Here is a 72,089-nt window from a genome sequence, read left to right as displayed (position 1 = left end):
AATGAGGGTCTTCAAAACTAGGAGGTTGAGCCACATAAACTTCTTCATCAATATATCAATTTAAGAATGCACTTTTAATATCCATTTGATAAAGCATGAAATTCTTAAAACATGCAAATGCACACAACATTCTAATAGCTTCAATTCTAGCAACCGGAGCAAAGGTTTCATCAAAATCAATACCTTCCTCTTGATTGTAACCTTGAGCTACTAGTCTAGCTTTATTTCTAATTACATGTCCTTTTTCATCCATCTTGTTCCTAAATACCCATTTAGTTCCAATAACAGAATGTTTTTTAGGTTTAGGAACAAGTGTCCACACTTTATTTCTTTCAAATTGATTTAATTCCTCTCGCATAGCAAAAAGCCAATTTTCATCATTTTGAGCATCATCATATGTTTTGGGTTCAAATTGAGAAGCAAAAGCAATATTACCAAAATATCTTCTAAGTTGAGCTCTTATCATTATTCTTTGTGATGGACTATCAAGAATGTCATCTTTGGAATGATTTCTATGGTACCTCCATTCTTGTGGAATAACTTGATGTTGAGGTTCCTCCATTTGTAATTCTTCCACATTTGGTTGGGAGTCTTCTTGAATTTCAACATTTGTGGAGCAAGGAAGTTCTTCTTCTTTGTCATTTTGATCATCCTCCACTAGTTGTTTTGAATCAAGCTCATCTTTATTTGAATTCTTTGAATTTAGAATCTGCTCAATTTCATCATCACAAGAATCTTTCCTTTGCAAGAAGGTGTTAGCATCATCAAAAAGTATATGCATTGATTCTTCCATGGTCAAGGTTTTTCTATTGAAAATCCTATATGCTTTGCTATTTGTTGAATAACCTAGAAATATTCATTCACAAGATTTGGCATCAAATTTCTTGAGATTGCTGTCTTTGTTATTCAAAATGTAACATTTGCAACCAAAGACATGAAAATATGCAATATTAGGTTTTCTTCCTTTCCAAAGTTCATAAGAAGTTTTCTTTAAAATAGCTCTAATGGAAGCTCTGTTCAAAATGTAGCATGCTGTATTTATAGCTTCTGCCCAGAAATATTTTGGTAAATTGTTTTCATTCAGCATTGTTCTTGCCATTTCTTGCAAAGGTCTATTTTTCCTTTCAACAACTCCATTTTGTTGTGGAGTTCTAGGAGCTAAAAATGTATGATAAATACCATTTTGAGAGTAGAAATTTTCAAACAAACAATTTTCAAATTCTTTTCCATAATCACTCCGCAAAAATGTAATGCAATAACCTTTTTCATTTTGAGTTCTTTTGCAAAAAGCTTCAAATATATCAAAGGTTTCATCTTTATGAGCAAGAAAGAAAGTCCATGTGTATCTTCAAAAATCATCAACAATTACAAATATATATGCCTTGCCTCCTAGACTTCTAGGTGTGATTGGACCAAAAAGATCAAGATGCAATAACTCCAATGGTCTAAACGTAGTTACAACATTTTTTGATTTAAAAGATGATTTTGTATGCTTACCAAGTGCACATGCTTTGCATTGAAACTCTTTTTCAAATCTTAACTTTGGAAGTCCTCTAACAAGATTCCTTCTAGAGAGTTTAGCAAGTGTACTCATGCTAGCATGTCCTAATTTTCTATGCCATAACAATGCACTATCATCTGAAGTCATAAAGCATGTTTCACAATTTTCTTCAAGACTTGTTAAATCAAGTAGGTAAATATTATCTATTCTAGCACCTGCAAACATAACATCATTTCCATGAATCTCACAATGTGTAGAAGTAAATATGACTTTAAAACCATTATCACATAGTTGACTAACACTTAAAAGATTATATTTTAATCCTTGTACTAATGCAACAATTTCAATGCAAGGATTTTTACCAATAGCTCCACATCCAATAATTTTAGCTTTACTTTTATCACCAAATTTGACATAACATTTTTCTTTCAAAGTAAGAGAGGAGAATTTGCCTTTATTTCCTGTCATGTGCCTAGAGCAGCCACTATCTATGTACCAGTGTTCTGTTTCCAACATACTTCTTAGGCAAACCTGAAATCAGTTAACTGTCTTTAGGTACCCAAGCAACTTTGGGTCCTTGTGTGTTAGTAATATTAGGTATGGTCCCTTTAGGCACCCATACTTTCTTTGCCTTAAAGGTTCCTTTCCTAATAGGACAAGCATTAATCATATGACCTTTATGATTACAATAAAAGCATGTAATATTTGGTTGAGAAAAAGATGTAGCTTTAACAAAATAATGTTTGTATTTTCCAAATTTCATAAATCCATCATAACCAATTCTAAATTTTTCATTTGTGGATCTTTGATTCCCAAGAAGTATATCAAGTGTTTCTTTTCCTTTTGTAAATTTAGTTAAATCTCTTGTCAAAGATTCAACTTTTGCTTCAAGAATTTTGTTCTTGTCAAGAAGTTGTTTACACACTTCTTTTGATCTTTGAAGCTCATCATTAACTTTCTTAAATAATTTCATTTGAGATTTGTAAAATTCATTTTCCTTTGAAGCCATACTCAAGGAAATATTTTCTTATCTTAAAACACAATTTTCATGAACCAAAATTTTTCATTTCTTTTTAAAAGATCTATATTTATCATATGTCTTTACAAATGCAAGTTCTAATTCATTAACATTAGAAAGTGCAAGATTTACCTCATTATCACTATCTTCGATGTGTGAGCTTTCACCTTTTTCTTCAATTGCCATCATACAAGTGTTTACAGCTTCTTTGTCACTTGTTTCATCATTTGATGAAGTGTCACTATCACTCCACGTTGCCGCCATTGCCTTTTTTATCCTTTCTAAACTTGTTTTTCTTCTTCAATATAGGACACTTTGGCTCAATGTGGCCTGGTTTGTTACACTCATAACAAACTATTTCACTTGAATGATTTGGAGTCTTTGGAGCACATTTCTTTGTGAACTTTTTGTATTTGCTTCCACCTTTTCTAAATGCTCTTTTGAATCTTTTGACTATCATAGCCATATCTTCATCATCATCACTTGAAGCACTTGAATCATCACTTGAACTAGCTTTGAAAGCAACACTTTTCTTTTTCTCATCTACCTTTTCGGATATGAAATCTATACCTTTCTTTTTCTTTTGATCACCTTCTTTCTCATCTTTCTTATAGATCATCTCATGTGCAATGAGAGAACCAATTAGTTCATCATAGGTGTATTTTCTGAAATCCTTGGTGTCTTGAATAATAGTGGTCTTTGCTTCCCATGACTTTGGAAGAGATCTCAAAATTTTCGTTACGAGTTCTTGTTCCTCAAATCTCTTTCCAAGAGCTTTAAGAAGATTGACAAGATTTGTAAATCTGGTACTCATTTCAGCAATAGTTTCACCAGGTTTCATCTCAAATAACTCATAATCATCGATGAGGAGGTTTGCCTTTAACTCTTTCACCACATCAGTTCCTTCATATGTGACTTCTAGTTTGTCCCATATTTCTTTTGTAGTTTGACATCCTGAAATACGATTATACTCATTAATATCAAGAACACAATGAAGAATGTTAATAGCCTTGGCATTGGTAGAAATTTTCTTCAAATCATTATCATCAAATTCAACTTCAGCTTTAGAAATTTGTACAGTTCCTTCACTGGTTTTATAAGGAATATAAGGACCATCTTTAATTATTCTCCAAGCATCAATATGAATAGATTGTATAAAGTTTCTCATTCTAGTTTTCCAAAAGGAGTAATTTGTGCCATTAAAAAGTGGTGGTCTAGTGATAGAATAACCTTCAGCTAAGGGGGCAGGTATACCAGCTGAGTTTCTAGATGAACCAGCCATGTAAATAGATCATTCTAAGGGGTTTAATCCTCAAGCAAGAGAGACAAGCTCTAATACCAAATTGATGTCCCAAAATATGTCCAAGAGAGGGGGGGGGGGGGGTTGTGAATTGGACTCTAAAAATAATTTTTCAGTTCTTGCTCAAAACCTTGAAAAAATTGCAGCTTGGTTCAACTTAATTGTCTAATGTGAAATATGAACAATACAGCTCTATTGATAAGTTGATTCAAAGTTGGGTCATAAGCAATCAGTAAACTGATCTAACAGAATATATTGGTATTCAGTTGAAATTTCAGTAATCTGAGTAAGTTCACAACACAGCAAACAAAGCAGTATACCAGATATATTAATTGACAGCAAATCAAACAATAAGCAAATTAAATCAGATGTCAGCAGATTCAGCAGTAAACCAATTTTCTTAGTTTGCAGCAAGGTTAACAATAAACAGTATCAACTTTCATATCAGCAAAAGTACCTCAATCAGAAAGATAAAATGCATAAATGTAAAGAGTAAGGGTTGAGAAAATTGAACACTGAATTTTTATAGTGGTTCAGCTCAACTAGCCTACATCCACTCTCTCAAAGATCCCACTTTAAGTCTTCACTCCACTAATCTTCTCTTTTAAAGGCAAGAGACAAAAGCCTTTTATAAATCTTTTCACCAAAGTTTTTACAAGTAGCTTCACACTTCTGCCAAGTGTTATCCTAAACACTTTTTCATAATCAAGCTTCAATAGGTGGTTGAATGACCTCTCATAAATGATAGTAAAGTGTTTAAAACTCACTCTCACTCAATACAACAAAATCTACAAAGAAGAGATGAGTAGATAAGCCAATGATGAGCAATAAAAACACTTTGAGTACTTTGAATGAAAGCTTTTATGATCTTGAAAGGTTAGGAACAGTAGAGAGACTTTCATTAAGTGCCAAATGACCAAGGATAGGTGTATTTATAGCTTTGGAACGTTTTTTACCGTTTGAGAACTCATTTGAACGTTATAATTTCGAATTTCAAGAAAATAGCAGTTATTTTATCTTTTTCTGCGATGTTGTGCAGAGATGAGACAGTTAGCATACTGGAAAAGTAGCAAACCAGTTAACATACCAAAACAAGTAGCAAACCAGTTAACATACCAGGAAAACTTTTCTACATAACTTTGAAAACTTTAGAACTTTACACCAAATCATAATCAAATACTTTTAGGCCATTGAAGATATTTAAAAGAAAATCTTTTGAGGGATTGAAAATAAGTATCATTGACTTCTACTCTTCAATTCTTTTAACAAGCAATCCTAAAAGTTAAAACTAACTTCTATACTATATATACCTTCAAATTTGATTTTCAATGCAGCTTTGGAAGGTAAAATTTTCTTCTTTTATCTCCTTTGATTCGTTTTGTGTTATCTTAAAATGTCATCCTTTCTTCAAAAGTACGAATCCATCATGAAATCTTTGTCTTTTTCTTTGTTATTTGAGAAGCACAACACTTAAAACAATATTAGTTTGATCCTAGTTGAGTTTTGGTATCATCAAAATCTATGCTCCTTTGAGCTTATGAGATCAACAGGATGAATGGACTGTGGGGCAAAAATTGCAGTACATTGATGCTTTAGAAGATATTGAACCTGAAGAAATTTAGCTGATGGGAAACTATGCCGTGCAAATAACATGGCCTGATGGATTTAACAAGGTGAATTTGCGTACTATGTGTCATTATTGATAAACATAACCATACCATGGTATACTGTTATCAATGTTAGTACTGCCATATGAAGGTTCTGACAGAGGCCGCTACTGCTATTGCACGAGTTATCAACATCGTGATTCATGACTAACCTAACATGTCCATGTGACCAAAATGTGCAAAACATGTTTAACAGTGGATATTATGTTGACTCTGTGAGAAATGCTGGCAACTTACTTCTATGCATGTTAAATACTGTTAAGCTGACCTTTATGGTTGAACTGATTAATTTCGGAGCTCGACCTCATTGCCTTTGTGCCTGAGCTATCTGGATATCTGTTCTATGTGTAACACCAATATGAATATAGATTGATTCCTGCTAAAATCAAATGGACCATGGTGAATGCTTGTGCTAGGAATAATATCTTTATACGAATATGCCAGACAACAGGGCATCATAAAAGGGGAAAATGTCCAACTAATTGAAAAAAGAAAAAAATCAAAAGAATTTTTCTTATTCACAGCATATAACATGGAGCCCTTCTTTTCTCCTGTTTATATAGTCACTATCTAATTCCTTTATGGTGCAGATTGCTCCCTTATGATCAACAGCAAATGATGGAACCGTTTGTTGGTGTTCCTGAACCAGCTCCTATTAGGGTATGATATTATGCTGTCACTTGGCTATTCTGTGCATATTGGAACTGCGTCTCGATGTATTATGAGGATGTTATACTTTTGATCTCTCCACAGGCATAATGTTGTCTGGTGAAAATTCAAGGATACTACAATGTGAGAGATATTCCTAAACGCAGCTACCTCAATAACAAGAAATTATGATGAAGCTGATGTAAGCTCCTGAAGTTTTTTTCCTTCATTTTTGCCTTCTGTCCCGATCTTGTTGAGTTCCGGGCACGTGTATAGCGGCACGTACTCTAATAGCGGAAATTCATATAGATGCATGCAAATGCAATCACCTTTTTTTATAAATAATGCAATCTACTTTGTTAAGATCTCTTACTATTTCATTTTCAATTTACAATGTCTACCTTTTTCTTTTGTGAAAAAAAATAAATAAAGATGTCTGCCTACAGCTTGAAAGCAAGGTGCAATATTGGCAAACCCACTACTCAATAGATGAGTACAATTTCAAAGTGCTAACGATTTACCATACATAGGCAATCGATTTTGCTACTTCTCTATAATCAGAAGGATGCTTAAAATGAAGTTCTGATTACTCTCTCTCTCTCTGCATTAACAGAATAGTCTTCTGATTCTAAATCATGTTTTTGATTATCTAATTATGGGAATTCTTCAGTGAGACTGGCCCTTCAAACATGAACTTGAATATGCAAGCTTGAAACTAAAATGTTAAGGGCAACTTTATAGGTATTTTAAACAGAAGATAAACACTATGCTCATGACTCATCCATTATTTTCACTCATAATTTTGATGACAAATTAGACATTTGGCTGAATATTTTGCAAATTTGATTTTATTTTGACAAAGAGTGCCTCTAGTGTACAACATATAATTAGCTTTGTGCAAGGACCAACTGTTAGGTGAACTTAAACAGCAACAGGCAATAGCAGGAACAACCAAGAACAGTGAAAATGAGAAGGGATATTTTCACTTTTCAGCTAGGAAGCAGTGACAGTGATCGACAAGCTTAGTGTGCCTCAAATATCATGGATTTGATATATAAATATGTGAGTTCAACTTATTTTAGATATAGATGTAACACTATATGTGTTTTGGATTATGATAGGCTGAATCTAAAAGAATTTCTTTTGTATTGTGACATGCATTTGATACGGTTGAGTTGAGATGCAATGAAACACCAATTGGACATGCCCATATTTTTTTTTCCTATATACATTTATATATCAATTTATAAAATGAGTTTTTAGATTATTGTTTTTTTTTAAAAACAAAATTTAAAATTTTAATAAATTAAAATATATTTATGTGAAATATTATAATTTAAATTTTATTTTATATAATATTATTTAAATTTTATTTATTTCACGAAAAATAATTTATATATGAAAAATATTTTAGGCAAAAAATAATTTTTAAAAAATATTTTTCATGAAAGTATTTTTTATTATTTAATTGAAATATTTAATTAATAATATGTGTTTATATATATGTGTATTTTTTTATATTTTAATAAAATTATAAAAATTAGAAACAAGAAAATGACTTTCTCTTTTGAAAAAGAAAGTCATTTTTCTTAAAAATAATTTAATTTTCTTCTTCATCAGAAATATATTTTTTATTGATCAATTTTTTTAAGTTTTCAAAATACTAAAAAATATAAAAAAATATTTTTCTTAAAATAAATGAAACTTAATGTTGTGTTTTTAATTTTGTTAAAAATAATCATGCTGATGTGTCCGTATTATATTATAAACTAGTATAATGCCCGTGTTATGCATGGATAATTTATAATTTTTATTTCTTAATTTAATTTTTAATTGCATTATAAATAAGATAAATTATTATTATTATTAAATTAATTTTTAATTAAAATATCTCTCTTATTTAATTTAATTTGAAAAAAAAAATTATCTGTTATAATAATAAAATTTTAATTAATTGTGTAAATAATTAAAATACATATTTAGTTCTTTTTATACATATATTAATAGTAATTTTTATGATTGCTTCATTAAAATGTAATAAAATTACTTTATTTAAAAAATATCTAAATTTTATAAAATTTTTATATTTTATCTCATAATTTATGTAAATTTATTTTTTGTATTATAGAAAATATATTAGATTAATGAAAAAATAATGTTATTTTAAAAAATATATACATATAATTTTTATTATTAATATAATAAAATAAAAAAATATTAAATTACTAATAATGAATTGAATTATTTAATTTTAATAATAATGAAATATATAATATTATTATTAATTAAAAATAATATTTTATTATATTATTTTTTAAAAATATTATATCTTTAAATTTTTAGAAAAAAGTAATTTTTTTATTAATTTGATATATTTTTTATAAAATATTTTTAAAAAAAAATGGTTATCGTTTTATATAAATTTATGACATAAAATAAATATAGTTCATAAAAATTAAAATTTTAAAATATCATCATTTTTATTAATATAATTAATGTTAAAAATACATACTATTTTTCAAAAGACAGATTTCATAATTTTAATATTGTAATTTTATTTTTTTAATCATTTATACTTATAGTTAAAATTTTGATGTAATCATATTTGCATTCTATTTTTTAAATTCTACTTTTATATAAGAATATAGTAGAGAGATAATTTTATACATAAAAATTTAAATATTTAATTAAAATTGAAAAACATTTCTGTTAAAAATTAATTATAATAAAATATGGATAATCAAAATATTAGTTATAATTACATTCGATACATAATTATAATGAAATAAAATATTAAAAAGTTTAAGAAATATTAGATAAAAAATTATAAGAAAGTTAGCAATTAAATAAATATTAATTAAATATATTTAAATAAATAAATTTTGAGAATGATAACTAATAACTTTTGGAATAAATAATACAAAAAACAGAATAAATCGAAAAAAGATTTGAGAATAAAATACTTGGTAAGAGGAGAGTAGTTAATATGTATCAAATATCTTACATGACCTACTATATATGATCAAATAAATAGAAATCATTTAAATATTATTTAATTAAAAAACGATAACAAAAGTATTTAAATTTAATTTTTATAACAGTAAAATATTTCTCATTTATTTAGCCATTTGAATTCAATAACCATAAGTTAGTCATAATGATAATAATAATAAGCATTAATTAATTTTAGAAAAGTTAAATAAAAAGAACATTAAATTATTAATATAAAAACTAATATATACTAATTATATATAAATCAAAATTTTATATGTTATTTTTATAACTTTTTATGTAAACTATACTTTTTGTCTCTCAATTTTTTTAACAAAGATTTCATAATAAAAATAATAAAAAATATAGCAATATAATAAAAATATTTATTAAAGATATGAAATAATTTAAGGTTGATTAAATTATATGATAGTTGATTATGAGATCACAAATTAATGGCCATTACTTATCTTTTATTATTATTATTATTATTATTATTATTATTATTATTATTATTATTATTATTATTATTATTATTATTATTGTTGTTGTTAAATTATTTTTTAAACTATTATTATTATTATTATTATTATTATTATTATTATTATTATTATTATTAAGGGTGACATGTGGTAAATAATATTTTTACATAAATAAATTTTAAAAAATAATATAAATAATTTTTAAATATTATATTCAATCACAAAAGGTTTTAATTTTTAAACACTAAATTTTAAAGAAAATAATAATTTAAATTATACTTGTTAAGATAGAATTGTAAATAATATTGATAATTAAAAGAGAAATAAAAAAGAATTAAATAATTATTATTATAAAAATATAAAAAAGAGTTATTAATGAAAAGTGACTCGTGACAACCTTCTCAAGGAAAGTAGCACGTAACATTTCCTTAGAAATACTACTTTACTTTATATATATATGTGTGTGTTTCATATATGAGCTTTGTAGTTTATCCAATTTAATTACTCAAAATGATATATAGATATTTTATTAAAGAAAATTATAATTTTGTCCTTAAACTAAAAGTCCATTGTCAATAAGCTGATTTTTAAGGTTGTCCAAATTAACTCACAATTTTCTATTTAAAAATCCAATAGCTAATTATTTTATAAAAAATTAAAATAATAATATTTTAAATTTTTAAATAATAAATTATTAATGTATTTTAATAAAATTATTATCATTATTATAAAAGTTAATTAAAAAATTTGTTATTTTAATTCTTTTGAGAAAAAATTGGACCCGTTTGTACTAGTTGAGTTACTTGGTAAAAAACTTAAAAATATATTTATGTGGATATGAACTTAAAATTCAAGTACAAAATTGAGCTTTCTACCATATTTTATCTATGGTTAGCTATCATTTATTTTCAATTTTGATAAAAAAAATATTATTATTAACGAAATTAAAATGGAGAGATTTATTACAAGATAAAATATGAGCATGCAATTTTAAGTTTGACCAACATTCATTTCTAAGCATCAACAGTCAGGCCCTAGTTAAACAGCAACAGGCAGGCGAGAACAGGAACAGGAAGAAGAAATCCAGAAAAAGCAAGAGAAGTGAGAATGAGAAGGAAGACTTCACTTTTCAGGCTTAAATGGTGAAAGGGAAATGAAAAGTAACTAAAGAGCATTTAAAGAGGAAGATGGTTTCCGTTAGCAATTAAAAACAGTAGGAACCGTCCTTTTAATAGGGGCAGCAGCTTTTGGAGATAATAGAAGATACAGGAATGCATTCAATTGCGCGCTGTGATTGTGGACTGGTGGCTCAAGGAAGTGTCAATTTTGGCAGCCAGTGGTCATGGGGATTGGGGACCACGTCGCCTGCCCATTTAATGTCATTTATTTGTCTTTGCCACTCAAGTGAAGTTCTCTCCTCCTCCTTCATTTTGGCTTTAATTATTTTTTCACTTTTGGCTTTTTATTTTTCGAACCAACTTTTTGTCGTTTCCACCGGTTAATGCCAAAGCCAACTACAATTTAATACCAACCTTTTTTTTTTTTTTTGGAGATTCAATGCATCGCATGTATGACATGTCCTCTCTCTCTATTTTTTACCCCAATATATGCTATAATAATACATTAAGGTAGTTATTTCAATTTACGAAAACTTCCTTTATCTTCCTTGATTGCGTATTAAAAAACTTAATTTTAGTGGAGTCAATTATATATATATATATATATATATATATCACTCTTTACAATTTGATTTGTGATAAAAATAGTGAACAATTTTAAAAGTGGTGGTTGTTAGTTCCTAGGCAAAAATATCAGCCAGTTATTCTCAACTTCTATCAACCTTTTCTCGAACAAAATAAATACAAAGGTTAATATCCTTAGTCCAAGCATGTCTAATTGGATTTGCTACCATATAAGTTGTACTAATGTCATCATATAAAAACCAAGGAGGCTATTTTAGTGGTATAGATAGGTCATGCAACAAACCTTTTTTCCAAGCAATTTTAATTACGCTATTGGGGATAGTTTAGTTTATACACTAAATATAACGACCCAAATCAAGGATCATTATCAATATAAGATCATTAGGAGGTACAAGGTCATCAGAACCCATAGCAAGTCTAATCCCTGACCTTTTGTCTTTGCTCTTACCTTATCTTTATACTCATACAAAGGATAATTTCATTTATAAATATTGTCATAAAACATTATTTCCCTTAAATTGCTCCAATTTACCATCAGATTCCACTTCCATTTCCTTCAAGCTCATTTAAAAGGGTCATGGCAATCATTCCATCATAATAATTGACATTATTTTATTTGAAGATGAATCTATGCAAATGGGTTTCATTTAGCACTTTTATTCTGATGTTCCTTTGAAAACATATTAGCTCATAAAATAGCATAGTCTAATTAATATTATATCAATACAAAATCTAGAGTAACAAGCACAGTTTCAAAAAACTAGTCAAATTCATACATGTCTTGATATAGCTCCAAAAATAATACAAATTAAAAGAATATATAAAAGTGGCTATGTCAAACCTTTCAGCAAATTTATCCAAAATCTACTAATTGCATCTTTTACTCTTGTTAAAAGAAAGGGAATGAGTATATAACTCAGTGAGTAGAGAATTACAAGTTACAATAAGGTAACTATATCATCAAAGGTCCTCCTTCCCTTTTCCTTTCATTTGTTCAATATGTCTGGCCTACTATGAGAGCTCCTCAAAAGTTCCTCTTAATATTCATTTCATACAAGCAGACGTTGAAGAGCCTTACCCAGACACCCTACATTTGTAACACTCCTATTTGCATCGCTTAGTATATTTCACTATTCCGGTGACCGATGTCAGGTCGGATAATTAACGGGATTAGAATCATGTTTAAGGCAACTAGATAAGCCTTGATCATAAATAACTAGTAATTATCAATTAGTTAAGTATAAATAAGAAAAACAGAACATAAAAGGTTAAATGAGCCGAGAGTCACAGTGATGGGTGACCTTCTCGGGAAGGACTATGAGGTTGATTTAAACTTAAATTTTGAACTGTAAAATGTGACGCCGCGGTCCTTAGGACTATTTGCGAACACAGTGGAAAAGAGAAAATCACATAAAAGAATTGTTAAGCAGGTCAAAAAATTAGGTTAGGGATCCAGAAGAAATATCAAATAATTAGCAAATCGGATCAAACCAGCGAGGGGCAATTTAGTCAATTCACTCCTAGAGCTGACTCTTGACCTAACTGTCTAATAAAATCGGAGAAAAGAAAATTTTGAGATCAAGAATTAAATTAAAGAACTAAAGAAAAATAAATGAAAAAGGAAAAAGAAAAAAAGTGAAAAAGTGAAAAAAGTTTATTATATCATGCATGACATCATGCATGATGCAATAAATCTAATAATTAAAAATTTAAATTTTAGGATAATTTTTGTCTTACTAAAGGTTAAAAATTCATAAAAGAAAAGAAAAAAAAAATAAATAATACACTTCTTCTTTTTTTTGCCGTGACCCATGCTCACCCTCTCCCTCACCACCATGTGTGACCACCATTGATGAGTGAATCAAGCTTACTTAACTTGATTTTAGCTTCCCAAAATAAACCCTAAACCCTAAAAAGCTTCCAATCTACACTAGAAAAGAAGATTGAGGGAGAAGAAGAAAGGAGAAAGTGAAAGAGTTGGTGGATTGTAAATCAAAGAATTGAGGTTAGTGTTCTTCCTTCCTTCTCTCTTTAAATTTATGTTTAAGTAGCTAAGTTACACTTGGAATTAACAAATAAGTGAAACAAATCAAGTAGGTGGAGTATGTATAAATTTTGGCCAGCACTTAAGGGAGTAGAGATTGCATGGTTTTGATGAATTAAAAAGCATATTTGAGTTGAAATATATGGGGAGGTGTTGAATAATGACTTTAATTGCATTAGATTTGAATTGCATGAAATTTAGGATTTTGGACCTAGGGTTTAGGAGATAAAATTTTGAGAATTGATCAAATGGTGTGTTTGAACTTGTTTGAGCTGAAAAATGGTAATGTATGACCAATTGTGGTGTGTTGGAAGTGTTGGAACCAAATAGAAATTCAGATTGGTTATGGATATTCTGCAGGCAGCATAACCAAGGTCCCTTTCAGGGACTAAAACTAAAAATTTACCAACCCAATTGGTGTGAGGCCAATTGAGAATGAAACTAGACACAAAATGGAACATTTTTCATTTAGGAATCATGCCCAGAAAGTGACCAAAACCTAGTGAACAAATTGACCAAATCCGGAATTGGGCGTTCTACCCTGTACAAAAATGACCAAATGAACAGTGAACAGTGTTTGTTCATTTGGCCATAACTTGGGCTAGGCAGATCCAAATGACCTGAAATTTTACTAGTAGAAAGCTTAAATATAGCCCTACAAATTTTATGAAGAACACAAGTCCAAATTATGCCCTTAACCAAGTCATTTAGCAACCCAAAATTAGTGACCCAAAACTGTCAAAATCAAATTAGGTGCCCAAAAAATCTGGGTTAGATCAATCCGGCCAGCCATATTCTGTAATATCCTTACTTTAGCTAGTCCGTACAGTCTACTGTTCTGGTGACCAATGTCGGTTCGGGCAGCTAGAATATTTGAAATTATAATTAGACTAAAGTGGGGAGTTATAAAGAAAATAAATAATGCTCATAAAAATCAAGGAAAAATTTTTAGAAACAAAATACACTAAGGTTAAATGAGCCGAAACCCTAGTGATGAGCAACCCGAAGAGGAAGTGACGGTGAAGGCCATTAACAACCCTAGACCAGGAGGAAAATTATTAAAAAATTTTTGGGACTCCAGAGAAGGGTTATTGAGATTCTTATGCCATTAGAATGCCAAGAAAATGCTTAGAAAAATTTTTCTATCGGTAGACACAATTTTGGCTCGTGCCAAACGGAGGGCATTTTAGTCATTTTATCTTCAGAGATGATTTTTAGCCAACTTGTCCAGTTAAATAAATAATTTATATGACATAAAATGTGAATAAATATTGTTAAAAATTTAATTGAAATTAAATAGACAAGAAAATGATAGAAAATGAAAGAAATTAGAATTTTGACATCATAATGATGTCATTAAAATTCTCCCACCCAATCCAATGTTGACACATGGTATAAGATTATTTAAAAACACCAATTGGGTAGAAAAAATGAAAAAAAAAAATCAGAACACTCTCAACCCTTCTTCTTGCCTTCACCTTCTCCCTCCATAGCCACCATTATCAAGCTTTTTAAAGCTTGATTTTCATAGCTTTTACCCAACTAAACCCTATATTCCCAACACAAAAAATTGTTCTTACATCTTGGTGAGTCTTTTGGGAGCAAAAAGAAAAGAAAAAAGAAGAACCCTAGCAAGTGGGAATTTCACTCCATTAGAGGTTTGTGACCTAACCTTGATTTTCTCTTTAAATTCATGTTAAAGGACTATGAATGAGTGCATATTACAAAGAAATTTATTAAATACCATGTGTATGCCCATCCCATATTTTCGGCAGCCTTGGTTAGGGTAAGATTGTGATGATTTTTATGGAGTTAAAATGGCAGTATGGCTGCCCTTAATATGAATCTCTTAAGTGGAGTAATGAAATGTAAGTTATAATGCATGGTTGAGATAGTTAAGTTAGGGTTTGGGATGAAAATGAGACTTTGATCATGTGATCATGAAAGTAGGTTTTAATGGTCAATTATTGACCATTTGGCTGTGTGTGAATAAAAAATAAAGTGGTTTGTGTAGTGAGAATTGAGTTTGGTGTGGCTGCCCTTGGTGACCTGCAGGACTGGGCATGAGTCCAGTAGGTTTGGGCAGCAATAACTGGAGTTGTAGAGGTTCAATTGGTGCAAGGCCAATTGGACATGAAACTAGACACATAATGGCACAACTTTGGTGAAGAAATCATGCCTAGAAAACTAAATCAAGTTGACCTAAAGATTGCCCTAATCCGGGTGACCTGCATTCTGCCTGGCCAAAATGACCAAATAAATAGTGTTTAGTCATTTGACCATAACTCAGTGTAGAAAGGTTCAATTAACCTAAAATTTTACCAGCAACAAGCTGAGATATAGATCTACAACTTTTATGAAGAAACCTAACCCAAATTATGACCATAACATATTTAAAAAGTGACCTGCAATCACTACTCAAATTACCGTAAATATGGTCAGTCCAGAAATTCTGGAAAAATTATAATCCAGCTAGTTATGGTTTATAGGCCATAACTTGAGCTACAAACTCCAAATGGAGTGATTCGAAAAAGGAAATGTAACTAGACAAAATAAGGAACAACTTTCATGTTGATCATTTTGCCAAATTCCCGCTGCAAAAATGATTAATGGAACAGTAAACACAAAGCTTGAAAACTGAAAATTTTGAACAATTAACATTAAGCTTAGAAATGGTATTGGCAACCAATACCCACAATTTTAGAATGCAAAATGTGGTATGTTGAGAGTATTAAAACTAATGTACCTATTGTCCATGTAAAAGTCAACATTTTGTTGACTAATGAATTGAATAGTAACACCAAAACTTGAATTTCAAGAATCGTGAAACTTAAAAGTGTAATATGCCCTAGTATACCTAGCAAGATTGGTTTGGATAGGTTGGCATGCCAATAGGGTTCTTTTAGCAGCACTGCATATGGCTTCATGCCATTTTGTGTTTCATGGCCTCCCATGCCATTTTGTGACATAATAGCCTTTGGCTATGTTAATTGAGTTGTTATACTCGGGTTTTATCCCTGATAATTATTACAGCTTATTAGCTGTTCTGTTGCACACCGGGAGACACAATGTGACCGATGGTGTGATGGTCCGAGGTACTCAGTACCCAGTGTCAGCTTATCCGTTTATCCTGTCCAGTCGACTAGTATGGGTTACTCAGGCGATGATAATGAATCTTACAAATTTTTAATCAAATTATACTGCAATAAATACTAGGAATTAAGTCTACCAAAAATGTAAACATACATTCTACATATTTATATTATTTTAGTTATTTTATTTTATTTTATTTTATTTTATATTGTCACCACTAAGCAGAATTGCTTAGCGTGTCGCTTTTGCCACGCGTAGGTACTGGAGACATAGCTGGGGAGCCCAGGACATCGAACAGGGTGAACTTTCGGAGTCATCACGAGTCGAGTCACCTCACATCTGCAGTGCACTTGGTAGGACATTAGGACTATGGGTGGCATTTTGTATTTTGCATTTTGTATTAGTTTTGATTGTAATTACAAACTCTTGAACTTATGTGATAATGTAAAGATATGAAATTTCATGTTATTGAAATTTTCTGTATATTATGTTGAAAAAATGAAATGTTGAGAAATATTTATGAATGTGCTTCAAATGAGGATGTGAATAGAAAAAAAATTCTGAAAATAGTATTGAGATTTTGAGATTGAGTTGAGATGTGTGTATAATGGAGTTCTGGATTTGGAAATTATATTGGAAGTGTCTTTTAAACAGATCTAGAAGAACTGTTTTTCCAATATATAGCCTGCACTCTGCCGGATTTTCTACAAAAATTGTGAAAAAATTTAGATTTATCAAAAATTGTAAATAAATGAATTAAAAGGGATAAATTGTAATTGAAATATGAATTGGTGCTCTGGCACACTGAGTGGCATATCTTGCTCGATTACACTATAGACGGATAAGGGGTATCACATTTAGTGGTATCAGAGCATCGGTTTAGGCGTTTCTGGGCCTAGATAGAGTGCATACCATTGCATTGCATTTGTAAGTGTTGAGGTGACACTGATGCAGATCTGTTTGCTTTCTTATTTTGAATAGGATATGGATCCTGCTTCTCAAAGAGTAGTTGATGAAGAGGTGGAGAGTCGTGCGCCACCAAGAGCTGAATCTGGGGGCAGGGAAGAATCTACTCCACCAGCAGCTGAGGCACCTGCCCAACCTCAGTTTTCACTATTCTAACAAATGACCGAATTCTACTGGCAAATGATGGGGGCAATTCTACCACCACAACCACAGCCACAACCTCCACCAGCACTACAGAAGTCCCATCTGGAGAAACTGCGAAAATATGGGGCTGTGGATTTCTTTGGGAAGAAGGAGGATGATCCCATGACAGCAGAAAACTGGTTGGATAGAACAATCAGAGTGCTGAAACAGTTAAATTACACCCCAGAGCAGAACTTGAAGGGTGTTGTGTCCCTACTTTAGGATGATGCATATCAGTGGTGGGACATAGTAACCAGTGAGGTGCAACCGGAATGGATCACCTGGGAATTCTTCCTCACAAAGTTCAGAAAAAAATATGTTAGCAAAGTGTATTTAGAAGAGCGAAGAAGAGAATTTATCAGTCTGAGACAGATACAATTATCAGTGGTAGAATATGAACTTAAGTTTGTCAAACTGAGCAGGTATGGGAGGGAGATAGTCCCTACAGAGGTAGAGAGGTGCAGAAGGTTCGAGGAAGGGCTCAATGACAATATCAAAGTCATGATAACAGCATTGGAGATCACAGATTTTGCTAAATTAGTAGATGCTGCATCAAAAGTAGAAAGGGTCCGAATCAATGAGCAAACTAGAAGGGAAAAACAATAGAAGAGGGGTCCGGGTCAATCCAGTTCATTTTCTGCTCCCAGTAAGAAGAGTAAGGGTCCTCCTGCTCAGAGTTCAGGACAACCATAAGGTCAGGGTCAGTCTCAGGGGCCCAGATCACAGTTCACACCTAGGAGAGGCCAGTCCACACCATCAGTGGATAGCTCTCTAGGGATGGTGTTCAGGGGACCAGCCCCAGCATCTTCTGCCTGTTCGTACTGCTAGAAGTGGCATAAGGGGGACTATTGGTAAGTGACCAGTGCATGCTAACAGTGTGGATCTACAAAACATCAGATCAAGAATTGTCCGAAGAGGACTACTATAGTTGCTCCAACACAAGCTGACAGACCTGCTCCCTCACCACAAAGGGGTAGGAAGCCTGGTAAATCTGAGGCAGCTAGTCCATCACTGAGGCCTGCATCTGAGTCAACTGAGAGGCCAGAGACTAGAATTCCTGCCAGGGCCTATGCCATCAGAGCTCAGGAGGAGCAAGATGCCCTGGATGTCATCAGGGGTACGTTCTCCCCCTACAACACTTTTGTACATGCATTGGTGGATCCAGGATCCACTCATTCATACATCTGCATCAAACTACCCTAGAGAGGGGAGTTCCAGTAGAGGAGAGTGATCAAGACATTCTGGTCACAAATCCACTAGGCCACAGTGTGGTAGTGAGTAAGGTGTATAAAGGTTGCCCGTTGAGGATTCAGGGGTATGAATTCTCGGCAGACCTAATTGAATTGCCCTTCCATGAGTTTGACATGATTTTGGGAATGGATTGGTTATCAAGTCATCAGGCAATAGTTGATTGCAAATTAAAGAGGATTTCTCTGAAAACTTTTGAGGGTAATGAGATTACTATTGTGGGTGAAAGGACAGATTTCCTGTCCAATGTTATCTCAGCCACAGTTGCAAGAAGATTGATGAGAAAAGGCTGTGAAGCTTACCTAGCACATGTGGTTGATACTAGGTAGGCTAAGTCAAACCTGTGTGATATACCCATAGTAAGAGACTTTCCAGATGTATTTCCTGAAGAATTGCTTGGTTTACCACCAGAAAGGGAAGTCAAGTTTGCTATTGAGGTAATACCGGGTACAGCACCAATTTCTATTGCTCCTTATAAGATGGCACCAACTGAATTGAGGGAGTTGAAAATTCAGTTGTAGGAGTTACTCGATAAGGGGTTCATACACCCCAGTGTGTCACCATGGGGAGCTCTAGTGCTGTTTGTGAAGAAGAAGGATGGAACTTTGAGATTGTGTATTGATTACCGGTAGTTGAACAAGGTAACTATGAAGAATAGATATCCATTGCCCAGAATTGACGATATGTTTGATCAGTTGAAGGGAGTCGGTGTATTTTTAAAAATTGATATCAGATCAGGGTATCATCAGTTGAGGGTAAAGGATGCAGATGTGTCAAAAACTGCTTTCAGAACCCGGTATGGGCATTATGAATTTTTAGTGATGCCGTTTGGGTTAACAAATGCACCAGCAGCATTTATGGACCTTATGAACCGTATCTTCCATCCATACTTAGATCGATTTGTAGTGGTCTTTATTGATGATATTCTGGTGTATTCCAAGGCCAGGGAAGAACATGATGAACATTTGAGGATTGTTCTGCAAATCCTACGAGAAAAGAAGCTGTATGCTAAGTTGTCCAAGTGTGACTTCTGGATGAGTGAAATCTCTTTCCTTGGACACATAGTATCAGCAGAGGGGATTGGAGTGGATCCCAAAAAGATAGAAGTAGTGATGGAATGGAAGCCTCCCAAAAATACAACTAAGGTTAGAAGTTTCTTAGGGCTAGCTGGGTATTACAAAAGATTTGTGAAGGGGTTCTTTCTTATAGCTGCTCCAATGACCAAGTTGTTGCACAAGAATGTGAAATTTGGCTGGAACGAGAAGTGCCAAGCCAGTTTTGAGAGGCTGACGGCTATGTTGACAAAAGCACTAGTGTTAACACAGCCAGTGTCGGGAAAAGACTTTGTGGTCTACATTGATGCCTCACATAATGGGCTAGGGTGTGTATTGATGCAAGAGGGGAAAGTGGTTGCCTATGCTTTCATGCAGTTAAGGCCACATGAACAAAACTACCCTACTCATGACTTGGAGTTAGCAGCAATTATCTTTGCACTGAAGATATGGAGGCATTATTTATATGGTGAAAAATGCTACATCTATACAAATCACAAGAGTCTAAAATATTTGTCAACCCAAAAGGAGCTCAATCTTAGACAGAGGCGATGGATTGAGTTCCTAAAGGACTATGATTGTGTGATAGATTATCATCCTGGGAAGGCAAATGTAGTTGCCGATGCTTTAAGCAGGAAGTCCATCACAGCTTTAAGATCACTAAATGCATGTCTGTCCTTAGCTCAAGATGGAGCTATTTTGGCTGAGTTACAAGTAAGGCCAAACCTGCTACAGCAGATACAAGATGGGCAGAGGGCAGATGAAAAATTAATGGCCATTGTGGGTAAAATTCCAGAGGGAGAGGAAACTGATTATGAGGTGAAAGCAGATGGATGTCTATACTACAGAGGAAGAGTGTGTATACCAGATGATGGGGAACTAAAGACTAGTATTCTGAAAGAAGCACACACTAGTGTTTATGCTATGCAGCCGGGAAGCACAAAAATGTATAATGATTTGAAGCCTCATTATTGGTGGCCTGGTATGAAGAAGGATATAGCTGACTATGTGACTAAGTGTTTGACATGTCAGCAAGTTAAAGCAGAACATCAAGTTCCATCAGGATTGCTACAGCCTATAAGCATACCTGAATGGAAATGGGACCGGGTCACTATGGACTTTGTTAGTGGTCTACCTCTCACCCAAAGGAAGCATGATGCAGTGTGGGTGATAGTGGATAGATTGACAAAGTCAGCACATTTTCTGCCAGTTAGGACTGACTACTCACTGGAGAAGCTACCAAATTGTATATCAGTGAGATAGTTAGATTGCATGGAATCCCACTTTCCATCATATCTGATTGAGACCCAAGGTTTACATCGAGATTCTGGAAAAAGTTACAAGAAGCCTTGGGCACACAACTCCGTTTTAGCATGGCTTTTCATCCTCAGACGGATGGACAGTCAGAATGAGTAATCCAGGTAAACCTAAGAACTAATTGAATTTACACAAATACTAAATTGAAATGATAGTCACAATGTGAATTATGTAATAGATCCTGGAGGATATGCTGAGGAGTTGTGTCATTGAGTTTGAGGGAGTTGGGATAGATATCTCCCACTGGCAGAATTTGCATATAATAATAGCTACCAAACTAGCATTCAAATGGCTCCGTTTGAAGCACTATATGGGAGGAAATGTAGAACCCCAGTGTGTTGGACTAAATTGGGTGAAGATAAGCTGGTAGGACCAGACCTAGTGAAACAGACTGAGGAGAAAGTGAAGATAATCAAAGCTAACTTGAAGGTTGCCTCAGATAGATAGAAATCTTATGCCGACTTGAAGAGAAAAGAGATAGAGTATGCAGTTGGCGATAAAGTGTTTCTCAAAGTCTCACCACGAAAGAAAGTACTGAGATTTAGAAGAAAGGGTAAGTTAAGCCCTAGGTTCATTGGCCCATATGAAGTTATTGAACGTGTGGGACCAGTGGCCTATCGGCTAGCTTTACCACCAGAACTGCATAAAATCCATAATGTATTCCATGTTTCTATGCTGAGAAGATATCGCTCAGACCCTTCACATGTCATTTCCATGGAAGAAATTGAAATCCAACCGAACTTGACATATACAGAAGAACCTATACAGATCCTAGCTTGGGAAGTGAAGGAATTGAGAAATAAACAAATTCCACTGATGAAAGTGCTTTGGAGGCACCACAACACTAAAGAGGCAACTTGGGAAAGTGAAGAGATGATGAGGCAACAGTTCCCTCAATTGTTTGCATCAGGTAAATTTTGAGGATGAAATTTTTATTAGAGGGGAAGAGTTGTAACATCCTCACTTTAGCTAGTCTGTACAGTCTACTGTTCCGATGACCAATGTCAGTCCTGGCAGCTAGAATGTTTGAAATTATAATTAGACTAAAGTGGGAAGTTATAAAGAAAATAAATAATACTTATAAAAATTACGGAAAAATTTTTAGAAACGAAATACACTAAGGTTAAACGAGCCGAAACCCCAGTGATGAATACCCAAAGGGAAAGTGACAATGAAGGCCATTAACAACCCTAGACCCAGGTTTTTGGGACTCCAGAGAAGGGTTATTGAGATTCTTATGGCATTAGAATGCCAAGAAAATGCTTAGAAAAATTTTTCTATCGCTACATACAATTTTGGCTCGTTAAGCCAAATGGAGGGCATATTGGTCATTTCGCCTTTAGAGATGATTTTTGCCCAACTTGTCCAGTTAAATGAATAATTTATATGGCATAAAATGTGAATAAATATTGTTAAAAATTTAATTGAAATTAAATAGACAAGAAAAGGATAGAAAATAAAAGAAATTGGAATTTTGACAACATAATGATGCCATTAAAATTCTCCCACCCAATCCAATGTTGACACATGGCATAAGTTTATTTAAAAAGGCTAAATGGGCAGAAAAAATGAAAAAAAAAAAATCAGAACACTCTCAAACCTTCTTCTTGCCATCACCTTCTCCCTCCATAGCCACCATTATCAAGCTTTTTAAAGCTTGATTTTCATAGCTTTTACCCAACTAAAACCTATATTCCCAACACAAAAAATTGTTCTTACATCTTGGTGAGTCTTTTGGGAGCAAAAAGAAAAGAAAAAAAGAACCCTAGCAAGTGGGAATTTCACTCCATTAGAGGTTTGTGACCTAATCTTGATTTTCTCTTTAAATTCATGTTAAAGGACTATGAATGAGTGCAAATTACAAAGAAATTTATTAAATAGCATGTGTATGCCCATGCCATATTTTTGGCAGCCTTGGTTAGGGTAAGTTTGTGATGATTTTTGTGGAGCTAAAATGGTAGTATGGCTGCCCTTAATATGAATCTCTTAAGTGGAGTAATGAAATGTAAGTTATAATGCATGGTTGAGATAGTTGAGTTAGGGTTTGGGATGAAAATGAGACTTTGATCATGTGATGATGAAAGTAGGTTTTAATGGTCAATTATTGACCATTTGGCTGTGTGTGAATAAAAAATAAAGTGGTTTGTATAGTGAGAATTGAGTTTGGTGTGGCTGCCCTTGGTGACCTGCAGGACTGGGCATGAGTCTAGCAAGTTTGGCAGCAATAACTGGAGTTGTAGACGTTCAATTGGTGCATGGCTAATTGTACATGAAACTAGACACATAATGGCACAACTTTGGTGAAGAAACCATGCCCATAAAACTAAACCAAGTTGACCTAAAGATTGCCCTAATCTGGGTGACTTGCATTCTGCCTAGGCAAAATGACCAAATAAACAGTATTTAGTCATTTGGCCATAACTCAGTGTAGAAAGGTCCAATTGACCTAAAATTTTACCATTAACAATCTAAGATATAGACCTACAACTTTCATGAAGAAATCTAACCCAAATTATGATCATAAAATATTCAAAAATTGACCTGCAGTCACTGCTCAAATTACTATAGATTTGGTCAGTCCAGAAATTCTGGAAAATTTATAATCCGGCTAATTGTGGTTTATGGGCCATAACTTTAGATACAAAACTCCAAATGGAGTGATTCAAAAAAGGAAATGTAACTAGACAAAATAAAAAACAACTTTCATGTTGATCATTTTTCCAAATTCCCACTGCAAAAATGATTAATGGAACAGTAAACACAAAGCTTGAAAACTGAAAATTTTGAACAATTAACATTAAGCTTAGAAATGGTATTGGCAACCAATACCCATAATTTTAGAATGCAAAATGTGGTATGTTGGGAGTATTAAAACCAATTTACCTATTGTCCATGTAAAAGTCAACATTTTATTGACTAATGAATTGAATAGTAATACCAAAACTTGAATTTCAAGAATTATGAAACTTAAAAGTGTAATATGCCCTAGTATACCTAGCAAGATTGGTTTGGATAGGTTGGCATGCCAATAGGGTTCTGTTCGCAGTACTGCATATGGCTTCATGCCATTCTGTGTTTCATGGCCTCCCATGCCATTTTATGACATAATAGCCTTTGGCTATATTAATTGAGTTGTTATACTCAGGTTTTATCCCTGATAATTATTACAGCTTATTAGCTGTTCTGTTGCACACCGGGAGACACAATGTGACCGATGGTGTGATGGTCCGAGGTACTCAGTACCCAGTGTCAGTTTACCCGTTTATCTAGTCCAGTAGACTAGTATGGGTTACTCGGGCAATGATAATGAATCATACAAATTTTTAATCAAATTATACTGTAATAAATACCGGAAATTAAGTCTACCAAAAATGTAAACATACATTCTGCATATTTATATTATTTTAGTTATTTTATTTTATTTTATTTTATATTGTCACCATTAAGCAAAATTGCTTAGCGCGTCGCTTTTGCCATGCACAGGTACTGGAGACATAGCCGGGGAGCCCAGCAGACATTAGACCGGGTGAACTTTCAAAGCTGCATACTGAGTCCAGAGTCACCTCACATCTGCAGTGCACTTGGTAGGACATTAGGACTATGTGTGGCATTTTGTATTTTGCATTTTGTATTAGTTTTGATTGTAATTATAAACTCTTGAACTTATGTGATAATGTAAAGATATGAAATTTCATGTTATTGAAATTTTCTGTATATTATGTTGAAAAAATGAAATGTTAAGAAATATTTATGAATGTGCTTCAAGTGAGGATGTGAACAGAAAAAAAATTCTGAAAATAGTATTGAGATTTTGAGATTGAGTTGAGATGTGTGTATAATGGAGTTCTGGATTTGGAAATTATATTGGAAGTGTCTTTTAAACAGGTCCAGAAGAATTGTTTTTCCAATATATAGTCGGCACTCTGCCGGATTTTCTATAAAAATTGTGGAAAAATTCAGATTTATCAAAAATTATAAATAAATGAATTAGAAGGGATAAATTGTAATTGAAATATGAATTGGTGCTCCAGCACACTGAGTGGCATATCTTGCTCTGCTACACTGTAGATAGGTAAGGGGTGTCACATATTCAAATGGCTATAACTTGGGCTAAAAAACTCCAAATGGAGTGATTCAAAAAGAGAAATAAAGTTAAGACAATAAGGAACAACTTCTATGACGAAAACTTAACCAAATTCTAACAGCAACATGAGCAATGGAATAGTACAAAATAGGATACCAAAACTGAAAATTTGAAATTTGTGCCTAAAAGACTTAAGTTTGGAGAAAATAACCAAAACCAATAAATTAGGTAGCCAAAATGTAGTATGTGGGTGAAAATAGAATTCCCATACCTATTAAGCCTTAGAATGTCAATAAATTGACTCGAATAGTATCGTGAATAGTAACACCGAAACACAAATTTTAAAGAACATCAAGTTTAGCATATTAAAGCTTGGTATAAGTAGATTTGAATTTATTTTTGGAGTTATGACAAATTGTGATACTGAAACACCGTGAAACTATGTGTTTCAATGGAAAGGAATACCGGGAAAGAACCCGAGATGTCGAGTCAAAGGCAAGAGGCGACTTGTATAAGGTTTGTGCACAACATAGAATTTCTGTAAATTTTCTTCTGCACATTGTTTTGAATGAATTGAAATATTACATTGTGACACCATTGTCTTGAAATGTTTATTATACTTTTGATTTAAATTGTTGAAAGGTTACTTATTTGTGTTTGAAATGGCAATAAATGTTTAATAAATTGTTAAGATAATTTTGAAACCACAGTGTCATGACCATATATTTGAATGCCTCACTAGCATGACTAGTAAGGGAAATCAGTTTCGAATTTTGATTCCTTCTCTGGCTAAAGTGTTGAGGTGTGTGCCAGTAGAAGAAGAAAAAGAATGGGTTCCCATATATTTGAGCTAGCTAGCCTTGTGATGTGACTTCTCATAAGCTTTGTCTATTGAGATTAATATGTTTCGAATGATATGATATAACTGTGTATTTTTATGAAATTTGTTTTGAGACTTTTGAAATGAAATTATTTGAATTAAAATTTTATAAGTTATGTTTTGAGTTTGTATCTCATGTTTAGTTTAATTTTTGAATAAGTATGATTTAAATTCTGCATAAAGGTTATTTTAGTATGTTGTGCACCACTGAGTCATAGTACTCAGCGATGGCTGTTATTGCTATCGCAGATATAGAGACTAGAGGAGCAGCAGAGTGAGCTGCTGAGGATTGTGGAACTACCTTCCCTGAAGTTTTATCGGGTATATTTTATACCCTGATTGTAGTAGTTATTTTGATGTATGTATATGTATGTACATGTAAACTGGTCATGAGCAGTTGTATAAAGTTTGTAATAATATTAGTTGGATTTTTCTAATGTAAGTTTTGGATGAATGTAATTTGTTTAACTGTAATGAAATATGAATGAAAGTATTTCGTTTTAATTTGAATGAAATCACTTAGTATTATTTTGGATGTTATTTGAATTGGAAATTATTGATTTGAATTTTTGGAATTTGAGAAATGATGTTGAAATTCGTTGTGATGGATATTGATTTAATGAAGTTGATGAGATAAATTATTGGAAGTGTTTTTTTATAGGTATTTGAAGAACTATTTTATCAAAATACAGATGGCGCTCTGCCGAAATTTTTCTAAAATTTGTGGAAAAATAAAAAGGAACAAAAATTTTAACTAGTTTACAAACTCTAATTAAATATTTTAATACCTATTAGAAAATGCTCACCACTTTTAAAAAGTAAGAAAATGATTTTAAAATCCCTTGTAGGGTACTTAATAAGTTATTGGTAGGTGAAGTTCAGTAGTTCATTAGGTATTCTACAGAATCCTGTTATGCCTAACAAAGGGGTCAGGTGTGACAACATTTATTTAAGCTCATATTGCATGCATGCTTTCAGTTCCTTTTTATTTATTTCCCATATGGGACCAATAGGTCATCCATAGCTACTACACTCCACAAAGATTTAATGCATTACCTTCATGATTTAAATACATATATAATAATACACGTTACCCTAAATGGAATATAGCTAAGTAAAATAAGTAAATGATGCATGAATGCACATGTGGAATAAAGAAATATTTAAAGAAAGCATTTCTATAATTTTTACTCTCCTTAACAGGAGTTCTTTAACTTAACGGTTACTTTTAGTTTAGGTTTATCCCCTTGATTCCAACATTTGTGATCTTATTCCTTATTTTATAATAAGAATAAAAGCATAGGAGGTGTTTTTAATTAGAATTATGTTAAATTATATTTTAATTGATAGAACAAACTTCGAATGTAGAATAAATGAATTTTGGTAGTCAAAGCCTACATGCACTATTCACGTGACTGTTCATATAATTCAGTTTCCTTAGTTTCATCTTTTGATCATCAATCCTTCATTTTACAGAATAGGTTCACAATCTCACTTCCATAACTCTACTTTGCATAAACCACTTTTAAACTTAAGTCCTTTCCTTTATATGTTTATAAATTCCCAACGATTTTTCCTTATTATAATTAATCCCTAAATAACTTTCATTTAATAAATTTATAAATGGTTTCAGTAAACTTAAAATTATCTTTTCCTTTCTCAAATTTTATCTTTTCCTTTCTCAAATTCTCTTCTAATTCTTCTCTTTAGGTATACTACCAGGCTAAGTTAACTAGTAAGAATCTTTATGGAAATTTAAGAGATTAAAGAGGAGAATTACTCACTTATCAATCCCAAGGTAAGAAGAATTGCTATATCTCCTAGGTCTTTCTTTTGTTCCTTACAATTAAAGTTATTGGCATTAATAGTATTTAGTTTAATTAAATTGATGGTTAGAAGAAGAGAAAAAAAAAGAAGGATATAGAGAAGGGAAAATGAGAGTGAAAAGAAAAAGGGGAGAGGAGAAAGAAGGTTTTAGATAAGGGAGAGAGAGGTTATGACAAAATATCTCATAACCATCCCCCTTTTTATATACCTGCTTATGCTTTTTCGGTGGTCAAATGTACCTTTAACTTTAGGTTTCTTAAATTTGGCTCTATTTGAACTTAAATAAGTTTTTTTCAATAATTATATATTATTTATGACTACATCATGACACTTATTCCAGCTACCTTATGGGAGTGCATTACACTTAATCTCAACACAATGAGTTGTTCTTTACAGAATAATAAGAGATAAAATTACTCCCAAGAAAATGCAGTATCCAGTTGTTTATCATTGAGTTTCAAGAAAACCCTTCCAATTGAGATTAGAGTAGGCAATGAGAAGCCCAATATCACCCTTAAACAATTGCAAACCATATTGCATTTGTCACACCTTACTTCTCCGTAAGGCATAACATGCTACCATAGTACATCTAATGAATCACCTTACTACACCTACCGGTAACCCATTAAATATACTACAAGGGATTTTAAAACAATTTTTGATAATTTGTATAGTGGTGGGAACGTTGAATATTTATTAAAAAGCCTTTAATTGAAATTTTGGTCATAGATCAAATCCTCAATTAAAATCTGATGTTACGAAAATTTTTAAAAATTTCGACCGAGTGCCGGTTGTATTTTGAGAAAACGGTTCTTCAAAACCTGAAAAGAAAAAACACTTCCAATATGTTTTCTCAACCACAACTCCAATAAACTCAATTTCATCTCCCAAATCAATACAAGCAACTCAATTCAATTTTTAATTCAAACTCATCATAGAGGAAACAATTCATTCATTAAGGTAATAAAATTAATATTACAAAACTATACAGGTAAATAAAAATCTCAAATTTACATTACAATAATTTGCATTTAATTACACACCAAAATAATATTATAAGAGTTTTTGTACAACTGCTCAAATAATTTACATACATATTATCACATGAATACATCAAAATCTAATGTACAAGGGTATACCTATGATATACCCGGAGCTAGTCCCAATGTGTCTTCAAGGAATCTTACTCAGCTGCTCTACATTCCTTTCACCTGCGACAGCATACAAAGCTATCGCTGAGTGGTGAACTCAGTGGTGCATAACTATAATTTAAAGTATAAGCTATCGCTAAGTGGTGAACTCAGTGGTGCACAACTATAATTTAAAGTATATATAAAAATATATATATATATACGATGACAATTCAGAACAAAAATTAGAAATATTGATTTCTTCAAAAATCATAAAATCAAGTCAATATTTTCAATGGTACAAATCAAATAATTAAGTAACCTTAGTCAATAATTAAAATTTTTCCAATCGTAATTGGTCATTTGAAACAACTCTATCAACTATGAAAATAGTTATTACAAAACAAATAGTCTCTTTCAAATCAATTTTACTCAAATAACAGTTTAAAATCACCATATCTCACTTTTCAAAACCATTATTTATCTAACTAACTATGCTGGACTAATCCGTAAGGTCCATCTTCAAAGCTATTCTAACTCTCTATAGTCGGGGAGGTCGAATCGTGATTCTAACTCCCTATGGTCGGGGAGATCGAATCATCATGCACATTACAACACCACAACAATGTAACTTCCGAAAGGGCCGTGAGAAACTTAGATCTAACCTCTAACAAGAGGAGAATCTACGCATGTGCACGTACCATGGTAATCAAAACAAAGCTAACTCCAGTGTCTCCTCAACAAATGAGAGACGAGTAACAACTTAGTCAAGCATCTATAGTGAGATATAAAACACATCTTAAATCTTTTTGCCCTTTTTGTGAACATAATCCACAATACAACTCAATTCAAAGTCAATTCTAATATCCAATAATTTTTTTATGCCCATCACACTTCAAACATAGTTAATCCATTTCCCATGTTAAGTATAAACCATTTTTCAAATCAAATTTTCCATGTAAACCATGTAAATGTATTTCAATCAAAATTTTTTTGAAGCCAGTTTCATTCAATTCATAACAAAATAAAATCATAATTAATTTCATTTGTCAAAACTAAACTCATTCATACGATAACACATTTCAATAATCATTGAAATAAATTCAATAATTGGTAAACATAATACATAAAGAAACTAAAATAATTTAATCAAATAAAACATGCAAAACATGAACAATTTAAAACTAGTTGTGTACAAATCTCTTTTGTTAACTCAATTTACTTAAATTTTTGTTTCTCCTTCGAAGATCCCTTTCCAACTGAAATACATAAATTTAAAGTGCTTCAGTATCCATTTCTAGTAGTTAAATTCCAATAATTTCTTTGCAGACTTATCCTACTCATTATGGTTTAGAAATTCAGGTCCTTTGCATTTTTGTGTATAGTGACATTATTAATGGCACTATTTAAGTCAAAATGTTGACATACTTAATAGGTTTATTAATTCTAATTGCACCCATATACCACATTTTGGTTGTCAAATTTGTTGGCATTGATTGCCAATTCAATTTCTAATTTCCCTAGGTGCAAATCCAAAAAGTCAGTTTTGGGTTATTATATTCTACTATTCCATTGGTCTGATTACTGTGGGAGTTTGGCTAAGTGTCCTTCATTAAAGTTGTTCCTTAATGTCTTAGCTTTAATTCTCTTTTTGAATCACCCCATTTGGAGTTTTGTAGCTCAAGTTATGCCTATTTTTCTAAGACTGGCCAGATTACTTACAACCCAGAAATTCTGGGCACTTTTTGATTCTAGTATATTTGAGTAACCAAATTTGGTTGACAATTTGACTTGGTTATGGGCAGAATTTAGGTTTGTATTCTTCATGAAAGTTGTAGTACTATGTCATAGCTTTCTAATGGTTTAAAAATCAAGTCATTTGGACCTTCCTAGACCAAGTTATGGCCAAATGAACAGATCATTTGGTCATTTCTGTACAGTGGTAGTGTGCCAATTCCGGGTTTGACATAATTTTACACCACTTTGTGTTCAGTTTTAGGGCACGGTTTCTTCACCAAAATTGTTGCATTACATCTTAATTTTCATCTCCAATTAGCCTTACATCAATTGGAGCAACCAATTTCCAGTTATACCTATTTGAATGGGTAAGGGTCAAGCTGTCTAGAATTGAACATCACATATTCACAATTCCATTTCAATTTTAACCATTCAAACACATTCTAAATTACACCAATTACCTATTTTAAACCTCACTTAGGTCAAAGTACATCAATTTACTAAATTCTCAAATTTTTTCCCCTAAAACTCTAAGGGTTAAGAACCCTAATTCTCTAATTGTTACATCTCATGCAATCAAAGTATATATTATACATCTACACACTAATCTAAGCTTAAATATACTTTTAACTTCATCAAAATCAATCAAACCCTAGTTGATCTAATGGTGGCTGAAATTTCCCATGGTTTCAATTCATGGAATTTTTCAAAATTCTTTATGTAATTCCATAAAAACTAATTTAAATTTAATCAATTTTTACTAAAGAAAATGATTAAATTACTTACCTCACTTGATGACTTTGAACTTCCAATTCTCCAATTTTTCTTTAATTTCACTTCTCCCAATCTCTTTCTTAAAGCTTAATTTGAAGACTTCTACAAGTTTTGTAAGGAATTTATGGGGAAATTTAGTGTTATAAAAGCTCAAAAAGAGCTTTAATGGAGGAAAAGAAAAAAAAAATTGAGCGAGAGGAGAGAGAGAAGGTGGCGGCAAGCTTAAGGGAAGAAGAAGACCATTTTTTCCATTTTAATTTTCATTTATCTCTTTTAGATATTTATCCATACAAAATGATTTAATTAAATCATAATTATATTTGTTTTATGATGTCATGCTTGATGTCATGGTGAGTGATGTCATTAATCCTTATTTTCCTTTCTTTTCTTTTCCTTTCTTTTTCCCCACTTCAATTTAAATCTATACTTCAAAATTTTCTTTTCTCAGATTTTATTGGACAGTTAGGTCATGAGTCACCTCTATGGATGAATTAACCAATTTTCCCCTCGCCGGTCTGATCCGGTTTACCAATCATACTGTATTTCTTTCGGAACCCTAACCTAATTATTTGATCTGGTTCTCATCCTTTTTCTATGATTTTCATATTTCCCCTAGCTTTATAATTTTTTTTAGGACTGCAGTGTCACAATGTTCAATACAAAATTAAGGTTTTGACTAATCTCACAGTCACTTCCTGGTGCGGTCACCCATCGCTGTGACCCCCTGCTCATTTAACTTTTTATGCTCAGTTTTCTGAATTTTCATTTCATCATCATATAGTGGTGATTTATTTTCATGTAGGGCTTTTCTAGATGACTTAAACATGGTCCTAATCATCTTAATTATCAGGACCAACACCGGTCACCGGAACAGTGATTTGCACAGGACTATATATGCAGGGGTGTTACAGCATTGTACCTTGTATATATCAAAGAATTCTCATGGATGCTAGTAGATGTAATTCCCATTATGCATGGAAACACTAGCAAACCTAAATACTACATCAAGATAAGTAAATGTCAAATATTAAAGCACATTAATAATGAGAAGGATCAGAAAGAAGTATGCTATCTATGACTAACAATTTTTTTGTACTACACAGGATGTTGCTATGGGCTTCCAATTTTCAATGCCACAATACTACAAGAGTTGTTTTGCCTATTTCTTTTGGTATAACAAAAGATCATATGTATTTTGATTTGCCACACTTCCAAGAAAATAATGAATAGAACCCAAATTTCACATAACAAACTCAAATTGCAAAACATGAAGGTGTTACAATAAAAAATTATAAGATGTTAATAAAATATAATTAACAAATAACAAAAGCACTGCCATATCTTTAGAATTGGTGTGGATAAACATGGAGTTATCTACATGATTACCATGAAAACAAATTGTTGTAGGAAAGTAACAAATCCTTGGAACAAAACACCCAGCACTTATTTCAAACTGTGCAAGGCCTTGTAGAATTTACAAACATGATTTGGACAGTCAGGATGCGCATACCCATAGGGATTGGTTGATGCATATAGACATCTTCCTCTGAATGACCATGCAAGAATGTATTCTTAATGTCTAGTTAGTGTATTGACCAACCCTTAGATATTACCAAAGATAAAAATGTCTAAATTATGGTTAGTATCTCAATAAGCCTATAAGTTTCATCATATTCTAGACCAGGATGTTAACTATACCCCCTTGCTACAAGTTATGCTTTATAGCATTTAAAAATGCATTACCTTTTAGCTTCACTTTGTATAGACACCTTATTTTACACCTTTAAATGATTTGGAACCTTAAAAGAATTTAAAGTGTTTGAAATTAAGTGATATGTCACTTGTTTGTGGTTAACTACAAAAATGCTAGGAATTGAGGTTATGAACTTATTGTCTTTGTAAGGCAATTTAACAAACTTTATTTGTAATTAAAATGTGAGTGATATATCATTAGAAATTAAACTTCTTAAGATTTTTATAGATATAAATTCATGAAATTTGTACCCCATTTGATAAGCAAAATAGACATGCAAAGAAAATTCATGGTGTGCTCGCTTTTTACTTATTTTGTTGATATCTTCATTTGAGTTGCCTTGATTCTTCGATAACTTCTCATAAGCTAAGAATTTTTTTAGAGAGGTTTAAGCCACAGAAAACTATAAATTTCAAGATTTACAAGGATATTTACGATCCTAAATTTGATAAAAGATTAGAGATTACTATGCTTTCAAATCTAAGATAAATTCAATGACTTGATTATATAGGAAAAATGATCTTTGCTCACTATTTTTGCAATATTTAGATTTTTATGACGAACTCTAAGGTTAAATTATGATATTGGAAACTAAAGATCTATAGATTTCCAACCAAATGTGGCTCTTCCAAATCGAAGTTAAAATAAGGGAACTATAACCATTTGAGGTTAGTTGCATTATCGCCTCTTAAATTGCCTCTTTCCTTAATGGAACCACCTCCTCACAAGTAGCACCAACAATACCAAAATAAACCTTTAAAACTCAAAATTTTTCACTATCTTTCACTAGTGTCTACCTCTTATAGCCTTGGCAATGTTGCGTAATCTCTTGCATATCCATTTTCCTCTTAGTGGTGAACACAAATGAGAAGCCATGGATTTTTTGTAACGGCCCGGCCCACTAGTGATATTGTCCGCTCTAGGCCGAAGCCCGCACGGTTTTAAAACGTGTCACTAGGGGTTACGAACCGCCAACTTATAAATCCAGCATCTCTCCCGTGTTTTGCCGATGTGGGATTTGCCTAGGGTGTTACAATCCACCCCCCTTATGGGACTCAGCGTCCTCGCTGAGGTTTGCCCTACCATCGCTCAAGGTTGCACGCGGAGCAGCTCTGATACCACAAATGTAACGGCCCGGCCCACTAGTGATATTGTCCGCTCTAGGTCGAAGCCCGCACGGTTTTAAAATGCGTCACTAGGGGTTATGAACCGCCAACTTATAAACCCAGCATCTCTCTCGTGTTTTGCCGATATGGGATTTGCCTAGGGTGTTACATTTTTTTTCTAAAATCTTTTAGAAAACTTCAAAATTTTTTTGCCATCTCAAGCACTGTTTAGTGGAATTTACCTCTTTCTCCCTCCTTCAAGTTGGTAGTTGGAGTTTCCCATTGCCTTTTTTTGGTCTTCTGCTATTCGAAAAACACTATGTTTTTGCACATTGTATGTAGATTAGTTTCAACTCAGAAGTTCTTGCTTAGGGTGTTTTAAGCTAAAGTAAATTAGGTTTTGTAGGATACTAAAACTCCTACTTTAAAATGGTTTAAGACTTTGATTTCATTCTAAATAGTTTTTCAATTGCCCACTATAAATTGAAGAATTAAAACTAGACTTATGGGTGATTTTGAATGAGATACGAGGAGGGTGAGTGATACACTTAAAAATGTTTAGCTCCTAGATTGAAGGCACATGGACATCCATGGGGCAAAGTAATCATATGTATAAAAAGAGCTATAACTATATGCGAAGATGGCTGAGTCAAGCAGATGGTCAAGGCCTATATAGCCCACTTAGTCTATAAATCAGATTGAAGCATTCTAAAAGAGCTATCGACCTACATCTAAGCCTAACCCCTTGGAACCATGTTCAAGAATACAAATACCCCTCTTGTTAATATATGGCAGCCATTTATTGATATGGGGACAAACACATTAATGAGTCAAATATCTGTGCATAATAAGTGTGGGAGGTTAATCTCTTCTCTAGCGTAATAATTGCCATAGTTGAAGATAACGTAGTATTCTTTGGGCTACCAAGGGAACATATCCCATATAACAAGCCATTAAAGCTGAAAAAAAGTACCACAAACCTCTGCCCCTAGGACATTTGGTGCTCCCTTAGTGATCAAATTATCAATAAATAAAGCCTCATTCCCATAAGGTAAACCATTTGAATTCTTACACTCTCACTATCATTCCCTTTATTAGCAATTTCCTATTTGAGCTTTCATTAATTTAAGCATCAAAGTGCCATTAGGGAAATACACCCCTTTGGCTTTTTGACCTTTCTTTGTCTTGCAGATCATATTAAGTGACCCTAAAACTGTTCAGGTACCATTAAGATAGATACTAAACTACTCATACATTCAACTGTATCCATACCCTCTACCATATACCTCTAGACACTACCCCATGTGTCATTCGTTTGTGATACCCTGGTATCTCACCATCATCATTGGTGTCGTATATGGAATGAAGGTTTTTTCCTTGTCAGAGTTCCTTAAACCTAATCTTTACTTCATAATACCCATTGAGTTCTACATGGAAGAACACACAGAAAGAACACCATAACACTTTGAAGAAAATTACACTATCCTTCTTGATGTTCAAGAAAATCCCATGTAAATACTAACTTCTATTTTCGAAATACCAACCTCAAACACTAACCTTAAAACACTAAGTTAGCAAACATTGTAAAACCTATCCAACCAACACCTTGAACTACCTTCGAGCATGGTTAACCAATTACTATAACAAAGAGTTTTTATTCCCTTGGTATATGTATGTATGCATGTGTGATGTGTTCAAAATGCTTTTAAAAGAATGAAAATATTTTAATGGTTTTGACCAAAGAAAATTTTTTTAGTGTGTTTTAGGCAGAAGGAACTTCGACAGCTGAAGAATGCACATTCGACAACCAAAGTCCTTTTTACTATTTAGATCCCTTTTGGATAGAATGGACTCTGGTAGGCAGAACTGAGGCTTCCGTTAGCCGAAAGTCCTTCAACAGTGAGGGTGTAAAAAAAAGACCAAAGCTTATTTTTCTGCCAAAACACTTAAGTTTTTCCTTTTGTTCCCTCTCTCCTAATTGTTGGAGCATACAAGGAGCTCTTTGAAGAGATTTTCTTGGGTTTTTCAAGATCTGCTGGCTAATTTCTTCATAAGGAATCTTGGGAAAGTAAATTTAAGTTCTAGAGGAGAGCAAATTCAAGCTTTAGACCTTTAGTTCTCTCACCTCCAAACTCTAAGAAGAGAGGTAACTTTCTTTTCGTCTTGATCTAATAGGCAGATCCAAGCATGTTGATGAGAAATTAGGTTTTATAACTTCAATTTCATGTGAAGTGGTGTTTAAGATAAGTTTTTGGTAGTTTATGCATGTTAGGGTTAGGGTTTTATGATTTTATGTTTCAATTGCATGTTTATTATTAGTTTAATCATGTTTAAGTGTTATCGGCCTTAAATGGCTAGTTTTCCTTGATGGATTTGAGGGAATCCTTATTTATGTTATGTTTGTTTTAGGGAAACATAGGTTTCATGTTCATGGAGGATGTATGTTAAAATTAAGCATAATTTCAAGTTGTTTTAAGCCCTAGATATGTGTATATGTGTTCGATTTATGTTTTAGAACTTTAAAATGAGTTTGGGGTTTTTGGAGAGTTTGAATCTATAGGTTTTAGACTTAGGAATTCTGAAAATTCCCAAGTTCGGTTGCCAAAAACCATAGTTTTAGCAATCGAAGCATGCAGTTTACTTGAAAATCTAAAAAATTTCCAAGTTCAACAGTCGAAGTCTAAGATTTTGGCAATTGCAGTCAGCACCAGACTACAAGGACATCCAAAGCCTGAGACTTCGATAGCCGAAGTCTAAGACTTTAGTAGCCAATGCAAGTTCTACCTGACTTTTTCTCCCTTCTTTTATAAGGTTTTGAAATGTGATTGTATGCCTAGAATGAGATGTTTAATATGTGTATATAGTTTTAGAACCTTGTATAACTTTCTAGGGTCTAATTTTATAGGATCAAGCTTAAGGGACTCGAGAAGTTAAGGATCTGAGGATAACTAATGTTCGAGTTAGGTGGTTGATAGGCTATAAGAGGTGAGTAATTCCAACCTTAATAAATGTAAACTGTTTAAATTTAGTTTACAATCATCCTCATGTATCATGTTATATTTATTTAGGATGTATGCATCTAGAGCATGAATATGTTGCATAATTGCATAATTGTTATTGGTGCATTTGATGGATGATGGATGACCTACTAACTCCTCCCACGTTATGACTATGTTATGTTATGTGTGTTATGGATCCATAAAATCTAAGGGGAGATCTTTATAATGCCCTTAGTGCATGAAACAGGTCATGTTTTGAGCAAAAGTCCAGAGGAGCCTTTATATAAGGCCGACACATTGGATATAGATGTTAAGAAAAAGTCCTAAAGAGCCTTTGTATGAGCTGGACACATTGGATTTGGGGAGTCATTGGTGACAAGTCCATCCTATGTGAAATGTTTATGATGTGAAAACCAATTTGAATGTTGCATTACACATGTGTGAAGGGAATGAAATAATTAATAAATTTTAGTTAGTTTACTCACTGAGCTTGTGTAAGTTCGCTCCTTTCCCCTAACCCCATATACAGGAGTGCAAGAATAGAAGAGTCCTTTAGAGCTTGAGCAATAGGAGTGTTTATATATATGTTATTTGATAAAAGGACATGTAATATGTAAAGGAATATTTACTGTGCTGGTATTTCAAGTTTTGATAGATGTTTTATCTTAAGTATAAGTGATGTAATTTTATATGTATATATAAAGGTTCAAATTCTAAACCAAATTTATGTTGTGAATGTTAAATATCAATGAAAAGACTATAGTGTAATGGTTTAAAGTATGCTTAGATTATGAAATATAAGAACAAGTGTATGTTTAATAGTTTTTTAGGCTAGGTATAGGTTCTGGCAGCCTTAAACTGACTTGATCCCTAGCACTAGTAACGGTACCTAGTTTGGGCCGTTACAAGTAGGATGGTGAACTCTAGAATCATTGGAGACTTAGAAAAAGTTATTGTTTCCTCATCTGGATATATAAGGGGATAGGAAGAAGGAAGAAAAGAAAAGGTTGAAGGAAACAAAGACAAAGAAAGGGAGAAAGAACCATAGAGATTTGTAATAGTAGATGCAACGAGGGAAGAAAGAGTTGATATAAAGCTTTAAAGGCTCCTTAAGCAGGTGGAGCCAAATTCCAACCTAGAAAGGGCACTAATACTACCAGTCTGAGCATATCCTCACCATTCTTGATCATTATCCAAGCCAAAACTTCACCAAAGAAGTTCATGGTGCCTTATATAATATCGTACAATGGGATAGGAAACTTTAGAGACCATGCCATCAACCACAATGCCTTTATGGAGTTGTAAACCCTCTCAGACGCATTATTGTGTAAAGTCTTTCCTACCACTCTTACAGGAGATGCTTAATATTGGTTCCATAACTTAGAGTTCGATAGTGTTAAATGTTTCCTAGAGTTGGCTAAAATATTCATTTGTAGATTTATTGCCTGTAACACCCTCCCTATAGTAACTCCGTACATTCTCCTGTTTTGGTAACCAGTGTCTGTCCGGACAGCTAGAACATCTAAAAAAATATTTAAACTAAAGTGAGGAACCATAATTAACTCAAATATTAATAAGAAAGATTTAGGAAAAATTTTAGAAATAAAATACAACTAAGTTAAATGAGCCGGTGCCCTAGCGATGACTAACCTAGTGGGAAGTTGCGGTTCTCGCAACTAGGAGCCCTAAACCCAAGGAAAAATTCATAAAATAATTTTTGAGACTCCATAGAAGAGTCATTGAGGTTCTTATGGCATTAGAATGCCAAGAAAATGCTTAGAAAAAATTTTCAATCGATACAAACAATTTTAGTCTGTTAAGCCAAACGGAGGGCATTTTGGTCATTTCGTCTTTAAAGATGATTTTTGGCTGACTTGTCCAGTTAAGTAAATAATTATTATGACATAATATGTGAATAAATATTGCTAAAAATTAAATTGAAATTTAGTAGACAAAAAAAGGAAAGAAAATTAAAGGAATTAGAATTATGACATCATTATGATGTCATTAAAAATCCTCCAACCCAATCAAACTTTGACACATGGCATTAAATTATTTAAAATGACTTAATGGGCAGAAAAAAAGAAAGAAAAATCAGTTGGTTCTTCAACCTTTGGGCAGCCAAAAAACGTAGAGAGAGAGAGAGAGAGGAAGGAAAACTCCATTAAAGCTTATCAAAGCTTCAATTCCCACCTTAAACCACCTCAAAACCCTAACTTGCCTTCATTAAAAATTATCCCTACCACTAGAACAAGCTTTGGGCAGCAATTTGAAAGGAAGAAAGTGAAGTTTTTATGCCTTGGAAAGTGCTTAAGTCAAGGTTAGTGCCATTTTATTCTAAAAATTTTGTGTATGGCTGCTATTGAACATGATGTTGGCGTTGTAAACTATGGATTGTATGTGTATGAAAATTTTAGTTGTTGGAGTTAGGGTTTGAGGCATAAAACTTAAATTTTGTTCATGTGCTGGTGAATGAAAGTTTAAATGGTCAATTAGTGACCATTTGGCTGTGTATGATGAGGAAATGAAGAGAGTTGTGGCTTGGTATTTGAGATTGGTAAGCTACCTTGGCTGACCTGCAGGACTGACATGAGTCCAGCAGGTTTGGGTAGCCATAAATGGAGTTATATAGGTTCAATTGGTACAAGGCCAATTGGGCATGAAACTAGATACATAATGGCACAACTTTGGTGAAGAAACCCTGCCCAGAAAACCAAACCAAGTTGGCCTAAAAATTTCCCTAATCCGGGTGACTTGCATTCTGCCTGGGCAAAATGACCAAATAAACAGTGTTTATTCATTTGGTCATAACTCAGTGTAGAAAGGTCCAATTGACCTAAAAATTTACTAGAAGAAAGCTGAGACATATACCTACAACTTTTATGAAGAAAAAAAATTCAAATACTGACCATAACCTAGTCATATTGACAACCAAACTTAGGTTACCAAATTTGGCAGAACCAGTTTCGCCCAGAATTTTGGATTCTATCCAATCCGGCCAGTTATGGTGTTTAGGCCATCACTTGAGCTAAAAAACTCTAAATGGAGTGATTCAAAAAAGGAAATGTAACTAGAGAAAATAAGGAACAACTTTCATGAAGACAATTTTGCCAAATTCCTATTGTAAAAATGAAAAATGGAGCAGTAAACATAAGGCTTGAAATCTGAAAATTTTGAACAACTAGCACTAAGCTTAGAAATGGTATTGGCAACCAATACCAACAATTTTAGAATGCAAAATGTGGTATGTTGGGAGTATTTGAACCAATGTACCTATTTTCTATGTAAAATTTAATATTTTAGTTGACTAATGAAATGAAAGTAACACCTAAAATTAAATTTCAAGAATTGTAAAGTTTAAAAGTGTAACATGCCCTAGTACACCTAGCAAGATTGGTTTTGATAGGTTGGCATGCCAATAGGGTTCAGTTAGCAGTACTGCACATGGCATTATGCCATTCTGTGATTTCATGGCTTTTAGCCTGACATTGTGTTGAGACTTGGCCTTGTGCCTAATGTTATTACAGCTTATTAGCTGTGCAGTTACACATCGAGAGACACACATGTGCGTGTGACGGCCCGAGGTACTTGATACCCAGTGCCAGTTTACCCGTTTATCCAGTTCAGTCATCCAGTATAGGTTACTTAGGCAACCAAAAATGAAATTTGATAAATTTAATGAAATAATGAATATAACAAGTACCAAATTAATAAGACTATCAATAATTATTAAAAATTTATCTGCACGAGACATCAATACACTCACTGCATATTTATTTTTTTTATTAGTTCTTTTTATTTTATTATTGGCACCACTAAGCATTATTGCTTAGCGCGTCGCTTTTTGCCACGCGTAGGTTCTAAAGAGACAGACAAAGAGCCCAGTAGACCACAGACTAAGTGAGGTCACAGATCTGCCTAGCATCAGAGTCACCTCTCATCTACAGTGCATCAGTAGTAGGACCTTTAGGTCCCTTTTGAAATTATGTTTTTTCATTTTGTATTAGGTAGTAGTTTGCGATTTGTAAATTATGAACCCATGTAAATAGTAAATTTATGAAATCATATGTTGATGTACATATTTTGAAGAATTTTGTTAATTAATATAATTTAAGAATATCTTCATGAAATTTTAGTTGATTTTGAATTTGAATGAAATTGTGGGTTAATGTTGAGAACTTGAAATGATTGCTAATGAGACCATGTTGATGGTTATTGGAGTTTAAGAATGATTGGAAATGATTATTGGAAGTGTTTTTCACAGGTTCCGAAGAATTGTTTTCTCCATTTTTAGCCGGTACTCTGCCGGATTTTCTATAAAATTTTCGGAACCTCAAATAAATTATAATTTCAATAAATGACTTAAATGAATTATATTTCATAAATTGTACTTCATAACTATGAAAAAAATAAATTAGGAAGAATAAAAAAAATTGATGATTGAATTAAAATAGGGTGTTTCGGTACACTGTGTGGCATATCTTGCTCGGCTACATTGTAGACAGGTAAGGGGTGTCACATTTAGTGGTATCAGAGCACGGTTTAGGCGTTTCTGGGCCTAGATATAGTCCATACCATGCATTACAGTTGTAAGAGTTGAGGTGACACTAATGCAGATCTGTTTGTCTTTGTTATTTTGAATAGGATATGGACCCCACATCTCAGAGGGCAGTTGAGGAGGAAGTGGAGAGTCATGCTCCACCTGCAGCAGCTGAGACTAGGGGTAGGGGAGAACTACTCCGCCAGCTCTAGTAAAGCCTGCTCAGCCTCCACATTCCATGTTTCAGCAAATGGCCGAATTCTTCAGACAAATGGCTGGGGTAATGCCACCACCTCCACAACAGAAATCACACCTGGAAAGACTAAGAAAATTTGGAGCAGTGGATTTCTTTGGTAAGAGAGAAGATAATTCTGTTGCGGCCGAAAATTGGTTGAACAGAACAGGAAGTGTTTTAAAACAACTCCACTGCACTCCAAAGCAAAACTTAGAAGCTGCTATATCTCTGTTGCAAGATGATGCATATGAATGGTGGGATACGGTGTCCAGTGAAGTATAGCCAAAAGTAATAACTTGGGACTTCTTCCTCTTAGAATTCAAGAAGAAATATGTGGGTAGTGTAACCTGGAAGAGAGAAGAAGAGAGTTCATTAATTTGAGGCAGAGACAGCTGACAGTGGCAGAGTATGAAAAGGAATTTGTCAGATTGAGTTGTTATGGAAGGGAGATAGCCCCTAATGAAGCCGAGAGGTGCAAAAGATTTGAAAAGGGATTAAATGATATCATAAAGATCATGATTACTGCCTTGGGAATTACAGACTTCACCAAGTTAGTGGAAGCTGCAATAAAAGTTAAAAAGGTTAGAATAAGTGAGCAGACCAGAGATAGCAGAAGAGGGGCCCGGGTCAGTCTAGTTCATCTCCTGCACCAGGAAAAGGGTTCAAAGGTCCACCTGCATAGAGTTCAGGTCAACCTCAAGGTCAAGGTCAGTCTCAGGGGCCCATGCCACAGTTCACCCCTAGGAGAGGTCAGTCCACACCATCTGTGGGCAGCTCTTTAGGGACGGGGTTCAGGGGACCAGCCCCAACATCTTCTGCGTGTCCACATTGCCTGATGTGGCATAAGGGGGAGTGTTGGAGAGTGACTGGTGCCAGCTTAAGGTGTGGGTCGTGAAGGAGAGGAAGCGTGAAAAACACAAGTTTATACCATTGAATTCCAAAAATTTTCACCTAGGGTCACATGCTTCATGCAAGATTTATTTTTATCTATTTGATTTCAATGAAAAACAACATATTAAAACTCTTTTAATATGCTTTTGGATCTATATTTGCCATTTAAGATTTTAGAATTAATCAGATTAATTTTAGAACCCTAGATTAAATCAAGAACAAACACACTAACCTCTTGATGCATTGCAGTGTATTTGCGCCTTTAAGATTCGTCTTCAGGATACTAAATGTTGTCCTTCTAGCTTGTCCACACCAAGAACACCTATGGCAGCCCTTGAATAGCTTCTAAAGCTTTTTCTATTATTTAGAAAATCAAGTTCTGCCTTTTAAGAGATTAAGGATGTAAACAGGACACTAGAAACAATTTCTAGCGCTCTTAATTCAAGAGATTGTTTGCTAATCTCTTGGATTGATTAAAGAAGAAGAAGAAAAGAAGAATGAGAGCTTTTAGGTGGTAGCACCAAGGGAGTGGCTGCTGCTTGTGTTATTTTTCTTTTCATAACAACACTTATATAGCTAGGTCAACACATTAAACCCTTGCCACATGTCACCCTTTGATTGGTTCTAGGTTTAATTGACCAAATCACATTGTGCCAAGTGTCAAACCTATATTTAATCTTGATTTTAATCATCTTACATGATTAAAAGACATTTGGCAAGCTTATGTGTAATGCCATGTGTCACCATCTCATGGTGCCACATGTCACCCTGCGAAATGACCAAAATGCTCCTGTGTCTTAATTTTGAGTTTTCAACCCAAAATAATTATTTCTCCTCTTCTAATCAATTTATATCAAATATAAATTAATTAATAAATCTTTATTAATTAATTTCTCATTAATAAAATTCATATTTAAACGCTTTAAATATAAATTTAACATATACTGTACATCCAATAACCTAGATTTGGTTTCAAGTCATGCTAGGGACTTTGCAATCTAATTGCAAACCAAACCTATTTAATTAATCAATTAAACTCTTTAATTAATTAATTAAATTATATTTAATTAGGTGATTACTTGTGTATGTATGTGACTTACTAGGCTCAACACTAATTGGCAATGAGACATGATATCAACTCTTAATATCATCAGAACTCTTTCTTACCATAAATGATTTCTCTAAATCATTTTATGCACCTCATAGACCATGGTTAACACCTAGCATAGCATGCCATGGCCACCCAATTAGTAATAAGGTTTACCTTAAATGAACCTATAATCATATGTTACCATGCACTGAAATCTCTCTGTTACAAAATCCCAACTCAAGCTGGAGTCATAGTTTATGTCAAACTCCATTTGCTATGAATATTATGTTCTCTTTTAATTCTAGTTCTTAATTAAAAAGATTTTCTCATCAGAAACTCTTTTCTGATTAAATCTATCTGTCCTGGCCAGGAACTTGAAACATAAAGAAAAATTAAATGGATATAGGATTTTATCTCTATTTACTTAGAGGAACAGATTCCATCTTGATTAACAGCTACCTCCATATATAACTAGTAGGAGCCAGCACATGCCCATATACCCATACACAGTACAAGTATGAAAGCAGTATCAAACTCAAACTACCTATATACAAGATAAATGTGCTATCTCAGGTCTAAAGACTATATGCACTGATATGATTTATGACAAAACATTGACAAGAGTAAACTCCATGTGCTTGTCATAAGTGTCACTGGTTCGGCCTACTTATCATGTATAAGTGCCTATCATGTTTGTCATATGGCATGAGACTCACCATTCCATCTTATTTATATCTCATATAAATAACTTGGGAATAAACATGAATACAATCTTTTTGGATAAGTCATGTCCTTATTATGAAGTATCCTCGATTGTGAACCTATTTATGATACTTTGTACTAGAAATACTGTCACTCATATTCTTAATAACTTAAGAATGGAATTTCTAACAAAATATCAATGGACCTTTTCTATTACACATAAATATCTTATGTAAATGGAAAAGTGGAAATGCTTTTTATTAATAAAAATATGTACAAGATACATACTAAATGATATGCTCTAGGGCATACTACTAACAATCTCCCACTAGCACTAGAGCCATTCATTACAATATCTTAGACCCATCTTCTCCAGATGTCGGTCTAGCTGAGTCTATGACATAGGCTTAGTGAATGGATCAGCTGGATTTTCAGCTGAAGCTATTTTCTGCATGGCTACATCGCCTCGTCCAACTATTTCTCTGATAATGTGGTAGCGCCTTTCTATGTATTTGGATTTCTGGTGAGACCTTGGTTCCTTAGCCTGTATGACTGCTCCATTATTGTCACAGTGTAGTGGAACTGCTGACTCAATGGAAGGAACTACTGTAAGTTCTATCACGAACTTCTTTATCCAAACAGCTTCCTTTGCAGCATCTGATGTAGCAATATACTCAGCCTCTGTAGTGGAATCTGCAATGTGCTCGCTTGGAACTCTTCCAACTGACTGCACCTCCATTACAAATGAACACATATCTAGAGGTAGACTTTCTATCATCGATATCTGATTGGAAATCAGAATCAGTATAACTATCCAATTGCAAGTCTCCACCTCCATAGATCAAGAATAAATCCTTTGTTCTTCTCAAGTACTTAAGGATATTCTTGACAGCTATCCAGTGTTCCAAACCTGGATTGGATTGATACCTGCTAATTAAACTAACAGCATATGCGATATCCAGCCTAGTACACAACATTGCATACATTAAACTTCTAATAGCCGAAGCATATGGAATCCTAGCCATTTTATCTCTTTCTTCAGGTGTCTTTGGAGACATCTCTTTAGAAAAATGGATACCATGTCTCACTGGTAATAATCTTCTCTTGGAATTAAGCATATTAAACTTTTTTTAACACCTTTTCCAAGTATAGACTTTGGGATAAAATAATTATTCTTTTCGCTCTATCTCTATAGATGCGAATCCCAAGAATATAGGTTGCCTACCCTAAGTCTTTCATGGAGAATGTATTTGACAACCATACCTTTACAGTTGTCAACATACCTGTGTCATTACCCATCAACAGTATGTCATCCACATATAAGACAAGGAAAATGATAGCACTGTCACCAACCTTCTTATATACACATGGCTCATCCTCATTTTTGATAAAACCAAAGGATTTAATGGCTTCATCAAAATGGATATTCCAACTCCTCGAAGCTTGCTTCAACCCATAAATGGATCGTTTTAGCTTGCATACCTTGGAACCATCTTGGGATTCAAAACCCCTAGGTTGTTCCATGAAAATGTTTTCTTCAATGTATCCATTGAGAAAAGCTGTTTTGACATCCATCTGCCAAATCTCATAATCATAGTATGCAGCTATTGCTAATAGAATCCTAATTGATTTAAGCATGGAAACAGGCGAGAAAGTCTCCTCATAGTCGATTCCTTGCCTTTGGCAAAACCCTTTCACTACTAGCCTTGCCTTATAGGTCTCTACCTTTCCATCAGAATCAATTTTCTTCTTGAAAACCCATTTATTCCCTATAGGTACAATACCTTCAGGTGGGTCAACAAGATCCCAAACTTGATTCTTATACATGGAATCAATTTCAGATTTCATAGCATCAATCAATTTTGAAGAGTTTATATCTGATATAGCTTCTTCATAGGTAAGTGGATCATCTCCATGATCTACTTTTTCATGAGTAGACAACTCTTGTTCTTCTTCATGAAGGAAACCATATCTCACTGGTGGGTGAGATACCCTAGTTGTTCTACGAGGAACAGCTGTAGATGTTTCATTAATGGGTGTAGGTTGACTAAATGGATCTATATCCATCTGATTAGTTGGTTGGTCAGAATTCTCTAATTCCAACTCTATTTGCCTTTCTTTGCCTCCTTCTTGAACAAACTGTTGTTCAAGAAATGTGGCATCTCTACTCACCACAACTTTTTGTGATGTAGGTAAATAATATCCAAAACTATCTTTTGGATATCCAACAAATTGACCCTTTTCTGATATGGTTTCCAATTTATCAGTGTTCAGCTTTTTGATATAAGTTGGACAACCCCAAATCTTAACATGCTTAAGACTTGGTTTTCTTCCATGCCATATCTCATAAGGTGTGGAAGAAACTGATTTTGATGGAATCCTATTCAGAATATATAAAGCTGATTCTAGTGCAAATCCCCAAAAGGAGATTGGCATATCAGTATAGCTCATTATACTACGTACCATATCCAATAAGGTACGATTTCTTCTTTCAAATACACCATTCAATTGTGGTGTTCCTGGAAGAGTCAGCTGGGAAACAATGCCATGCTCTCTTAAGTATTCATCAAATTCAGTACTCAAATATTCTCGTCCACGATCTGATCAAAGAGCTGTAATACTCTTTCCTGTTTAATTTTCTACTTTAGATTTAAATTCTTTGAACTTTTCAAAGGATTCGTGTTTGTATTTCATCAAATACAAATACCCAAACCTTAATTTATCATCAGTAAAGGTAATAAGGTAATGAAAATCGCCTTTAACCATTTCCTTAAATGGATCACATACATCACTATGTATTAGTTCCAAAAAATTTTCAGCTCTTAGTCCTTGTCCAACAAAGGGTGATCTAGTCATTTTGCTCTGAAGGCAAGATTCACAAGTTGGAGTAGGCTCAGAGCCCAATGAGGATAAAATCCCCATTTTCTCCAATTTTGCAATCCTATCTTCTGCAACATGACCTAATCTTAAGTGCCAAATATATTTTGAACTTGAGTTGATTTTCATCATGGCATTGCATTCTTTTAGATTGATATACTCTGGACAGTGGAAACACTTTCCTGCTAGTAGTGGAAACACTTTCCTTTACCTTTGTCAACTTTGATATTTGTTTTTCTGTTTGGCTATCTTCTTGGAAGATCTTGGAACTTGAGGTTTCTTTTTCTAATTACCTTTTTTATTATTGGACTTTCCAGCAGAAAAATATGCAATTAAAGCTACCTCTTTTCCTTTATTGCCTGGTATATTCTTTTGGGCAATAACCAACATGTTGAGTAAACTAGCCAAGGTGCATTCCTGTTTAGTCATATAGAAATTTGTCACAAAATTCCCAAAGACTCAGAAAGGGACTAAAGGATCAAATCCATCTGTAGTTGGAAATCCATGTTGAAGTCAAGATGTTCCAACTGCTCAATCAGCCGAATCATCTTGTGGAAATGATCCCCAACATTCTGTCCCTCAGACATCCTCATGTGGAACAGCTATCTAGATATCTCATACCTAGCATTCCTACTGTGCTCACCATATAACTCTTGTAGGTGAAGGAGGATCTCACTCGCACTCTGCATGTTCTCATGCTGCTTCTGCAACTCATTACACATAGAAGCAAGTATGTAACACTTAGCTCTCATATCATGCTCCTTCCACTTGTCCAAAGTTTCATGTTCCTCTTGGGTGGCCTCTGGAGGTAAGGGACTAGGAACATTTGAGTCTAGAACATATCCTCTATGTTTAAGGTTCAGGAAAAGTTTCAAATTTCTTATCCAATCAGAGAGATTAGGTCCTATCAACCTATTGCGATCAAGTATCCTTGCAAGGATATTGGATGGTGGTGGTTGTTCTGTGCTCATTATTATCAGAAAATTAACTGCATAAAATAACTAGATTAATTAGTAAATGTATCATGTAATTAACCAAAATGATTATGGTCTTTTAATCAAATTGGTCCTCCCACTAACTTAGTGAATCCTACACTTCCAAAGTAGAAAACGGAAATCCTAGTTGGATGAATTTATAGTGGGTGATTGAATTCTTATAATTCTATTGATCATCCTCAGGTACATCCGCTATTGGAATTACAATAAACTATAAGTGAGCAACTCCTTGTCCATCACATCTCATATGAGGTTCAATCCTTTACCTAGCCCCTAATGCTCAAAATCTCAGGTACATCCATTATTGACTTATCTTGCATTAGTTAAGTTGATCCCATTGAGCCAGTAATTATGCAAATAATTTTAATGTCCTCAGGTACATCCAATATTGGCCACCAAACCATTTACATATTTACAACATCTCATGCTTGATAATTATTCTTAAGAAAATCTCTTAAATTAATTGCATCTTATGCAAGTATTTAAAATTTCTTAAAATAATTGCCCCAATGGAGGGCCTATGTTATAATTACTTTAATTATAGCATTTCCAACTTAATCATTTGTTTGGAAAATTTTATGGTCATCCTAATTACTATTAGGTCTCACTTTGCACATTATCCATTTAGCATGCATATATCATATAATTGCATACATTCCCATACATCTCATGAAATCATGGATAAGCAGTAAATATGGTATGATCATGGACTTTCTAAGGGATTCAATTCTGAGCCACCAAGAATTGAATCAGGGCATTCCTAGGTGCATTTCATTCATTCATTATACAAGAGTTGCTGAAGGAGTACATAATCAACACTTGATCTTGAATTCCTCTCACTAGTCCCACCAATGCTCTTGACCTCCTTGAACTTGTTGCAATCCAATATTACATAGTAATCCTTGGCATACCAAGGCGAATTTACAAGAACTTAAATAAATAAAATTACAACCCAAAAATTATTACAAACTTAATAATACATGCCCAAAATAAATTAAAATAAATCAATTAATTTACAATCCTAAAGAAACATAAAAGAAATAAATCCAATCACATTGGTCTTTTATAGTCCATGATCATCCATCATGCATATTACTATTTAACAATTAAATAAAATATACATACTTAAATTAAATTGAATATCTCATATTCAACTTAAAAATTTAGATTTGAATATGATTCAAATAAATTTAAAAATTCAAATTTGAATCTCATTCAAATAAATTTAAAAATTCAAATTTGAATCACATTCAAACAACCTTTAAAAATTCAGATTTGAATCACATTCAAACATTTCTTAAAAAATCAGATTTGAATCACATTCAAACATTTTTTTAAAAATCAGATCTGAATATTATTCAATCAACTTTAAAAATTCAAATTTGAATATGATTCAAATAACTTTAAAAATTCAGATTTGAATCACATTCAAACAACTTTTAAAATTCAGATTTGAATCACATTCAAATAATTTTTAAAATTCTGATTTGAATAAAAATTTAATTGTGTGATTAAAATTCTAATTAAATAATTTAATTAGACATAGGATGATTTTTTTAGATCATACAACAATTGCAAAATCAAGAATCAAACCATGCGCACCATGGGATACCCAAAGCGTGCACACCGAAGATGGAAGATCAAGCATGCCGCCATACCTTTTGATCCAACCAGCAATGGATCAATCATCTGATAATCAAAACACGCAAATAAATCATATAATCAACAATCTAAATGGCAAATATAGTGGCTCTGATACCAATTGAAGGAGCAGAAGCGTGAAAAACACAAGTTTATACCATTGAATTCAAAAAAATTTCACCTAGGGTCACCTGCTTCATGCAAGATTTATTTTTATCTATTTGATTTCAATGATAAACAATATATTAAAACTCTTTTAATATGTTTTTGGATCTGCATTTGCCATTTAAGATTTTATAATTAATCAGATTAATTTTAGAACCCTAGATTAAATCAAGAACAAACACACTAACCTCTAGATGCACTTTAGTGTATTTGCGCCTTTGAGATTCATCTTCAGGACACCAAATGTTGTCCCTCTAGCTTATCCATAACAAGAACACCTATGGCAGCCCTTGAACAGCTTCTAAAACTTTTTCTATTATTTAGAAAATCAAGTTCTGCCTTTTAAGAGATTAAGGATGTAAACAGGACACTAGAAACAATTTCTAGTGTTCTTAATTCAAGAGATTGTTTGTTAATCTCTTGGATTGATTAAAGAAGAAGAAGAAAAGAAGAATGAGAGCTTCTAGGTGGCAGCACCAAGGGAGTGGCTGCTGCTTGTGTTATTTTTCTTTTCATAACAACACTTATATAGCTAGGTCAACACATTAAACCCTTGCCACATGTCACCCTTTGATTAGTTCTAGATTTAATTGGCCCAATCACATTGTGCCAAGTGTCAAACCTATATTTAATCTTGATTTTAATCATCTTACATGATTAAAAGACATTTGGCAAGCTTATGAGTAATGCCATGTGTCACCATCTCATGGTGCCACATGTCACCCTGTGAAATGACCAAAATGCCCCTGTGTCTTAATTTTGAGTTCTCAACCTCAAACTCAAACTACCTATATACAAGATAACTATGCTATCTCAGGTCTAAAGACTATATGCGTTGATATGATTTATGATAAAATATTGACAAGAGTAAACTCCATGTGCTTATCATAAGTGTCACTAGTTCGGCCTACTTATCACGTATAAGTGCCTATCATGTTTGTTATATGGCATGAGACTCACTATTCCATCTTATTTATATCTCATATAAATAACTTGGGAACAAACAGGAATATAATCTTTCTGGATAAGTCATGTCCTTATTATGAAGTATCCTCGATTGTGAACCTATTTATGATACTTTGTACTAGAAATACTGTCACTCATATTCTTAACAACTTAAGAATAGAATTTCTAACAAAATATCAATGGACCTTTTCTATTACACATAAATATCTTATGTAAACGGAAAAGTGGAAATGCCTTTTATTAATAAAAATATGTACAAGATACATACTAAATGATATGCTCTAGCGTATACTACTAACAGGTCGACAGAGCATCAGCTGAGGAACTGTCCACGCAGAACTACTATAGCTGCTCCAACACAAACAGACAGACCTGCTCCTGCACCACAAAGGGGTAGGAAATCTGGCAAATTTGAGGCAATGGGACCATCACAGAGGCCTGCATTTGAGCCAGCATGATGAGAATCAAGCTACATCCATGCCAAAGGATTTCATCGAAGGTCCAATTACTAGAGCTAGAGCTAAATCACTTCAGAATTTAATTTGTGAAATCTTAAGGAGCAAGGATTATAAGCTGGAATGGCATGATGAAAATTATAAAGGATTAAATTTGGTGAAAATTAAGCTTGGAAGTGACCAGGTGTCATGTGGAGCATTAGGTTACATGGAATAAACTGTGGACATGCATGTACCAGATCCAACCCATGTACATGCATCTGCTGGCACCTTTTTGAAAGAATATTCCTTGCTGTTATAACCACCTCTCTTTTGGACTTAAATGCCCTTATTTGTTGCTGTATTAAATTTACTTTTTGTAAGGAGTTTTTAGACTTTTGATAGATTAATTTTTATTTGGACTTAAAGCTCCTTGCAGCTGTTATTAAAGTAGGGGTATTTTTGTCTTTAGCTTTGGAGCCAAGAAACTATAAATACAAGTGTAATGAGAGAGTGGAGGACACACTTTGAATATTAATGAAAGATTGTTTCTGCTCCTTTAGTGAGTAAATTGGCTGTTGCCTTTATTCTTGTGAAGCTCATTAACTTGCTGAGATTTCTATCTTGCAAGATTTAATGTGCATAATATTCTTGGTTTATTCATTCTCCATATGAATTAGGTCAAGAATCCCATTTCTGATATTTTCTTTGAATTACACAGTAATCTGATTGTGTTGGTTTAAAGAATCAAATTCATACATCTTGATTTGGTGCTTTCCATATTGTTCCTTTAATCAGTGAATGTGGGTTTTCAAGTTACCAATTACTTGAAGGTTCACATTAGTTTTGGTATCAGAGCAAAGGGACGTCCAAACAAGGTAGATTCTCTATTTGCTTCTTATTCTTTATGTGTTTGTTACCTTTTTCATATTTGATGTTTGGCTCTAGTTCCATATTTATTTCTTCTTCTTCATCTTACATCTGGTTCTTTCTTGCTAAACCTTGTTTTGCTTCTTATTGTGTTTCTGTTATTCACATTTATGTTCATTGTATGCTTGACCGAAATTGGCTCTTGGGGTTTAGTATGACTTATTTGTTTAAAAATTTGTTTTGTTGAGTTTGTCTTAGGGTTTTGGGTTAATCAAGCCAAAGCCATTATTCTAGCTATCCATCTTGCTTCCTTCATTTTGATATCAACCATGAGAGATTATTTGGGTCATTGAGTTCAACTTACCTATTAGGCCTGAAACTTTACCAGCATTATTTAGGTGTGTTTAAGACGTTGGGTGTAAATTTTGAGGGTTGTTTGATATTGTTTGCCTACTGAACCAAAATTTTGTGGCAGACACGATCAAATTAAATTCACATAGCAAATAGACCTAGAAATTCCTGAAAATTTACAGGGTGTTTATACCCCACTTCAGTAGTTCCCAAATTAAATTTCAGCTTAAAATTCAACCATTTGTATGGGGAACCAAAATTTTGCAGCAGAATCAGTCAAATTAAGTTCACATAGCAAATATACCCAGAAATTTTTGAAAATTTACCGGGTGCTTATACCCCACTTCAGTAGTTCCCAAATTAAATTTCAGCTTAAAATTTAACCATTTGTGTGGGGAACCAAAATTTTGCGACAGAATCAGTCAAATTAAGTTCACATAGCAAATATACCTAGAAATTTCTGAAAATTTACTGGGTGCTTATACCCCATTTTAGTAGTTCCCAAATTAAATTTCAGCTTAAAATTCTTCTGTTTGTGTGGGAACCAAAATTTTGCAGCAGACCCGATCAAATTAAGTTCACATCTCAAATCAGCCCAGAAATTCCTGAAAATTTACAGGTTATTTGTGCCACATTTGAGCTATTCTCAAATAAAATCTCAGCTCAAAATTTAACCATTTGTGTGGGGAGCCAAAATTTTGTGGCAAACACGATTAAATTTGGTTTTCATTGTAATCCTGTCAAGAAAAGCTTGAAATTCTAGCAGCAATTAGTTAGTATTGGGTTGCATTTGCCTACTTAATTTCAGATCAAAATACACTCGTTTGCTTGGTGATCCTAAATTTATGCAATTCTTGGTGTATTGTGTGAAATGTTGGTAATTATAATAAGTTGGTGGCAAACTTGGATATTTAAGCTTGATATCACTTCTTTAGGTTGTCACTTTTCCAGCTTACTACTCTTTTATTTTGGTGTCTTCTTTCTTGATTCCTTATTGCATTACATTTCCATGCTTGAGCTTTTCTTTTCTTGACTTCTTGAGTCACATTATTGCTTTCTCGATTACTCATTTTGATTCGTCTCGTTCAAGAATTTTATTATGTTAAATTTTTTATGAGTACAGTCTTAGTTTGAGTTACTTGAGTTTGATAAGAACTTGTGGACATAGCCAAGAGAGGTAAAAGGCACAGAGTGGTGAGTTCATAAGAAGGGAAAAGCCTTGTTGAGTTAAACACAAGTGGAGTGTCCCCTGTTGAGTGTAAACACGTAAGGGAGTGAGTGAGGTGTTTTCTTTACACTAACCATTTTCTTGTAGGTCTAAAAACATGTCTAGAAGGGGTGATGGTAGTGAGGGGGAAGGTGAAAATCCATTCTACATGCAGGCTGTTAGACAACAATTTGAAAGAATGAATGTTGTGTGCAATGGAATCATAGATAGGTTAGAAAGATTGGAGCAAAGAGGTAGGCAAAATGAGAGAAGGCCAAATAGGAGGGATCTTGTACCTCCCGTAGTTGAATCTGATGAAGATGAGGTTGATAACTATGATTTTGAGGTTGAAAGACCTAGGAGGGATAGGTATGAGAGAAGAGCTGAAGATAGGAGGAATGGGGATAGGAGGATAAGAAGAGAGGAAAGAGAGAGGAACAGGGTAGATGAAAATATCAAAAGTATTAAAATGAGCATCCCTTCTTTCCAAGGGAAAAATGATCCGGATGTGTATCTTGAATGGGAAAGGAAGGTAGAAGCTGTGTTTGATTGTCATCACTATTCAGAGGAAAAGAAAGTAAAGTTAGCAGCAGTAGAATTTACTGATTATGCTTTGGTATGGTGGGATCAAGTGTTGATTAGTAGAAGGAGAAATTATGAGCAATCAATTGCAACCTGGGGTGAGATGAAAACTATAATGAGGAAGATATTTGTTCCTAGTCATTACTATAGAGAGCTACATCAGAGGTTACAAAGATTGATTCAAGGTTCTAAAAGTGTTGAAGATTATCATAAAGAAATGGAAATTGCTATGATTAGAGCAAATATGGAGGAGGATAGAGAAGTCACCATGGCTAGATTCTTGAATGGGCTAAACAAGGAGATTGCTCATATTGTTGAGTTACATCACTATGTTGAGTTGGAGGATATGGTCCACATGGCTATGAAGGTAGAAAGGCAACTTAAAAGCAAGTCAAAATTTGGAGGAAATGCAGGTACTTCTTCATCTTGGAAGTCTAACTGGAAGAAGGAGGATAGGGAAAATGTTGTTAGCAAATATAAGAAAAATGAGGAAAAGGAAAAGAAGGTGGAGAAGAAATTTGTAGAAAGTAAAGGAAAGGAGGTTGCAACTACTACCCGAAATAGAGATGTGAAGTGTTTTAGGTGTTTGGGCAGTGGACACATAGCTTCTCAATGCCCTAACAAGAGAGTCATGGTCGTGAGAGAAAATGGTGAGATAGAAACGAAAGAGGAAATTGTGAGTGATTCCACATCTTCAGGGGAGGAGGATGTAGAGGTAGAATATGCTGCTGAAGAAAGTGCTCTAGTGATTATGAGAGCATTAAATACTCAAGTAAAGGAGGATGTTGGTGATGAATTGCAAAGAGAAACAATTTTCTACACAAGGTGTCTTATCCAAGACAAATCTTGTAGTGTCATCATTGATGGGGGAAGTTATGCCAATGTTGCTAATACTATTTTGGTGCAGAGATTAGGGTTGAGGACTTTGAAACACCCTAGACCCTATAAATTGCAGTGGTTGAATGAATGCGGTGAGGTGAAAGTAACAAAACAAGTGTTGATTTCCTTTGCAATAGGAAAGTATCAAGATGAGGTTATGTGTGACGTGGTTCCAATGCAAGCTGGCCATTTATTACTTGGCCGACCATGGCAATTTGATAGAAAGGTGATCCACGATGGGTATAAAAATAGGTATTCTTTTGAAATAAATGGAAGGAAAATCATTTTGGCACCTATGACACCAAAACAGATTTATGAAGACCAAACAAGGCTTAAGAAAGCAATGGGTGAGGTAAAATCAAGAGTGGCCGAAAAGAGAGCAGAGAAGAAAAGGAGTGAAAAGAAATTGACTGAAAATGTTGTGAGTGAGCAAGACAAGGGTGGTTGTGAGGAAAGAAAAGAGAGTAAAGAAAACATTCCAAGAGTGCTTGAAAAAGGTGAAACTTCAGCGCAAAAGGAGAGCTGTGCGGAAAGAGGGGAGAGAAAATTAAGCTTGTATGCTGAAGGAAGAGATGTGAGGAATGCCATGTTTGCCAACAAGCAAATGTTATTAATTGTGTTTAAGGACTCTTGTTTATCCACATCTGACCTTGACCCCAATTTGCCTAGTGTTGTTGTTTCCCTTTTGCAGGAATATGAGGATGTGCTACCTGAGGAGATGCCAACTAGACTACCACCTATTCGAGGGATTGAGCACCAGATTGATTTTGTACCTGGAGTAGTTATTCCCAACCGTCCAGCCTATAGAACTAATCCTAAAGAAACCAAAGAGTTTCAAAGGCAAGTTGAGGAATTGCTAGCTAAGGGTTACGTGAGAGAAAGTATGAGCCCTTGTGCTGTACCCGTCCTTTTGGTACCAAAGAAAGATGGCACATGGTGCATATGTGTGGATTGTAGGGCGGTCAATAAAATCACTGTAAAGTATCGCCACCCTATACCTAGATTGGATGATATGTTGGATGAACTTTGGGGTGAGTGTGTTTTTACCAAAATTGACTTGAAAAGTGGATATCATCAAATTCGCATGAAAGTAGGTGATGAATGGAAGACTGCATTTAAAACAAAGCATGGACTATATGAGTGGTTAGTGATGCCTTTTGGGCTAACTAATGCTCCTAGCACTTTTATGAGATAGATGAATCATGTGTTGCGTGCTTTTATTGGAAGATTTGTTGTTGTTTATTTTGATGATATATTGGTTTACAGTAGAGACATGAATGAACATATGCATCATTTAAGAGCTGTATTCAATGTCTTAAGAAAGGAAAAATTATATGCTAACTTGAAGAAATGTTCATTTTGCATGGAAAAGGTTGTCTTTTTAGGATTTGTCATTAGTGCTAATGGTGTTGAAGTTGATGATAAAAAAATTAGAGCTATTAAAGACTGGCCCATTCCAAAGTCTGCATCTAAAGTACGTAATTTCCATGGACTAGCTAGTTTCTATAGAAGATTTATTAAGAATTTCAGTACCATTGCAGCACCATTGAATGATCTTGTAAAAAAGAATGTTAATTTTGTTTGGGAACAGAAACAAGATGATGCTTTTCACAAAATTAAAGACATGTTATGTTCCACTCCTGTGTTGGCTTTACCTAATTTTCTAAGACTTTTGAGATTGAGTGTGACGCATCAGGAATAGGTATTGGAGCCATTTTAATGCAGGATAAGAGACCAATAGCATACTTTAGTGAGAAGCTTAATGGAGCAGCTTTGAACTATTCTACATATGACAAAGAGTTGTATGCATTGGTACGTGCCTTGGAAATGTGGCAACATTACCTTTGGCCAAAGCAATTTGTCATCCACACAGATCATGAGTCATTGAAGCATATCAAGGGGCAAAATAAGTTGAGTAGGCGTCATGCAAAATGGGTTAAGTTCCTTAAGACCTTCCCATATGTGATTCCATATAAACATGGGAAAGAAAATGTGGTTGCTGATGCCTTATCTCGAAGGTATAACCTTCTTGCCTTCTTGATGCAAAGTTATTGGGATTCGAATATGTGAAAGAATTATATGTTGAAGATAATGACTTTGCTAGAGTGTATGCAGCTTGTGAAAAGAATGCTTTTGAGAAGTTTTATAGGCATGATGGATATTTGTTTAGAGAAAATAGATTGTGTGTGCCTAAGAGTTCCATGCGTGAATTACTTGTGAATGAGTCTCATGCTGGTGGATTAATGGGTCATTTTGGTATTGCCAAAACTTTAGATGTGTTGAAGGAACATTTTTATTGGCCAAATACGAAAAGAGATGTTGAAAAAGTATGTGTTAGGTGCGTTGTGTGTGCTAAGGCTAAATCTAGAGTTTTGCCACAAGGTTTGTATACACCTTTGCTTACCCCTAGTGATCCTTGGGTTCATTTGTCTATGGATTTTGTGTTGGGATTACCTAGGTCTAAAAAAGGCCATGATTCAATTTTTGTTGTTGTTGACAGGTTTTCAAAAATGGCACATTTTATTCCATGCCATAAAACTGACGATGCTACAAATGTTGCAAATTTATTCTTTAGAGATATTGTTAGGTTGCATGGCATACCTAAGAGTTTAGTTAGTGATAGGGATGTTAAATTCCTCAGTCACTTTGGAAGGTTTTGGGGGGAAAATTGAGCACCAAGTTGTTATTTTCCAACACTTGTCACCCACAAACCGATGGTCAAACTGAAGTAGTAAATAGGACACTAACTACTCTTTTGCGTGCTGTGGTTAAGCAAAATTTGAAGTCATGGGAAGATTGCATTCCACTTGTTGAATTTGCATACAATAGAAATGTGCATTCTTCTACTGGCTATTCTCCATTTGAAATCGTATATGGTTTCAATCCTTCAACTCCTTTGGATCTTTTACCTTTGCCCATGAATGAGCTTGCTAGTTTAAATGGAAAAAGAAAAGCAGAATTGGTGAAGAAAATCCATGAACAAGCCAAGCTTCAAATTGAAAAGAAAAATGAAAAATATGCTAGTCAAGCCAACAAAGGAAGGAAGAAAGTCACATTTCAACCTGGAGATTGGGTATGGGTTCATTTGCGCAAAGAAAGGTTTCCCTCTCGAAGGAAATCAAAATTACAACCAAGATGTGATGGACCTTTCCAAGTGCTGACCAAAATTAATGATAATGCCTATAAAATAAACCTGCTCGGTGAGTATAATGTCAGTGCCACCTTCAATGTTGCTGATTTATCTCCTTGTGTTGATGCAGGAACAGATTCGAGGTCGAATCCTTTTGAAGCGGAGGGGAATGATGAGAATCAAGCTACATTCACGCCAAAGGATTTCATCCAAGGTCCAATTACTAGAGCTAGAGCTAAATCACTTCAGAATTTAATTTGTGAAATCTTAAGGAGCAAGGATTATAAGCTGGAACGGCATGAAGAAAATTATAAAGGATTAAATTTGGTGAAAATTAAGTTTGGAAGTGACCAGGTGTCATGTGGAGCATTAGGTTACATGGAATAAACTGTGGACATGCATGTACCAGATCCAACCCATGTACATGCATCTGCTGGCACCTTTTTGAAAGAATATTCCTTGCTGTTATAACCACCTCTCTTTTGCACTTAAATGCCCTTATTTGCTGCTGTATTAAATTTACCTTTTATAAGGAGTTTTTAGACTTTTGATAAATTAATTTTTGTTTGGACTTAAAGCTCCTTGCAGCTGTTATTAAAGTAGGGATATTTTTATCTTTAGCTTTGGAGCCAAGAAACTATAAATACAAGTGTAATGAGAGAGTGGAGGACACACTTTGAATATTAATGAAAGATTATTTCTGCTCCTTTAGTGAGTAAATTGGCTGTTGCCTTTATTCTTGTGAAGCTCATTAACTTGCTGAGATTTCTATCTTGCAAGGTTTAATGTGCATAATATTCTTGGTTTATTCATTATCCATATGAATTAGGTCAAGAATCCCATTTCTGATATTTTCTTTAAAGAATCCCATTTCTGATATTTTCTTTAAATTACACAGCAATCTGATTGTGTTGGTTCAAAGAATCAAATTCATACATCTTGATTTGGTGCTTTCCATATTGTTCCTTTAATCATTGAATGTGGGTTTTCAAGTTAGCAATTACTTGAAGGTTCACATCACAGCAGAGAGGCCTGAGAGCAGACCACTTACCAGAGCCTATGCCATGAGAGCTCAGGAGGAGCAAGATGCCCCGGACATCATCAGGGGTACGTTCTCCCTTTACAATACATCTGTGCATGCATTGGTGAATCCAGGATCCACTTATTCATACATCTGCATCAACCTACCCGTAGAAAGGGGGATACTAGTAGGGGAAAGTGACCAAGACATTCTGGTCACTAATCCATTGGGCACAGAGTAGTGGTGAACAAAGTGTACAAGGGTTGCCCATTAGGGATTCAGGGGTATGAATTCTTGACAGACTTGATTGAGTTGTCTTTCCATGAGTTTGAAGTGATTTTGGGAATGGACTGATTGTCACGTCATCAGGCAATGGTTGATTGTAAACTGAAGAGGATTTCTTTGAAAACTCCTAAAGGTAATGAGATTACAGTTGTGGGGGAAAGGACAGATTTCTTATCCAATGTCATTTCAGCCACAGTTGCAAGAAAACTGATGAGAAAAGGCTATGAAGCCTACTTAGTACATGTGGTGGATACTAGGCAGGCTAAGCCAGATCTGTGTGACATACCCACAGTAAGAGACTTCCCAGATGTGTGCCCTAAAGAATTGTCTGGCTTGCCACCAGAAAGGGAAGTTGAATTTGCTATTGAGATACTACCGGATACAGCACCAATCTCTATTGCTCCTTATAGGATGGCGCCACGCACTGAAGGAATCGAAAATCCGATTCAGGAGTTACTGGATAAGGGGTTCATACGCCCCAGTGTGTCACCATGGGGAGCTCCAGTGCTGTTTGTGAAAAAGAAGGATGGGACTTTGAGGTTATGCGTCGATTACCGACAGTTGAATAAAGTAACTGTGAAGAATAAATATCCGTTGCCTAGAATTGATGATCTGTTTGATCAGTTGAAGGGAGCAGGAATATTTTCCAAAATTGATCTCAGATCAGGGTATCATCAGTTGAGGGTGAAGGACGCAGATGTGCCAAAAACTGCATTCAGGACCTGGTATGGGCATTATGAGTTCCTAGTGATGCCCTTTGGCCTAACAAATGCACCAGCAGCATTCATGGACCTTATGAACCGTATCTTCTATCCATACCTAGATCTATTCATCGTGGTCTTATTGATGATATTTTGGTGTATTCCAAGACCAGGGAAGAATATGATGAACATTTGATGATTGTTTTTCAAACCCTGAGAGAAAAGAAGCTGTATGCTAAGTTGTCCAAGTGTGACTTCTGGTTGAATGAGATTGCATTCCTTGGACACATAGTGTCAGCTGATGGGATTAGAGTAGATCTCAAGAAGATAGAAGCTGTGATGGAATGGAAGCCTCCCAAGAAAACAACTGAGGTCAGAAGTTTCTTGGGGGTAGCTGGGTATTACAGAAGATTTGTGAAGGGATTTTCTTTAATTGCTGCTCCAATAACCAAGTTGTTACACAAGAATGTTAGATTTTACTGGAATGACAAGTGTCAGACCAATTTTGAGAAGTTAAAGGCTATGTTGACAGAGGCACCAGTGTTAACATAGCCAATGTCAGGAAGGGACTTTGTGATCTACAGTGATGCCTCTCATAATGGGTTAGGGTGTGTATTGATGCAAGAGGGAAGGGTGGTCGCTTATGCTTCCAGGCAGCTAAGGCCACATGAACAGAATAACCCTACCCATGATCTAGAACTTGCAGTAATTATCTTTGCACTGAAGATATGGAGGCACTACTTGTATGGTGAAAAGTGCTACATTTACACAGACCACAAAAGTTTGAAATACTTGCCAACCCAGAAGGAGCTCAACCTTTGACAGAGGCGATGGATTAAGTTCCTGAAGGACTATGATTGTGTGATTGACTACCATCCTAGGAAGGCAAATGTAGTTGCTGATGCTTTGAGCAGAAAATCCATCATAGCTTTGAGATCATTAAATGCCCATCTGTCCTTGGCTCTAGATGGAGCTATTTTGGCTGAGTTACAAGTGAGGCCAAACCTACTATAGCAGATTTTAGATGGGCAAAAGGTAGATGAGAAATTAATGACTACTGTGAGTAAAATCTCAGAGGGGAAAGCAACTGACTATGAGGTGAAAGCAGATGGGCGTCTGTACTACAAAGGAAGAGTATGTGTACCAGATGATGGGGAATTGAAAGCCAATATTCTGAAAGAGGCACACACCAGTATTTATGCTATGCACCCAGGAAGTACAAAAATGTATCATGATTTGAAACTTCAGTATTGGTGGCCTGGTATAAAGAAAGACATAGCTGACTATGTGACTAAATGCTTGACATGTCAGCAAGTCAAGGCAAAACATCAAGTTCCATCGGGTTTACTACAGCCTATACGCATACCTGAATGGAAATGGGATCGGGTCACCATGGATTTTGTAAGTGGTCTACCTCTCACCCAGAAGAAGCATGATGTAGTATGGGTGAAAGTAGATAGATTGACGAAGTCAGCACACTTTCTGCCAGTAAGGATTGACTACTCATTGGACAAGTTAGTCAAATTGTATATCAGTGAAATAGTTAGACTGCATGGAATTCCACTTTCCATTGTATATGATCGAGACCCAAGGTTTACATCGAGATTTTGGAAGAAGTTGCATGAATCCTTGGGTACACAACTCCACTTCAACACAGCTTTTCATCCTCAGACGGATGGGCAATCAGAAAGAGTAATCCAGGTAAACAATTGAAACCAATTGAACTAATATAAATATTGAACTAAAATGATAATAATAACATGAAATATATGTTAGGTCCTTGAGAATATGCTGAGGCGTTGTGTTATTGAGTTTGAGGGAAGTTGGGATAGATACCTTCCACTGGCTGAATTTGCATACAACAATAGCTACCAAGCTAGTATCCAAATGGCCCCGTATGAAGCTGTAACACCCTCCTTGTAGCAATTTCGTACATTCTACTGTTCCGGTGATCGGTGTTGGTCCGGATAGCTAGAATGTCTGGAAAAATATTTAAACTAAAGTGAGGAACTATAATTAACTCAAATATTAATAAGAAAAATTTAGAAAAAATTTTAGAAATAAAATACAACCAAGTTAAATGAGCCGGTGCCCTAGCAATGAGTAACCTAGTGAGAAGTTGCAGTTCTCGCAACTAGGAGCCCTAGACCCGGGGAAAAAATTATAAAATAATTTTTAGGACTCCAGAGAAGGGTTATTGAGGTTCTTATGGCATTAGAATGCCAAGAAAATACTTAGAAAAATTTTTCAATCGATACAGACAATTTTGGCCCGTTAAGCCAAACGGAGGGCATTTTGGTCATTTCGTCTTCAGAGATGATTTTTGACCAACTTGTCCAGTTAAATAAATAATTTATATAATATAAAATATGAATAAATGTTGTTAAAAATTTAATTGAAATTAAATAGACAAGAAATGGAGAGAAAATGAAAGAAAATGGCATTATGATATCATAATGATGTCATTAAAATTCTCCCAACCAATCAAAACTTGACACATGGCATAATCTTATTTGAAAGAGGCTAAATGGGCAGAAAATAAAAAAAAAAATCAGAACACCTTCTCCTTTCTTCTTCTTGGCGTCACCCCACCCACCATTGCCAACCTTGAGCAAGCTTTCAAAGCTTGATTTCTCTAAGTTTTACCCAACAAAACCCTAACCTAGCAACATAAAAAATTGTCCTTACATCCTAGTGAAGCTTGTGGGAGCAAAAAGAAAAGGAAACCAAGACTTTGAGCAAGTGGGAAATTCACTCCATAAGAGGTTAGTGACCTAAACCTTGAATTTCACTTTAGCTTCATGTTTAAGAACTATATATGTGAGCAAATGACAAAGAAATTTGATGAAAGACCATTGGTATGCTAACCCTAGATATTGGCAGCCATGGTTAGGGTAATAGGGTGATGATTTTTGGGGAGCTAACATGCAAGTATGGCTGCCCTTAAAGTGTAACTTATAAGTGAATTGATAAATGCAATGATAATGCTTGGTTTTGAATTGTTGAGTTAGGGTTTGGGTTGAAGAATGAGACTTTGATCTTGTGATGATGGTAGCAGGCTTTAATGGTCAATTAGTGACCATTTGGTTTGGTTTGAACCAAAAAATGAAGTGAATTGGGTTGTGGGATTTGAGGTTGGAGTGGCTGCCATGTGTGACCTGCAAGTGTGGCTATGAGTCCAGCCTATTTGCATAGCCATAACTTGAATTGTAGAGGTTCAATTGGTGTTTGGCCAATTGTACATGAAACTATACATATAATGGCACAACTTTTATGAAAAAACCATGCCCAGAAAACCAAACCAACTTGACCAAAAGTTTACCCTAATCCGGGTGACCTGCAATCTGCCTGAGCAAAATGACCAAATGAACAGTATTTGGTCATTTGGCCATAACTCAATGTAGCAAGGTCCAATTGACCTGAAATTTTACCAACAACAAGGTGACATATATACCAACAACTTTCATGAAGAAACTTGACCCAAATTATGACCATAACTTAGTCAAATTGCCAACCAAACTTAGGTTACCAAATATGGCAGAACCAGTTTTGCCCAGATTTTTGGAATCTGCCCAATCCGGCCAGTTATGGTTTTTAGTCCATAACTTAAGCTACAAAACTCCAAATGGAGTGATTCAAAAAAGGAAATTCAACTAAACAAAATGAGGAAAAACTTTCATGTTTACCATTTTTCCAAATTCCCACTGCAGTAGTAACTAATGGAACAGTAAACCCAAGGCTTGAAAATTGAAAATTCTGTCCAATTCACATTATTCTTAGAGATAGTATTGGCAACCAATACCAACAAGTTTAAAATGCAAAATGTGGTATGTTGATGATATTTAAACTAAATTACCTATTCTCAATGCAAAAGTCAACATTTTGGTTGACTAATGAAATGAATAGTGGTCATAAAAATTTCAATTTCAAAGAATTACACAAATTAAAAGTGTTAAATGCCCTAGTAGGCCTAATGTGATTCGTTTGGATAGGTTGGCATGCCAATAGGGTTCTGTTAGCAGTACTGCATATGGCTTTATGCCATTCTGTATTTCATGGCTTCCCATGCCATTCTGTGACATAATAGCCTTTGGCTATGATAATGAGTTATTATACTCGGGTTTAATCCCCGATAATTATCACAGCTTATTAGTTGTTCTGTTGCATACCGGGAGACACAATGTGACCGATGGTGTGATGGTCCGAGGTACTTAGTACCCAGTACCAGTTTACCCATTTATCCAGTCCAGTCAACTAGTGTAGGTTACTCGGGCAGTATTAATAAATTTTACAAAACTTTAATCGAATAATATTGCAATAAATATTTGAAATTTAGTCCACCCAAAAATGTGAATATACATTTTGCACACATGTTTTATTTTATTTTATTTTATTTTATTTTATTTTATATTGTCACCACTAAGCAGAATTGCTTAGTGCGTCGCTTTTGCCACGCATAGGTACTGGAGACATAGTTAGGGAGTCCAGCAGACCTCACACAGGGTGAGCCTTCATATCTGCACTCAGAGTTCAGAGTCACCTCACATTGCAAAGCATTTGGTAAGACATTAGGCCATTTTGATATTTGATATTTTGTATTTTGTAACCTTCTGTAATGTATATTATAAATTCATGTAATTATGCTTTTGATGTAAATATCTATGAAACATGTTCAGTAATAAATTGAGCATTTTTTTATTGAGTTGACTGTGGTTTGAATTTAATTGAATTTTGAGATATTGAAGTGAATTGAGAAATTGTTGAGAATATATTGGAGGTTGATTGAGAATAAGGTGATGATATTATTGGGAGTGTTTTTAACAGGTTTCAGAAGAACTGTTTTTTCAATTTATAAGCCAGACTCACGGATTTTCTATAAAATTTGCGGAAAAATTTAGTTTTATCAAAAATTATAAATAAATGAATTAAAAAGGATTAATTGAAATTGAAACATGAATTGGTGTTCCGACACACTGAGTGGCATAACTTGCTCAGCTACACTGTAGACGGGTAAGGGGTGTCACATAAGCACTGTATGGGAGGAAATATAGAACTCCAGTGTGCTGGACTGAATTGGGTGAAGATAAACTAGTAGGGCCAGACCTGGTGAAACAGACTGAGGAACAGGTAAAACTAATCAAAGCCAATCTGAAGGTTGCCTTAGACAGACAAAAATCCTATGCTGACCTAAAGAGGGAAGAAATAGAATATATGGTTGGCGACAAATTGTTTCTCAAGGTGTCACTGTGGAAGAAGGTACTGAGGTTTGGAAGAAAAGGTAAGTTAAGCCCTAGGTTCATTGGCCCATATGAAGTCATTGAACGTGTGGGTCCAGTGGCCTATAGGCTAGCTTTACCACCAGAGCTGGACAAGATCCATAATGTGTTCCATGTATCTATGCTAAAAAAATACCGCTCAAATCCTTCACATGTCATCTCCATGGAAGAAATTGAAGTACAACCGGATTTGACATATGAAGAAGGACCCATACGGATCCTGGCTCGGGAAGTGAAAGAGTTGAGAAATAAGCAGATTCTACTAGTGAAAGTGCTTTGGAGGCACCACAACACCGAGGAGGCAACTTGGGAAAGTGAAGAGACGATAAGATAACAGTTCCCTCAACTGGTTACATCAGGTAAATTTCGAGGACGAAATTTAAATTAGAGGGGAAGAGTTGTAACACCCTCCCTGTAGCAACTCCGTACATTCTACTATTCCGGTAACCAGTGTTGGTCCGAACAACTAGAACGTCCGGGAAAATATTTAAACTAAAGTGAGGAACCATAATTAACTCAAATATTAATAAGAAAGATTTAGAAATAATTTTAGAAATAAAATACAATTAAGTTAAATGAGCCGGTGCCCTAGCGATGGGTAACCTAGTGGGAAGTTCCGGTTCTTGCAACTAGGAGTCCTAGACCAGAGGGAAAATTCATAAAATAATTTTTGGGATTCCAGAGAAGGGTCATTGAGGTTCCTATAGCATTAAAATGCTAAGAAAATGCTTAGAAAAATTTTTCAATCGGTACAGACAATTTTAGTCTGTTAAGCCAAACAGAGGATATTTTGGTCATTTCATCTTTAGAGATAATTTTTGGCCGACTTATCCAATTAAGTAAATAATTATTATGAAATAATATGTGAATATATATTGATAAAAATTAAATTGAAATTTAGTAGACAAAAAAAGGAAAGAAAATTAAAGGAATTAGAATTATGACATCATTATGATGTCATTAAAAATCCTCCCACCCAATCAAACTTTGACACATGGCAATAACTTATTTAAAATGACTTAATGGGCAAAAAAAAAGAAAGAAAAATCAGTTGATTCTTTAACCTTTGGGCAGCCAAAAAACGTAGAGAGAGAGAGAGAGAGGAAGGAAAACTCCATTAAAGCTTATCAAAGCTTCAATTCTCACCTTAAACCACCTCAAAACCCTAACTTGCCTTCATTAAAAATTATCCCTACCACTAGAGCAAGCTTTGGGCAGCAATTTGAAAGGAAGAAAGTGAATTTTTTATGCCTTGGAAAGTGCCTAAGTCAAGGTTAATGCCAATTTATTCTAAAAATTTTGTGTATGGCTGCCATTAAACATGATGTTGGTGTTATAAGCTATGGATTGTATATGTATGAAAATTTTAGTTGTTGGAGATAGGGTTTGAGGCATAAAACTTAAATTTTGTTCATGTGTTGGTGAATGATAGTTTAAATGGTCAATTAGTGACCATTTAGCTGTGTATGATGAGGAAATGAAGAGAGTTGTGGCTTGGTATTTGAGATTGGTAAGCTGCCTTGGCTGACCTACAGGACTGACTATGAGTCTAGCAGGTTTGGGTAGCCATAAATGGAGTTGTATTGGTTCAATTGGTACAAGGCCAATTGGGCATGAAACTAGACATATAATGGCACAACTTTGGTGAAAAAACCATGCCTAGAAAACCAAACCAAGTTGGCCTAAAAATTGCCCTAATCTGGGTGACTTGCATTCTGCCTGGGCAAAATGACCAAATGAACAGTATTTATTCATATCGTCATAACTCAGTGTAGAAAGGTCCAATTGATCTGAAATTTTACCATCAGAAAGCTGAGACATATACCTACAACTTTTATGAAGAACACTAATTCAAATTTTTACAATAACCTAGTCATATTGCCAACCAAACTTAAGTTACCAAATCTAGCAGAACCAGTTTCGCCCAAAATTTTGGATTCTATCCAATCCGGCCAGTTATGGTGTCTAGGCCATAACTTGAGTTACAAAACTCCAAATGGAGTGATTCAAAAAATGAAATGTAACTAGAGAAAATAAGGAACAACTTTCATGAAGACAATTTTGCCAAATTTCTACTGTAAAAATAACCAATGGAACAATAAACACAAGGCTTGAAATCTAAAAATTTTGAACAACTAGCACTAAGCTTAGAAATGGTGTTGGCAACCAATACCAACAATTTTAGAATGCAAAATGTGGTATGTTGGGAGTATTAGAACCAATGTACCTATTGTCTATGCAAAAGTTAACATTTTAGTTGACTAATGAAATGAATAGTAACACCTAAACTTAAATTTTAAGAATTGTAAAGTTTAAAAGTGTAACATGCCCTAGTACACCTAGCAAAATTGGTTTGGATAGGTTGGCATGCCAATAGGGTTCAGTTAGCAGTACTGCACATGGCATTATGCCATTTTGTGATTTCATGGCTTTTAGCCATTCTGACATTGTGTTGAGACTTGGTCTTGTGCCTAATGTTATTACAGCTTATTAGCTGTTCTATTGCACACCGGGAGACACACATGTGACCGATGGTGTGACGGCCTGAGGCACTTGATACCCAGTGCTAGTTTACCCGTTTATCCAGTTCAGTCATCCAGTATAGGTTACTTGGGCAACCAAAAATGAAAGTTGATAAATTTAATGAAATAATGAATATAACAAGTACCAAATAAATAAGACTACCAATAATTATCAAAAATTTATCTGCATGAGACATTAATACACTCACTGCATATTTATTTTTTTTTTATTAGTTCTTTTTAATTTATTATTGGCACCACTAAGCATTATTGTTTAGCGCTTCGCTTTTTGCCACGCGTAGGTTCTGGAGAGACAAACAAAGAGCCCAGCAGACCACAGACTGGGTGAGGTCACAGATCTGCCTAGCGTCAGAGTCACCTCTCATCTACAGTGCATCAGTGGTCGGACCCTTAGGTCCCTTTTGAAATTATGTTTTTGCATTTTGTATTAGGTAATAGTTTACAATTTGTAAATTATGAACTCATGTAAATAGTAAATTTATGTAATCATATGTTGATGTACATATTTTGAAGAATTTTGTTAATTAATATAATTTGAGAATATCTTCATGAAATTTTAGTTGATTTTGAATTTGAATGAAATTGTGGATTAATGTTGAGAACTTGAAATGATTGCTAATGTTGAAACCATGTTGATGGTTATTGGAGTTTGAGAATGATTGGAAATGATTATTGGAAGTGTTTTTCACAGGTTCCGAAGAACTGTTTTCTCCATTTTTAGCCGGTACTCTGCCGAATTTTCTATAAAATTTTCGGAACCTCAAATAAATTATATTTCATAAATTGTACTTCATGACTATGAAAAAAATAAATTAGGAAGAATAAAAAAAATGATGATTGAATTAAAATACGGTGTTCCGGTACACTGCATGGCATATCTTACTCGGCTACACTGTAGACGAGTAAGGGGTGTCACATTGCCAATGTGCCCACCATTAAGAAAACTAGATACTTGGAGATGGTAAAGCAGAAGAAAGAAGAAATATTGAGAGAATATGTAGCAAGATTCAACATAGAGGCATTACAAGTCTCTAACATAGATAACACTAAGGCTATAGAAGGCAGGCTAAAGGGAACCATCTCTACAAAGTTTTTTAAGAGCTTGAGTTAAAAAGCACCCACCACTTTAGCTGAATTGATGCAAAGGGTGGAGAAGTACATCCATTAAGATGAAGTAGTGGCAATAAGTCAGTTTGCCTTGCCAAAGAAGAAAATGAGAAAAACAAGCCCAAAAGCAACAAAGGAAGAAGTAGGGACAACTTCACAAAAAGAAGACCTAATAGAAGCATGGAAGCCCTGAACTGACATCTTTCATACAGAGAACTTGATAAGAAGGAAATAAAAGGACCACCCACCTCTATCCATACCACCCCTTTTATTATCTTTTAGACCAAAGTCATGATGGTGTTCCAAGGTGAAAACTACCTTCAATGGCTAGTCAAGATGAAATTAAAGCCCCAGGATTGTGATCAAACCAAGTATTATTGATGTGCGATAAGGGTTACAATTAAACTAATAAAACAAAAATTAGAGAGCCTGTACCATAAAATAAATGGTCACAAGACAAATAACTACTACTAGTTGGCCATGGAAATTAAAAGGCTAATACTGAAAGGTTATCTAAACAAATTTGTGAAGAAGGAAGGAGGATCACCTTCAAATAGATCTAGGCTGAGAGAAGTTGAGTGGAGAAACAACCAGAATAAACCACTAAATGATGGGTCGAGTGGAACTATTCACCAGATAGTTGGTTGATCTCTCTTAACTAGCCTTAAAAAAGAAAAGAAAAGGAAGAGTGGAAAAAAGAGAAAATAATAGGAAGTCTTGCAAATCTCTAAAGGATAAGGAGCTTTTGTATCATTCTCAACACAAGATGACTGGGGACACAAAACCCCACATGATGATGCACTGGTCATTGAAACCATTATCCACAACTTTTGGGTCAAGAAGGTGTTGGTTGATAATGGAAGTAAAGTGAACTTGGTCCATGACGTAGTGTACCAACAACTGATGGTTCATATGGACTTTTTGATCCCCAACCAAGTACCTATCAATGGGCAAGGTAGAGTCTCGGTACTAGTGGAAAGGAAAGTAAGACTTGCACTCACCCTCAAAGAAGAGCCCATTGTACGAACACAGTTTGCTGCATTTTTTGTGGTAAAGCTATTGATGCCCTATAACTATCCTCAATCAAATAATGCTATATGATTTTGAGATCACCACTAACATATGATATTTGATGCTAAAGTTCCCAAATGAAAAAGGAGTGGCAACTGTCAAGGGCCAAGCAATTGTCAAGGGCTAATAAGAGGAAGCACAGGCATTATGTTTACCATCAATATACACTTCTATATTTCTTCCTATTAGGTCTTTGAAGATTTTATTCATTAGCCACTAAAAAGTTGCCTTGGCATTTCTCAATTTGAAAGGCATTGCTGTATAACAATATGTCCCTTCTTCAGTTATGAAAGCTTTTTTTTCTTCATCATTTTTAACCAAGGCAATTTGGTGATACCTAAACATAGCATCAAGAGAAGAAAGATACTCGAAACCAATTGTAGAATCTACAAATTTATTAATATTAGGGAGAGGGTAGCTATCTTTAGGATATGCTTTGTTCAAATTAGTAAAATAAATAATCATTTTCTGTAGGGTTTGGACCAACTTTTCCTTGTGTAGAGACCGGCCCAAGTGTCTATTTATTCTTACTAAAATTGCATTGAACCAAAAAGTCTACTAAACTTAAGCTTTGATGGTGTTATGGGGCTTGTACTATAAGCAAAAGGGTTTAATCTCTTTGTTTTCAGAGATTTTGGGCAGACGGACCACCCTCTTAAGGCGTTGATCTATAACAACAATTCCTTGATGGGATTCCTAGTAGACCCTGAACTTTCTCACTATCATTAGAAGAGTAAAAGCTAGCTTTTTTATATTCATGTATCATAGTTCAACTCCTTTCAAAACTTTGCTGATGTAAAAGATGGGCTTTTGGGCCTTGTCCTCTTCTCTAACCAATACTACACTAAATCATTTGGTCTATAGCAGCTAAGTAAATGCAGATCGAATACACCCTAAGGTTCACCTTCTCAGTCACTGATAACTTGGCAAAATATTAAGGTCTCATTAATGGTTTGCAACTAATGCTTTAAACCAAAGTAACTGATCTACTAATCCATAGTGGTTCTTAACTAATTGTCAGCCAAGT

Source organism: Hevea brasiliensis, chromosome 4 (assembly GCF_030052815.1).
Source record: "Hevea brasiliensis isolate MT/VB/25A 57/8 chromosome 4, ASM3005281v1, whole genome shotgun sequence".
NCBI classification, from domain to species: Eukaryota; Viridiplantae; Streptophyta; class Magnoliopsida; order Malpighiales; family Euphorbiaceae; genus Hevea; species Hevea brasiliensis.
Note: the sequence above shows the minus strand (reverse complement) of the source record.